The sequence below is a fragment of the Anabas testudineus genome, chromosome 14, assembly GCF_900324465.2.
Source record: "Anabas testudineus chromosome 14, fAnaTes1.2, whole genome shotgun sequence".
In the NCBI taxonomy this organism is placed as follows: Eukaryota; Metazoa; Chordata; class Actinopteri; order Anabantiformes; family Anabantidae; genus Anabas; species Anabas testudineus.
In genome coordinates this window covers 2,931,124-2,982,227 of record NC_046623.1, presented here as the reverse complement: position 1 = coordinate 2,982,227, position 51,104 = coordinate 2,931,124, and the positions used below count along the sequence as shown (strand labels likewise).

Below are 51,104 nucleotides of genomic sequence, written 5' to 3'. Positions count from 1 at the left end.
AGACAACACAAATTTAAAACAATGGTAGATCATTATTAAAGCTGCCTTTTGTGAACATAAAGACATGAAACTTTATACAAATGGTACTCGATAAACGCAGTTTAATATGTCTATACATATATCCAGATCACATTAGTCATCCAGGGAGAAGTTAAGAGTCTGCTCAGACCGTCCCTTATGTATTAGGCTTTCTCTGAAGTGTCATGGGTGTGTTAACAGATAAAACCTTCTACTGTACTTTGAATTACACGTCACATGTTGACATTGATAGTGCAGACTCATGCATTGGTTGGTTGTTGGTCAGTGAACCCTGCACCCATACTTACACGTACTGTGGGGCAGTGCAATTTCAGAATACTGATAACTATTTAGAAAGGCACAACAGTTTTACACTGGTGTTGAATAGACAATTGCACTACGGTATATACACGGTATAATACGTGATTTCTATCACAGGGTGCTTTGGATATCTGTTACAGTGTTTAGCGTTTGTCACGAGTTCTAGAAAATACCTGCCTTTCTGCAAAAATGGTTCTATTACAATTATCTTTATATAGATATATACATGCATATATTATAACTACATAGGTTGATTTGCAAACATTCAATCCGTATTGTAAAAAAATACATGAGATATATTTGGACAGTATCTGTTGAAGGAAATCTTCCTGATAAATAAGTTGCCCCTGAGCGTCAGTTTCAAAGTGCAAAGTGTGTGATAAAGTTAGAGCCACTGATGGACAGAAGAGGCTGGTCTTCATGTTTGATCGCGTTCCATCAATTATTCTGTGAAGACAAAAAAACAAATTTAAATTTCTGGTGGGAAGACTTACTTTAATTTTTTCTTGCGTCTTGTAAACCTGACTGGATTTGTTAACTGAATAAAATCAATTCACCACACTTGCTGTTTCCCACCTGTTCCAGTCTTTATGCTAAGCTAAGCTAACCACTGTCTGGATCACTTCTCAGCAGTACTGTAATAAGAAGTATTTTGGGAAATGCACAATTGCACACAATTACACATCACAATCTAAAGTTTATTTTTTTATGTTTTTATTTAAAGTCCTAAAATGATCTCTTCCCAAAATCAATAAACATCAGACCAGGAAAATTGAGTTAATTGCATTTCTCACTTCGTATCCACCAAGAGCGGCACACCACTTTTGTCCCAGTGTCCCAGTGAACAGGCAAAACAGGCACTATCAGATTTCCAGATTAAGTGAACTCTCAAATGCACCTAATAGTGCTGTATATGAACCTCTGGCATCATGCAATCACTTTAACAATCTAAATGACATTGTAAAAGAGCCCGATAGACAGGAATCATTTGTGTTGTTGCTATTAAGTTGCAGTTTTTTTTCCTCCATGGAAAATTTTATATGGGTTTATATAGAGCCATATAAAATGGGTTTTGTTACCCATGCGAGTAAATTCTGCCAGGCGGACTCTGCATCACAAGACTCTGCATCACTCCTGATAGTGTGGACATTGTTTCTCTTGGTTTTCTTCAGGTGGTTTGGCAGCTACTGAGCACATTTCAGGTGTTCCCAGGTGATCGTTTGTAAACCAGTTGAAACACGACACCCACATATCCACAAATTAGAATCAAATTAGTCAAGGTCAGATCAGATCAATCTCTGGATCATGTTCTATGATTGCTCAAGTTGGACTACTGTGTCTTAGTAGAATCAACTGTATTTTACGCTGTTATAGATAAGATACTGGCTGGCCTAGAGGTAATAAAAATTACTTTGGAAAAGTTTCACTCCTTTTCATTTAAATTGACATTGAGATGATATTTTTCAGCCCAACAGTAATAATTCATAATGACACAGTGGAAAAAAAGAATTTAGAAAATCTTTTATAAGTTATGATAGAAATAGATCACGGTAAGAGCATAAATATTAATAATACTAGATATAATAATTCTTTCTGAAGGGACTTTAAGTAGCTTGTTGTCATATCAGTTAATGTTTGGAAAGTAGTAAAGATGTTAGTCAGTGTGACGCTTCGCTTTGACGTCAAACTCAACAGGTGACCCTGCTCTCACCTTGACCTGAGAGTGAGCACGAGCAGCTTTGATCTTTAAAAGTGTGATTCATCAATATACTGTACCTTCATTTGTTCATAGATCCAATCAGTGAAGAAGGTAATATTGCCATAAACTCCTGGCTTGTTCTTCAAAGCACATCCTCGCCACCAGCTGGTGTCTCCTGTCAGCCACCACACATCTCCTTCCTTGACCACCAGAGGACCTCCATTATCCCCCTGCAGCATACAAGTAAGATCAACCGCTTAGGTTAGTGTGTGCAGAAGCTTCTGTGTGGGACACAGACAACAAACTCACACTGACCTCACACGTGCTGACTCCTCCCTGCAGGTTTCCAGCACAGATCATGGCCTGAGTGACTTGTCCATCTAACACCTCAGGCCTGTTACAGGTGTCTCTGCTGTAAATGGTCACCTGGGCCTGATTTAGTATGTCACGGGATGTTGCTGAAAAAAACAAAATGATTGTACATCAACAGTTAGTTGAGCAGCAAATGACCCTGAAACATTTGAACAAAAAGCCGACAGGGAACAAATGAAAAGTGAGTGTTCAGGAACAGGTTTGTTTACAGGGTACTCAGAAAACACAGGGTATGTTCTCCACGCAGCTACATATGGAAAGGTACACACATACAGCACATTTAGCATTTGACTTACGAGGTGAGCGCACAGCTCCCCACCCTGTGATCCAGGCTTGACGCTCAGGAAGGAGGTTCACGCCAATGTTGGGAAGACACACTGGCCTCACTGTTCCTGAGGGATGAACATGTATGAACTTAAAGTGTTTTCACAACCAGCCATGGTGGAAACTGACAGTTCACATCATAATTCAACTAATATGATATGATAAATTGAATTTACTTGTAAAACTCAGAGGTTTTTTCAGCTTCAGCAGAGCTATGTCCTTGTCAAAAGTGTTTGGGTCAAAATTTTTATGCCTGATGATTTTATACACGGCGTTCCCTGATTTCATTTTAGCCAAGCTGACTTCTCCAGAGTATACCGTCCATTGTTCAGGGTTCTTGTACCTGCCATGGAAAACAAAGAGACAAATCCCATTTATTCCCATTTATAATATCTATATACAGAGAGCAGTAAGTGGTCCTTTGGTCTATAAAGAATAGAACCTGAAGTAGAAAAGCAGAGGTTAACTCCATGTACGACATGTCCTATCATCCTGAATCACGTCACATCACTGTTATGAAGTAGAAAAGTAATTACAATACGATTTTTATTTCTTCTATTCCCTGAGCTGAACCCAGACAAACACAGAGCTGTAGCAGCTGAAGTGCAGTGAACTGAACTTGTCCTGAGCTGTTTAGGTGAAGGAAAACATAGAGCGGGAACTCACGCTTGGAAGCAGTGTGCAGCAGACACGATCCAGTAAGGAGTGATAATAGAACCTCCACAAACATGTTGACGATCAGTCTGGAGACTGACCTGCCATGGCCAGGCTCCTTTTACTGCCGCTGTACCACCCACAATACGAGTTCTAGGAGCTGAGGAGCTCTGCCCACAGACTGAGGATGGAGGAAAAGAGTTAAACATTGCCTTACACATCCTTTGCATGTGTGTTTACCTCAGTCTACCACTTTTTCTAGAATGAAATATCTCAACAACTATTGGGTGGATTGTAATAACATTTACAGAGATTCATGGTCCTCAGAGGATGAACTCTATTAACCTGGGGAATGTTTCAATAAAAATGTTCAGGTTCAACGTGAGTCCCTTTCAAGATGCACTGTAATACCTTCAACGTAATATCTATGATAGATACATATTCCGTCTTCCTCACTGGTTAAATGTAGCTCTGAAAATAAAGCAGCTTACCAACACACTGAAGTTTGACAGCTCTGGCTGTGCAGCTTCGGCTAAGAAGGAAACAAAAAATGACATCATCTGATTTTTAGACAACAATCATTCACAACATCTACATTAAAGTGGCTGAAACCCTTCTAACTTTCCTGTGCAGTGTAAAAATGTTATTATCCAGTGCTACATGGGTTGGTATACCTGTGAGTGAACTGGGAATGTATACTTGAACCAGAGCTACTTCCAGGCTTCAGCTTCATGTATCCATCTGAGGCCAAAGCACCGGCGCTGACTTGGCTGTAGGACACGTCCACGTCCTTTCTGTTGGACAGACACAAGAACAAGCACAAGGCTTTGAGAAAAGTTTGGTTGTGAGAATTTAATAATCCATATAAATATCCATGATATGAATTACAGCACAGCTGTGTCTTTACACATTGTCCTAACTCATTTAGCAGTTCTTTAAACTAAAAAGCGTGGAGAGTGGTGGAGAAGACAGTCTGCACCTGCTGTAGCCTATCTGCTCACAAGTAGCTTTCCCATAGTCATTATTCCAGTTTTCAGCACACACGGGCATCCACATGTCGTTGTTTGATGAGTACATCTGCAGTACAAAGTTGGTCCCGTAAAGTCGAACTGTGATGCAGAAAGAACAGCCGGGTTCAGTCACCATGTTACTCACTGACGTGACGCTCAACAGAACACACAGCACATGTATGTATGTGTTGATATTAGAGTCTTACAGCAGTGAGATTCATCTTCTCCTTGTGAACAGTCCCTGACACCGTCACACCACTGAGAGCGGCTCAGACACTTCCCGTTTCTACATGGCTTTCCCAGTATACACTGGTAATAAACTGCAAACAGTGCATATAAAAAACACACAATCGGATGAGCTGGTCATCACACTAAGCTCCACTGATGCTGATACAAATAACATTAAAAAGAAGTCTTAAAATGTAGTGAACTTACAGAAGTACCAGAACATGATGCTGATCAGGGTGAGGAAAAAAGCCACAACCAGTATCCAACATAGGATATGTTTCTGCTTACATTTCTTTATTCCTGGAAGGTAACAAAACATGAGTCTTGGTGTAAAAATGAATACAAATTGCACCAACTTTAAGATCACACTGCAAATAGTCAATTTATAGAAAAACCTAAACATACCATAGATCTAAACTACAATATAAAAGTATTAAGACATATAAGTGACTGTGTGCTGTATTATGTGGGTTACATCTAGTTTATCTTAACAAAATCCTTTTTCATTTAATCTTCACAATCTGGAATATGTATCATGTGTCACGGTACACGGTTTGTGGTTTAAAAACAGATGCAAATTCACATGTAAACGGTAAAGTCGCAGGTTTTATCTCTACAGTAAATAGTGAAAATGTCAAAAAGTGTTCTCTACCAAACATTACATTGTTTGAAACAGAACCCAGAGATGGAAACAGAATGTAAAGCCGTCACTGAGAGATGTGATTGACAGCTGATGTAAACTTGATTTGTTTACTATATCACGTTAAGGTTCTGTGTTAAGACAACTTGATTTAAGGCAGCAGGTTTCCATTCAACGTCATCATCATCGATCTAGTGAAGTCAGCCACAGTAATTCAGAACAAAGCACCCATGAGTGGCAGTTTTCTGTCCAGTGTTTTCTAATGTATAAAATTAATTTTACCCACCATACACTACTATACAGCACTACTATATGTGTGTCTGTAATTAACTGAGGAAAGATCAAGCTCTAACGGCTTAGAGGGCAAAGTCACCAGGTATCAACTGGCGTTCTTTAGCGTGAGTGTGAATGGTAAAACACTCTGCTTCTAGTTAAAAGATTTACCTTGTGACTGAATTAGGTCATTTCTTTACCCACCTTTTTATTCTACTCTGACTTAACATAAACAGTACCGTACCTTTCTTTTGTCTTGTAACGTGTGGCATTCCAGGTGTTACAGTGTGGTGGGTGTTGATGGTCTCGGCGATAGCTTCAGCGTAGCTGGGAGGCTCTTGTGAGACAGACGGGTCTATCTCTACATATGGAGTGTATGGAGGGGGTCTTACGTTGTCGTCGTCGTACGTGAAACCCATGTTGTCGTAGTTGGGGCCAGTTTCCTACAGGTAAAGTAGACAGAAGCAATAGTCTAGTTAACACTGATAATACGTGGACTGGCTGGATTGAGGTTTTATCCTAACAAAAATAGTGAACATGTGCAGCAAACATTTAAAAAATGTTGCCTTTAATTGTGAAACTGATTTTACCTGATTATTATCCATATTGAAATTGGTCCCACTGCCTCAGGAACGAGATTGTCAAACCACCTGGAAACAAGTTGACATACCTTTCCAACTACCTTTTTCTCCGAGCCTGTCTGTCCCTCCCTTGCCTGTTTCTCTCTCTGTCTCAGGTTCACTTCAATCCCTCCAGGTTATTAACAGCCATGACCACACCTCTCTTCTATCTACAAAATCCTCCACACATTCAAAGTACACAATTTGCCTTGTGTACCAGGGGCACATCTATAATGCGACGCAGGGGGGCAGCTGCACTCACCATTGCCCTAAACTACTTTGTCCCACCTCAGCGGTTCAGTTCTAACAGTTGTAATTGTATAATAAAAAGACAAATATGTTCTCAACCCCCACAAAGGTCTCTTCTAGGATCAGGGCACTGAACACTGCAACTTTCAGACTCTGTCTCAGACTGATTAAGTAAATTATTAACGTTCCAGCCCAACAGTTAATTAACAACTAAAAATTACATAACTAAAATTATTAGGGATTGATAATTGTTGAGTCATTTATCACAGAGAGGTTTTAGTTTTACTGTTTAAATGCATTAATATCTGCAACACGAGTCAACAGATAATCTACCTAATAATGAAAAGGCAGTTTATTGTACTCACTCTGTAAGTACTTTTAAAGTTTTGAGGTACTTTAGTAGTATTTTCATTTTAAGATGTTAAAGCTACATGTACCTTTTGTATTCTTTATATACAGTAAAACAACAAATAAGTTGCATTGTATTATTATGGACTGATAACCTGGCTAAACATGAACTCCACACACCAATACATGAATAATTATAATGTAATAATGTCTGAATTCTTATTTGGCATAATGGCGTGTGTAGTATAGTACATTTAGATTTTTGTAATTGAATAATGAGTACATTGTGTATTATTTGCTATATTTTTGAGACACTGATATTTTTATCAGAAAATATGTAGTGGAGTAGTTGCACTTGTATGTATGTATTTGAAACCTACTTGAGTAAAGACACTGAAGCATCACTTTTACTTGAGAACTGAGTTTGTTTACGCTACAGCTGCCACCTCTGCTGTAAATACCATAGCTGTGTTGATGCAAAGTTCTATTTTTATGCTTCTGCCCCGGCAACAGCCAGGGCTCGAAGCATTGTGTCCATCCATACAGGAACCCAATTCTTGTGAAAGCGATATCTAGGGAATCATCAATAAATCCAATCCTGATTGGATTGGTTTTAATGCTCAAAGGTCAAAGTCAAGTTCACTGTGAGCCCATATAGGTCCTATTCTCATCAATGCTACTTTCTCAGAGAAGCCTAGAAAGGATTTCATTACAGAATAGAATACGAGACTGGACAGACATGTGTGTAACTAACAGCGTCACTGGTTACACCAGTGATGGTTACACCAAACTGCTGTTCTGAGGGGCTTTAGAGAGGTTCAGGTTTTTTCCCCCATCATGTTCTATTATTGTTGACAAAGTTAAAAGATGACTTTTTAAATGGTAGAAAAAAAAAATACTGTAACTGGCATGAACCTGTTTGCAACCATGAAACCAAGTTTTCCACCAATGCAGCTAAACGTTGTTAAAATTTATTAAAAGTAAAGTATTTGATTAAAAATGTTTGACAGGTAGAAAGCAGGAACTTGATAGATCGCATGTCTATGTCTCTGCGCTTGAGGTGTTCTGTTTTTAGCTTGTTACATCCTCTGTCTGTCAGATGTAGCACAAACATACACTGAATGAACTGGTTACTGTAGATGATGCTGGTCAAAGGTTCAATAAAATGTGTGAAAATATATAGCGTTTTACAGAAAAAGAAAAAATATATATATATATACACATTATATTCTAATATTCTAATACTAAATACTTCATATTCCTTCACTAGGCTGTTTATTTATGACAATCTTAACAAATGTCTGTTGACACTTTAATATCACTTGACTTATATTTCATATGTTTATGCACTGTAACTAGATGGTAGCACACAATTTGTGCCAGCACTAACAGATGTCATTCGCAAATTAATAACACTCTGAGACGATGATGGATCAGGTAACGACTATAAACTTGGAAACTTAAAAATGTATTTATGTGAAAGTTAATAGTCTCACTTATGTAATAATGAAGTGATTATAGTTATGATGATGAAATGGACTCACTGAACATTTGTCTTATGACATATTTAGTCATTGAATTTTCATGCTGTGTTCTTTTTGTCATGAATGAGGATTTTAGCCGCAATCTATAAAGGAAAAGCTGAGTGGTGCTGAGGTGGTGATGGCTGCCACAGGGAGGCACTGTGACAGTGCAAATTAAAATGAGACGTGGCATATCCCTGTTTCTTTCAGTAGCTCTCTGACCCAGCATTCTGCCTGCATGTCAGTATTATAATATACATTAGTAGTCATGCATGAATAATTATGAAAAGTTGCATAATTCCTGTACATCAGTGAAAAATAACTAAAACCAAGAACAGTTATTTCTATGATCCACATATGAGCAGCTTTAGCAGATATTTTACAAATCAGAAGTTGAGGTGTCAAAGCACCGCTGGGCTGCATGTTCAGGTCAACCTGTTCAATTGTACCTGAGGACTGCTGTAGGTGTATGTAACGAAACATATTTAGAACAGGTACAGCTTGTTTTACAGCTTCATCTTGGGCCATTCAAGTGAGTGAGAACAAAACAGTTTACAGCAAAACACTGATCTGTTATGCAGGAGATAGTCATAGTTATGTCTGCTTAATCTGTCAGTCATGTTGTGTTCACTGTTCAATGGGACACAGTGCTTCACATCACCATGTGCTGTATCACATGGCTAAATTACAACCCTCACAAATGAATTGACTGTTTTGGAGAGGACACATGTACTGGAAGTCTAAAGGAGATAGTGGAGCTATGTGTAAAAAGTGTCCACAAGTCCAAAGTCCAAATTTTAGAAGCTGTAGCCATTGATCGGACCCAAACATGTCTGAGTTTACAACCTTAAAGCCATATGTCAGGTCAACGCAAAGACTGTGAGGAAAACATTTCAGGACAATGTTGAGTCAATAAGGAAACACCTTTCTCAACAGTGTTGTAGCTGTGTGTTAACAGATAAGGTTCTAAGATCATTTCAAATACTTATGTAGACATGAATAGTGCAAAGTTGTGCATGATTCATTGTTTACTGTTGCTGACCCAGTAACATGCTTACAAATATTCATATACTGACATCATTTAGAATAGAACAACAATGTCATCATGAGACAGATAGTTAGAAATTAGATGGGTTTACAGGGAGTTTTAGATCGGTGGTACATTAGTGACGTTTGCCACGAGTCTGCAACAATAGTCAAATCATCTGCTGGCAGGACGTACTTCATAAACTGGTTATTTGACAACAGGCAAATGTTCTCCAGCACATTCGTCACACTTTGTGCAAAATTTGTTTTATTCCAGCAAATAAATAACTTGATTTACAAACACATTCAGTCTTTAGTACAGAAAAATAATGAAATGACACGAGTTAAATATTCTGTTATAGAAAATCAATAAGTTCCCCCGGAGCGTCAGTTTCAAAGTGTGTGATAAGGTAAGGTCCACTGATTAATGAGAGGATGATCTTCACATTCGATCACATTTCTGTCAGTTGTTCTGTTAGGAAAAAAAAAACTTCTGAGTTAGATTTTTGGTGTGAGGATCATCATCATCATTTGTCTTCTTGTTGACCTGTTAACTGGAGTAATTAAATTTAAACCTGAAAATGCCACATGTCACTATGGTCACGTGCTGTGATCTTTACTATTTACTATTTACCTCTTTATCAGTTCTTTGTTGTCATAATTTCCCACCTATTCCAGTCTTTATGCTAGATTAAGCTATCTTAATTTAGCTATCACATCTTCTTGCTGTAGCTTTTATTTAGTCTGCAGGTATGACAGTGTTATCTACAGGTATAAAAATGTTATCTACAGTTATTAATGTGTTATCAATTATCTTGTTCAACTCTTAGCAAAAATGCAAATAAGCATACTGGGAAACAGTGTTTATTTGCACAATGACAAATCTCCAAAGTAAGGGCGCTCGTGCCAGCTTTGTTGATAGAACTTTGATCCTAGATAAGACATCAATCCTAATATGTGGGTCATCTGATATGGAAGGTGCTACAGTACGTTCTCTGTTGTTTAATGTGTGCAGCTGTAAGTAGCATCAAATAGAAGCTGAAATTCAGAAATGTTGCCCTCAGTGTAAAACCCTCACAAATGCATTGACAGTTTTGGAGGGGACACATGTAAGTCTAAAGGAGATAGTGGAGCTATGTGTAAAAAATGTCCACAAATCTTAAGTCCAAAGAGAATAAATGCTAAATTTTAGAAGCCTTAGAAGAAACTCAAACATGAGTTTACAACCTTAAAGTCTTATGTCAGGTCTAAAGCCAGCTAGTAGCTACCACTATCGTTTGTGAAAGCAACCTACCTAGGGAATTCGATCAAACTTGACATAACTGTCCACTTGGACAACTGAGAATTTGTGCTAAAAGTGAAGAAAGTTCCTCATAACATAACTCCTTTGGGTCGGCAAAATCTAATCATGTTATCAATGAGTCCAAGTTGACAGTTGTGCCAAGTTTGATCAAGTTTGTTTCATCCATCAGACCCACAACTCAAGTTAACCAAATACTTTCCCCTAATGACCAGAAACAAAAACCTTTCTTCTGAAATTCATCAATCTATTTCTCTTCTGACAAATGTAGGTCATTAAATGATAGAAATGACAAAAAATGAATGTGTATCTAATATCTAATATAACATTATGTACTACCACAAACTGGCTCCAACCATTACTAAGAGAGAAGTAGGAAACGCCAGTGTACGACTAAGCAAGAGGACAAATACATTAGGTGTCTAGTTTGAAAAACAGGTGTCACGCAGGCAGAGTTTACTGGCATCTTCATTAAGCTGGTGATTTCTACACTAAGTACTGCTCAAAGTTCGGTTGTGCTCCATCAAGCATTTTGTCATTTCTATACGTCCATCGTCAACCCAAAAGCTTTAGAAATTAAACATGTGCTTTATTGGAGTAAGGACCCTGTGAGTATTTGCACATCTTAAAATGTTAAACTATTTCTTCATCCTTCAGCGACAGGCAGCAGGTCAAAGTATGAGTGAACCAAAAATATAAGAAAACACTGGACTGGAATTCAACAGGAAGTGAATGAGACTAATCCAGTGGCATGTCGCTGTACCTCTAGTAACAGTTTATCGCAGTAATACATCCTCACAGCAGTAACATACTGTACCTGCATTTGTTCATAGATCCAGTCAGTGAAGAAGGTTATATTGCCATAAACCCCTGGCTTGTTCTTCAAAGCACATCCATACCCCCAGCTGGTGTCTCCTGTCAGCCACCACACATCTCCCTCCTTGACCACCAGAGGACCTCCACTGTCCCCCTGCACCATGCCAGTAAGATCAACAGCTTAGGTTAGTGTGTGCAGACGCTTCTGTGTGGGACACAGACAACAAACTCAGACTGACCTGACACGTGTCGACTCCTCCCTGCAGTTTTCCAGCACAGATCATGGTCTGAGTAACTTGTTCATCTAACACCTCAGGCCTGTTACAGGTGTCTCTGCTGTAAATGGTCACCTGGGCCTGATTTAGTATGTCAGGGGATGATCCTGAGAAAAGATAATGATTGTACATCAACAGTTAGTTGAAGAAGATAAACAAGCCTTTATATGTCATATGTACATGTACCAATGAAATGTGCCCTCTGCATTTAACCCACCCCCCCTGGAGGGGAGCAGTAGGCAGCCACATACAGCATTCTCTAGTGTGGAGTGTCTTGGTCAAGGACACACATGGTGACGGAGACAGGAGTGTGAACCAGGAACACAGCTACATTGCAGCCATGTGCAAAAGTTAGTGCCCCGTCTTTTAGTCCTATATTTTTATTTATTTAATTGTATAAAAATCTAATAAGAATCATCTGATCGTAACAGGTCTTAGAATTAGGCCCCGCTATCATCAGATAACTTTTTACACACAGATGAATTCAAAGGGGGTACTAACTTTTGCACACTGCTGCACAGATATTTGTACTTTAAGCGTTAAAAAGCAGGTGACCCCTGAAACAGCCAACAGATAACAGTGAAGCCAGACAACATATGGAAAGTAATACAGATACACAGCACAGCTAAGCTATGACCTACCAGATGAGCGCAGAGCTCCCCACCCTGTGATCCAGGCTTGACGCTCAGGAAGGAGGTTCACGCCAATGTTGGGAAGACACACTGGCCTCACTGTTCCTGAGGGATGAACATGTATGAACTTAAAGTGTTTTCACAACCAGCCATGGTGGAAACTGACAGTTCACTAATATGATGTGATAAATTGAATTTACTTGTAAAAGTCAGAGGTGTATCCAACTGTAGAAGAGCTATGTCGTAGTCATTAGTTAGTGATTTATATTGTTGATGCCAGATGATTTTCTTCACCGTTTTGCCAACACTCATTTTCAATTGATACATGCTGACATCACCAGAGTATACCAGCCATCCTTGAGGATTTTTGTACCTGCCATGGAAAACACAATGAATACAACTATAATCAAAATAAATTCCATTCATTACTTAAATAGAGTAAAAAAACTAATATTAATAATACATAACTAATATTTAAGCTAACTGACTTTTATGATGCCAAGAGCAGAAGAAGCAGATTAGCTTTGAATGACACACTGTGTGCACACATTGGGCGTTTACTGTCAGTAATGCAGTAACCCACGTTCCTGGTTGCTGGACTGTAACAAGTAAATTACAATTCTAGAAAAGCTAGTCGGCAGTTGTAAATACAGTATGACACATACAGCACTGTGCTGTAAGTTGTAAAAATGCAGACAAACAGAAAAGTTTGAACTGAACTTGTCCTGAGCAGTTAAGGTGAAGGAAAACATAGAGCGGGAACTCACGTTTGGAAGCAGTGTGCAGCAGACACGATCCACGAAGAGGTGATAATAGAACCTCCACAAACGTGAAAACCATTATACTGGAGACTGACCTGCCATGGCCAGGCTCCATTTACTGCCGCTGTACCACCCACAATACGAGTATTAGGAGCTGAGGAGCTCTGCCCACAGTCTGAGGATGAAGGAAAAGAGTTGTGAGGACACTCATTGACATTATACATTCCCTACCCCCCTACTGTCCGTGCTAATCTACTCTGTATCAAAGTTTAATCCATCACATGTACTGCCTTACCCTAACCCTAACCAAAACCTAATCCCAAACCTAGTCTTAACCCCGAATGTTGGGTGAATTGCAGTAACATTTACAGAGGTTCATGGTCCTCAGAGGATGAACTGTAAAATCTTCTGATGCCCTGACTTTTCTTCTAGTTTGATATTTGCAGCTTTGGTTGAAATCTTTCAACAAATATATGATGGCTCACCCTTCAGAATGGATTTGAATCCCCTTTTTAAAGGTAGTGGTGAGAACAGTACATGTACAACACTGTAAATATGTCAGTGTTGCAGTTATGACCCAGGTAAAGCAGCAGCTTACCAACACACTGAAGTTTGACGGCTTTGGTTGAGCAAGTTTGGCTACAAAAGAAACAAAAAAGATGACAATAGATTTTTAGAAAACAAAGTTTTCAAGAATTATTTATAAGTTCTACATTAAATTGATGATGCTGGCTGAGATTCAAGGGGAAATTTAGTCCATCCTTGCTTTTCAATGGACAGTTTAATGTTATTATCCAGAGATAGGTGGGTTGGTATACCTGTACGTGAAACGGGACTGTAAACTCGAACCAGAGCTACTTCCAGGATTCAACTTCATGTATCCATTGGTGTTCAAAGAATCTGCACTTTGACTGTAGGACACATAATCCTGCCTGTGTGACAGACACAGAACAAGCACGATCAGCTCAGATTGGCCTTCAAGAAAAACTTTCCTTTACACGCCGTAATAACTGATTAAGTCGTTAAGTCGTTTAAGCCCCAGTTCCACGGAGCATCATAAAGAGTTTATAAAGGAAATAGCAACAAAATTCAGGGGGATCCAGTTTGTGCTGACTTTAATGCAGCAGTTAAAGACTGGAGCGTGGAGAGTGGTGGAGAAGACAGTCTGCACCTGCTGTAGCCTATCTGCGCACACGTAGCTTTCCCATAGTCATTATTCCAGTTTTCAGCACACACGGGCATCCACCTGTCGTTGTTTGATGAGTACATCTGCAGTGTAAAGTTGGTCCCGTAAAGTCGAACTGTGATGCAGAAAGAACAGCCGGGTTCAGTCACCATGTTACTCACTGACGTGACGCTCAACAGAACACACAACACATGTATGTATGTGTTGATATTAGAGTCTTACAGCAGTGGGATTCATCTTCTCCGCGTGAACAGTCCCTGACACCGTCACACCACTGAGAGCGGCTCAGACACTTCCCGCCACTTTTACACGATTTCCCCATTAAACACTGGTAGTATACTGCAAACAAACGTAATGTAAGAATGTAAAAACCGATCCCGTGGTGACCAAAATAACTTTGTAACAACTGTAATGAACTCACAGAAGTACCACAGCAAGACACCAACCACGGCCAGGACACAAGCCGCACACAGTACTGAACACAGGATATATCTCCAGTGACATTTCCTTATTCCTGGAAGGCGAGGAAAACAGAAGGAGGACAGCTGTGGTTATGCAAAACGAAAAGCAAATTGTGCGCTCTTCAGGGTTCACATAGAATCACACACGCAAATAGCATGCTCAGCAGATACAGTGCAGCCGTGCCAGAATAATGCTTGTAGATCTAAAACACTGTTTAGTATTGTAACCCAAAGATTATTGTAAACGGCATTATGTGGGTTAAAATGATAGAGAGTGACTGTAAGTGGGACAAACCTTCTGTTAATGGTAATAATGGCACTCGTTTCTGTCACGTGAGTAAATATTAACCTCATAGCTGGAAGTTATTGTTCACCCACCTTATTATTCCTCTATCACTTTGTAATGGCTGACAACAAAGCAAACAATACTGTACCTCTCTTCTGTCCTGTAATATATGGTGTTCCAGCTGCTACAGTGTAGTGTGTGTTGATGGTTGGGGGAGCCACAGCTACATAGCTGGGAGGCTCCTGTGGGAGAGAAGGGTATAGCCCCTGCTGTGGAGTGTATGGAGGGGGTCTTCCTTCATTATGCTGGAAGCCCATGTTGACATAGACAGGGGGGGTTGCCTTAAGAGGAAAAGCAAAACCGCAGTTAACACCGACAGAGAGAGAGAGAGAGAGAGAGTAGACATTACCAAGAAAAAAAACGTTGCCTTTAACTGTGAAGCTGATCCTACCTGATTATTATTCATAGCGAAACTGGTTCTGCTGCTTCTAGACGGGGACTGGCAAACCTGGGAAAGGTTTCAAAGAGTCTATTAGTACAAATTCTGTAAGAAAGACAAGACATAAAGTACCATATGGATAAACTGTAGCATTCCCAGATTCCAAGTTTAGAACTTTAGCTTTTTATCTGGTAGATGTGTTCAGTAAACATAGTTTGTATCAGATCATCCAAATGCCAGCGAAATGACTGCAACATGTGACTGAGCGCTGTTTGATCGCTCAACCCAGAAATCACTCTATATGAGTCATCTTGACTTTTAGTCTTGGGTTGGGACTAAAGGTTGGGAAGACTGTTTAAAAAGATGAATCAGTGTGAAGACCAGAGAGCTGTCTATGGGAGTAAAGAAGTCCAGAATCTAAACCTGAGGATCAGAGAACACTGTGAATGAAAAAGAAAAAGAAAGAAACCACTGGTGTACAAAGCAACGTACACAAAGCAGGTCAGTCGAGGACAACAACAGAAGAAAGGAACTGTTTGGTGAGGTCAGTTAGTCACGGGTTTGATGCAGTTATTGCAAACGAGGGATTTATAAGCAAACATAGTACACTATAAAATATTCTGTTGCACTCTTTTACTCACTTAAAAAGGGCCCTATCTGAAATAAACAGTGCTATTGTCCATGTTGTCATATCTAGACATGAGACACATGAGACATAAATGAACTGGCCTTACTGGAAAGGGAAACACTCCTCTTCTCCAAACACCAAATATTTACAGTTGCATCCTACAAACTTCAGACGAGTTATTCCACACTTCCAAACAGGATAAGAATGCTCCCACATTACCTGAGAAGGCTAAAGTCAAGTTTACATTCATCTACATTTCCACCTACCTTGAAGTTCCCACCAACTTGTTCAGCGCTCCGAGCCTGTACGTCCCTCCACTGCCTGTGTCCTCGCTCTGTCTCGCAGCCACTTCATTATTTAAATTAATCAACAACTACAGCCACACCTTTTTTCCTCTGTTTTGCATCACATGGTTTACACAGCGCTCACTAAAATGACCTGGATGAACAGCAGGTATTAAGAGATCATAAATGTCTCTTCACAGCCAGGGTAAGGTGAGCGAAGGGAAAACAATGAGCAGGGGACTGTGTGCGACTAGTTATATGATGTGATGAAGGTGAATCTAAGTCAGCAGATCACTTCAGCAGTGTGATATTGAAGTGTGGGTGTATATTAGGATTTACATACATCACGGTAACGTGTGCCATTATATAGGCTTGTGGTGTAACTCCAAATACCAGCGTTATTCCTAAGCAAATCTACCTATAATATATAGACCTCTATTTAACAAGTACCAGCTTCTTAAAATGGAAACAGCAAAACAATTAGCAAAGTCTTCCAGTAATCGAGGCAGCCACACCTGTAAACATCCCAGTGTGAGGGACGCTGTTTGTTTGACCACATGATGCCATTCAGACAAAACCCGCAGAGGATAAAAACAGAATCAAGTTAAGTGAAAGGGCAGAAGAAATTTGGTTCTTACGTTACGCAAGCTGCTTTCTGCCTTCCGCCTGTAATCATTAAGTATTAGTGTCCAGAGAAATAAGCAACTTGATGTCTAAATACCTATGTCCAAATGACTTTCAGACTCTGTCAATATTTGACCACTGTAGCAAATCACTGGTAACAGGCAGGAAATGCAAACAGACACTAACAGAGAGAAACACAGTGTCATATAATCAGCTGAACTTCCAAGTTTTCCATTCCCTCAAGTGCTGCTGGACATGCTGTTCAACTCACTGATACAAATGTATTGTTCTTATGGAAATAGTTGTCTCTAAATACAATTCAGCAAACTGCCTCCTACAACATAATCAGGCACTTGAATTATGACTAAATATTATATTAGTATTCTGATCCCTTCATTTTTTTGTACATCACCATTTTGCCCAAAGGTCACTCTGCAATTCATATTTACACATTAAAATTCTTTGAGATAAAAGATTAAAGCAAAAAATGTATCATTTTCAGAATTTTAAAGGGTATATTTACTAGAACAGGATTAATTTAAGTGTGTTAAGTGTGTACGTAATAAAGTGGTAGTACTAAAGTCAAGTCTCCTCAAATGGTGCTTTATGTGCCCACATTAAAAATTATTAAATATCTGATTAAAGTTTAACTACAGTAAACATAGTATCGCAATAAACTAAACTAAAAAAAAAAAAAAAACCTACCTAATCCTACCACTACTGCTGCATATGTTAAAAACGCTCCATGAAAGTTGCTCCATCTAGTGGCTAACATGAACATTACAGTGCCAACTCTTCATTACTGTGCTTAAAGCAACTTGCCAGATGTCAATCAGGATCATTGTGGGTTAAACCTTTAGTAACCATCAGCTTGATCAGATCAATAACACAGCAGTGGTTCCAAAAAAAACTATTTATTCAACCATTTAAATATTCATCAATTCCACTTTGTCAAAGGAGTGTTTAACACTGGAGTCATGATGTCATCAATCGAGTCCTACTGCTGTAACAGATTCATTCTTCACAGTAACATTGAGTTTCCACGTCTTAACCTTTGGAACTGATAGGTAGTCAACACACTTCAGAATTCAGAAAGTTTTCCTACAGCTTCTGAATGAGAACAGATGAAGCTCCTCCACCTCCGTTGCAGATGCCTGCCAGCCCGTATTGACCTGACTTGAGGTTGTGCACCATGTGACCCACAATTCTCGCCCCAGACATGCTGACAAAGGAAAGAGAAATTAAGTAACGCTCCACAGCATTTTTGTCAGATACAGTTCAAGTTAAAAGAAGAAGTTTCAGTAATATGAATCTACATCAGTCACTCAAAGCTGCTTACCCAATTGGATGTCCCAGTGATACGGCTCCACCGTTGACATTAACTTTTGCTGGGTCAATGTCCAGCATTTTCATGTTGGCCAGGACGACCACGCTGAAAGCCTCATTGATCTCCCACATAGTGATGTCATCCTTCTTCAACCCTGCTGCATCCAGCACCTGAAACACACAGCAGAACTGTATCGATGAACAAAGCCCTCAGCTTGGTAAAACTGATAAACACTTCAGATATTTCACTTTTCAAAATCAAATGCATCTGAATAAAAGATGCTGTTATATTAGTACAAAGCACATCCATGTTCACAAGGCTGTGGCAGCTCAAAGACCTGGTTACATCCTCACTTACACTCACCTTTGGAACAGCATATGCAGGAGCAATGGGGAAATCAATGGGTGCAACTGCAGCATCAGCAAAAGCTAAAAAGCACAATACATGTCAATATTTTGATTCAACATAAACCCTGACAACTGCAAAAACTCCACTGTGTTGAAATGTTGTGAGAGAAAAGGATTACAACAAGTTTAACTATGAGCCTACATAGCTCTAACTTTAAATATGACCCATGGGTCCTATGTTTGGTCGTCCTACGTAGACATACCATTCAGACCTCAATTTCAGTTTAGCTTTGTGCGTGTGTGTGTGTGTGTGTGTGTGTAAAGCTTACAGACAATCCTTGCCAGTGGTGTGACGTTGAGTCTCTTTGCAGCATCTGTGGTCATTAAAACAAGAGCAGCAGCTCCATCGTTCAGTGTGCTGGCATTGGCTGCTGTCACTGTGCCTAAAAACAAAAACAAAACAAACAAAAACAAGGAGCAAAACAACCAATCAGAAAAAATGTGCATCAAAACACACAAAAAAAGCTGCGCTACTGGCAGGACTGCCAATGCTGAATGATATTGGCGCTCACTGTGTCAAGGTCTTGTCTCAAAACAGGCGTGTTTACATTTGAAACTTATTGAACAGTGAGTACAAAACAAAAGACAAACATCAAATGGTCTTTCATAAATTGTGCATCTATGTGCAAATACACTATTGGGCCCAAACTTCTGTAATATTACGACTTACATTTTGTGGAAAATGAATGTTTGCACGTGCATGTATGTGTATCCAGTACAAATCAAGCTAATGCCAGCATGAGACTCCAAAGTAAACCACTCCGGCCCTCCCACCTCCACATCTCTGTGCTCTTTCACCTACATCCTTATCAAGTTCAGTGTGTCAGCTACTGCAATAATTGGTGACCTGTAGGTCAGAGATGTCTGTCTAGGCCAACACTTGCAGAAGCAAGCAATTGGGGGTGGAGGGTGGGGGGTAATCTCTGCACTGCTTGCTGTCGGCCTCACAAGGAGTCTAGATCACAGAAGCCTGACAGCATTTCTCCACATTAGAGGTTTTGGAGCAGATACTGATTTGGATACAGATACAGAACTTATTGACAAATGCTTATTTACCGTTCTCTTTCTGGAACACTGCCTTCAGTTTGGGCACTTTGCTGAAATCGACTCTTCTCCACTCCTCATCCTCAGACACAACCACATCAGGTTTGCCTACGAAACAAAGAAAAGAAACAGACAAACTTTGCTATGCAGATGACCAATGTTAGAACATGGCCCAGGACAACTCGACTTGGAATAAGTGTACCTCGCTGGGGAATGCTAACTGGTACAATCTCCTTGGCCAGCACACCAGACTCATATGCCACTTTGCTGCGGCTGTATGAGCTGATGGCGTAGGCGTCCTGCTCCTCCCTGGTGATGTTGTAGTTTTTAGCTGTGTTCTCTGCACAGTTTCCCTGTTAAAGACAGAATATCAAAAAGTGAGGGCTAATGCATTACATTCTGAAAATGTCTAAAGTATCAAGATGATGCAACATAATAGAACGTCTGAATGTTTCTGTGTATAAAATGTAATGCTGACAGTTACCATGTGAAATTTGTTGTAGACATCAGTGAGTCCATCCTTGACAATGAGGTCTTCTATCCTCACTCCTCCATAGGCTGGGGTTTCTCTGGCCATTACATAAGGCACGTTGGACATGCTCTCCATGCCCCCTGCCACCATCACATCCTGAGATCACACACATACAGCCACAACGCTGGAATGAAGGCTACAGTTTGTCTTACAGCAGCACTTCAATTTCTGTAGCACACCTCAGCAAAACTTACTCTTATAGACCACATTGTAGAGTTTTTGGTCACAATAAAATAAAGCCCTGTAATGTGTGTTTTTGTTACATATCTATGCATTTTGTGAGCGGAATCTTCAATTTGCTTTTTTAGGTCAACATAGCAATAGTCACAACGTTATACACCGTGAATAAACTGCAACATTATTTACAGCACAGGTCATGTCAACGCTACCTGGTGTCCACACATAAGACTCTGGGCTGCCAGCATGATGGACTTCATTCCAGAGGCACAAACTTTGTTGACGGTTGTTGCTGGAGTGCTCAGAGTCAAGCCTAGGCATACAAACAGAGACATATCTGAATTAGCCAAACAAATGAAAGAAGAGGGAAAAACAAACAACAACAAAATATTGTTTAACCCTCAGTTACATTCATGTAACGTTGCATCTGTCTGGCAAAGTTATTAGTAAAAATAAACTGAACTGTCAGTCATAGCGATTGTATAGGATTTTCACTGTGGAGCATTCTGCTGTAGATAAACTTTGCTCAAGTCACATTGCAGGTAAAGTCTTGGTGCAACGCTAGTAAACTGTAGGCAAACGGAAATATTTCCAAGTGCACCAATACCTGCACCAAGCAGGGCTTGTCTTGTGGGGGCCTGTCCTTCTCCTGCTTGAAGCACATTGCCCATATAGACCTCTTTCACCTCTTCAGGAGCGATTCCTAAACATTGAAGAAACATTATGTCAGTTCACTAAACGCAGACAGCTGATGGAGGCTGTAATTACTGTAGTCCTACTGATTAAAACATCTATATTCTCTGTATTTAGACACAACCAGCATAGGATACCTGCTCTGTCAACGGCTCCTTTGATGGCGACTGAGCCCAGCTTGGTGGCTGGTACCGCTGCCAGGCTGCCTTTGAAGGAGCCCACTGGAGTGCGGACTGCACTGACGATGACGACCTCCTGAAACCACGAATCAAACGTACAGTTTACAGTGAAGTCCCAGCTTTTAGCTGCGATGACTGTATGAAATCTAAGCTGACTTACTTACATTGAGAGAGGGGCGAGATGTGTAGGTTCTTGAGATGTACTTGTGAGCCTACAAAGCAGCATAACAGCATGTATAGTTCATCTTCTTTCTTTCCAGACAAGTCTACTGTCCCAGCTGAGACCCTTCAGGACCAATTCTAGGCTAAATAACTTCAGTTTGGGACAAAAATATTGGCATGAGAAAAATATTAGCTAAAAAGTTAACTTGAGCTACTTAATGACGCAGTTAGCTAGTTAGCAGGGACTACAATAACTATTAGCTTCAGCTTTATGACTTTATATTCTCGTTTAGCTAGTTAACAGGGACTACAATAACTATTAGCTTCAGCTTTATGACTTTATATTCTCATTTAGCTAGTTAACAGGGACTACAATAACTATTAGCTTCAGCTTTATGACTATACTCTCATTTAGCTAGTTAACAGGGACTACAATAACTATTAGCTTTAGCTTTATGACTTTATATTCTCATTTAGCTAGTTAACAGGGACTACAATAACTATTAGCTTCAGCTTTATGACTATACTCTCATTTAGCTAGTTAACAGGGACTACAATAACTATTAGCTTTAGCTTTATGACTTTATATTCTCATTTAGCTAGTTAACAGGGACTACAATAACTATTAGCTTCAGCTTTATGACTTTATATTCTCATTTAGCTAGTTAACAGGGACTACAATAACTATTAGCTTTAGCTTTATGACTTTATATTCTCATTTAGCTAGTTAACAGGGACTACAATAACTATTAGCTTCAGCTTTATGACTTTATATTCTCATTTAGCTAGTTAACAGGGACTACAATAACTATTAGCTTCAGCTTTATGACTTTATATTCTCATTTAGCTAGTTAACAGGGACTACAATAACTATTAGCTTCAGCTTTATGACTTTATATTCTCATTTAGCTAGTTAACAGGGACTACAATAACTATTAGCTTCAGCTTTATGACTTTATATTCTCATTTAGCTAGTTAACAGGGACTACAATAACTATTAGCTTCAGCTTTATGACTTTATATTCTCATTTAGCTAGTTAACAGGGACTACAATAACTATTAGCTTCAGCTTTATGACTTTATATTCTCATTTAGCTAGTTAACAGGGACTACAATAACTATTAGCTTCAGCTTTATGACTTTATATTCTCATTTAGCTAGTTAACAAGGACTACAATAACTATTAGCTTCAGCTTTATGACTTTATATTCTCATTTAGCTAGTTAACAGGGACTACAATAACTATTAGCTTCAGCTTTATGACTTTATATTCTCATTTAGCTAGTTAACAGGGACTACAATAACTATTAGCTTCAGCTTTATGACTTTATATTCTCATTTAGCTAGTTAACAGGGACTACAATAACTATTAGCTTTAGCTTTATGACTTTATATTCTCATTTAGCTAGTTAACAGGGACTACAATAACTATTAGCTTCAGCTTTATGACTTTATATTCTCATTTAGCTAGTTAACAAGGACTACAATAACTATTAGCTTCAGCTTTATGACTTTATATTCTCATTTAGCTAGTTAACAAGGACTACAATAACTATTAGCTTCAGCTTTATGACTTTATATTCTCATTTAGCTAGTTAACAGGGACTACAATAACTATTAGCTTTAGCTTTATGACTTTATATTCTCATTTAGCTAGTTAACAGGGACTACAATAACTATTAGCTTTAGCTTTATGACTTTATATTCTCATTAGCTAGTTAACAGGGACTACAATATATTAGCTTTAGCTTTATGACTTTATATTCTCATTTAGCTAGTTACAGGACTACAATAACTATTGCTTAGCTTTATGACTTATATTCTCATTTAGCTAGTTAACAGGGACTACAATAACTATTAGCTTAGCTTTATGACTACTTTATATTCTCATTTTAGCTAGTTAACAGGGACTACAATAACTATTAGCTTCAGCTTATGACTTTATACTATTAGTAGTTAAAGGATACATAACTTATTAGCTAGCTTATGATTTATATTCTATTAGTAGACAAGGACTACAATAACTATTAGCTTCAGCTTTATGACTTTATATTCTCATTTAGCTAGTTAACAAGGACTACAATAACTATTAGCTTCAGCTTTATGACTTTATATTCTCATTTAGCTAGTTAACAGGGACTACAATAACTATTAGCTTTAGCTTTATGACTTTATATTCTCATTTAGCTAGTTAACAGGGACTACAATAACTATTAGCTTCAGCTTTATGACTTTATATTCTCATTTAGCTAGTTAACAGGGACTACAATAACTATTAGCTTTAGCTTTATGACTTTATATTCTCATTTAGCTAGTTAACAGGGACTACAATAACTATTAGCTTCAGCTTTATGACTTTATATTCTCATTTAGCTAGTTAACAGGGACTACAATAACTATTAGCTTTAGCTTTATGACTTTATATTCTCATTTAGCTAGGTAACTTGTCGCTGTTGTGGTTAACACAGCGGTTAATAATAAGCTTATTTCTGCTTTGTTTAGAAAAACACCTTTAGCTCTATTAACTTACAACTGTCTACTGCAGCTTGGCTAGCTAAAGCCCTTCGAGCCACCTGCTGTAACGTCAACACGAGCTGTTTTTCAGGCTGTTACTTTAATCAAGGACGCTCCACAGACACTAAAAGGTTGAAACGTAGCTCTTTACCTCTTCTACCCAGGCCTTGTGTTTACAGACTGCCAAGCACAGTCGAAACCTAGCATTTGTAGCTTAGCAATGCAACAGACAACCCGAAAACATTTTTACACACACTCACTTACCAGGCGTTTGCAGATTTGCGCTTGCATGGTTAAAAGCCCCGTCGATGACATGTCGGACTAACACACCGAGCTGCTCAATGACTGGGACCGATCACCTTCAGCCATGCAGCGAGGGTAACTACCTCAGCCAATCACAGTGAGAGGTGTGTTCTCCTGACGTCATTGACAGTGTGGCATTCTGGTCGTTGTAGTTTTACCGTCGATAAATAATAATAAAAATCTAAATATATTTATTATTTAAAAATCAAATATGTATATTTTTATTTATGTTAACAGAAAACAAATAAATACTCACGACACAGGAGCTGTACCAGAATTGCAGATGTGAAACTGCTGCGCTGCAGTTTCTCTTACAACAAAACATTATTTATTTACATATTCAAACCCAGTCTGTTTTTTTTTTTAAATCTTCTTTATTAAATCATTTCAAACTGATGCACATCAGGATAAAGCAAAGACAACAGGAGTTGCCTACAGGATGGCTGTATAATTCTGTTTTTTAAATGATGTATATTCATGCAGATTTCTAGTAAAAAGAAACGATAAGCTACTCGGAAGGAGATAAACTGCTGCTGTAATATTGTAATATATATTGCTTTGTTACATGCTTACACCTGTGCGCATGTATGTGTTTGTGCGTGTGTTTGTTTAGTTGCAATCCATCCAAGCATTGTTTAACAGAGTACGAAGAACTCTTCTTAGCTGATAGTTGTATTCTGTCTGTGTGTTTCCACTTGAAAAGTACAGGTAACCTGAGAATGGGTGAGGTGCATCATTAGTATTCAAACTGAAACACAGCCAAAATGCCCTTTTACTGCACTGTGACCTACCTTTGTTCTCAAATGCAGCATCCACTCTACTGCCAATCCCTGGGAACTCTGTTTGAATTAGTTTTGGGTAGCCAGCATCCATTCTGCCCATCCTGTCATTGTAGCTGTGAGTGACATGAGGAGGAGGGTTCATCAACACATAGTATGTGGCTTTATACTTTTTGGATGCAGTGTTACTATGCACATTACTCACCTCCAGTATTTGTTGTTCACAAAGAGGAGGGTTCTGCTTGTGAATGAAACATGAACGGCAGCGTCTACCTTGGTGACAGATTGAGGGAGGCCAAAGTCTGTGAGAGGTTTAGGAGAACCAGGTAGGATGGTGTTTCCTCTGATTGCCCAGTAATGAGCCCCTGTGATATAAGAGAGTAGAGAGTCACATTAACTACACGTTCCAACTTCTTCTATAAATTTCATCATCAAGAAACAGAAACAGCTTGTTATCTGTGCTAATTTTGTACCTTCAAAGAAAATGACTGCACTGGTTTTTGCATTCTCGTATGCAGCATCGATTTTTCTGATTCCAGGCCAGACAGACTGGATTTTGTTCACAGCGATGCCATGCCAGGAGCTGCCCCTCCTCCAGAAATGTCTGACAAAGAAACGCAGAATGCCATGAACTAAACAACTAAAATTTTACATCACTTCTGGAAGTAATAACTCAGTGTGTTGGAGTAGAATTATTTAGAATAAGAATAAGAATAAGAATAAGAATAAGAATAAGAATAAGAATAAGAATAAAAGTCTTACCCATCTTTAAAGAAGTAAAGATTGTTCTGAATAGATGTTACTGCATCAAAAATCAGTTCCCTGTTGCACCTGTCTGCAGGAGATACTGGTGTGGGACGAGGATTTGGTTCAGGTCTTGGCTGCGGTTCTGGCACAGGTTTTCTTGTAGGCTGTGGCTTTGGTTCAGGTTTAGTCGTGGGACGAGCTGATGCTTCTCTGACTCCTTTGAGGCAAAAAGATAAATAAATACAGGTAATGGCAGTGCTGAGGATCTTAAACTTAGTGCATTTCTGAAAAGTCTTGTTTATGTAGGATAATGTTCAGGATAATGAGTAGCAACAATTATGTAGACTCTCACCATAGATAGCTTGTACTCCCTGTCTGTCATCGTCTGGTAGTTTGTACCCTTCTGTGTTCACATATTGGTAGGTGGGAAACATCAGCGCTGTCTGGACCTGAGAGTGGGCTAGTCCCAGTGCATGTCCAAGCTCATGGGCTGCCACCAAGAACAGGTTGGTTCCTGCACACGCACACTCATAGCATTACTATACGTCCTCAATCAGCTGTACAATCATTCTCATCTCTGTGACAATGTGTCAGCACCTGATGATGTCAGAGTCCAGCTTTCGTCTTCATCGAAGTGCGTGTCACCTCCCATGCCTTCTCCAGGCGAGAATGCGTGAGCCAAGACCCCACCCTGCCCGTCAAATGGGGAAAAATCTCCATGGTCTTGATTTGAGAGAAGAAAAGTGAAGTTAGAATCACTATATGTCACATTTCCTCTAAGGTACTGACAGTGCTGAATCACCTTGACGCTTGAACGTGATCATGATGTCAGCAGTGCCACTGGTGATCTGTTTGAAATCCAGAGGAATGACATCACTGTAGACTTTCAGAGCCTTGGCTATGGTGGCGTCCACATGACTTTGGCTCAGGTCGGGAGTGTAGTCAGTTATCCTGTGACGGGCAGAGTGAGACAGGAGGTTATTTGTGCTTTGTGTTTGGATGAACTGCATGTAATAACTTGTTAATGCTGGTTCTGACCTGTATGTCACCAAAGTCTTGGCCCACTTAGGCCGACCTTCAAAGTGACCATAATTGCTCACATCTGTAAAACCACAGCGGGGGCGACGCATCACTTCCAGCGTGCTGGCGTCCAACTGCTCCGTCACCTTCAGGCCAAAAAACTCCTGCATTTTTTTAAGCGTGTCTTCAAAGGAGTCGAGATTGCTGCGCCACACGCTGTTTGGGGCACTGACACCCACTTCAGAGAAAAACTGAGACAGATACTCCTGGGAAAAGAAAACGCAAATGGAAGAAAGCATTCCCTGAAGTGTTTACTGTTCATCCTCCCTCAGCTGTATTAGAGCTGTATTATTTAACAGCAAATTCATTTTTTAAATCTGTCACTGAGCAAAACAAGACAGAGCAGCTGCAGTGAACTGTTTCAGTTGAGTTTTTGCAGCGCTGCATGTGACAGGCTGCAGACCTCCAAATCCTCAGCAAATTTATCAGCCCTGTTTACTGTGTCCTGCTGTGTAGGACGGGAAACTGGTGCTGTGCTCAGTTTAAAATCAGATTGCAGTTGCTCGATTACTGACCCGCTTCTTTAGTCCAACAATTGGAGTTGATTGGTTGCAAAGTGATTAGATACACAACCTTCCCTTCTGTTATGGGTATTTCTTACAATGAAGCTGCTCACCTGTCCCCAGAGAGCTTCAACAAATCATCAAGTTATCATTCTTGTCATTTTTCTACAATAATAATATTCTTCTGTCTCACTCTCTGAAATGCTACATGTAGACCATCAAGACCAGCAGGCTCTGACCAGGTCTTACACAATCACAGAGACAACAGATTGAGCAGCTTAAATGACACCAACGAACAGTACAGTATTTTAACTTGGTTTACCTGGGCTTTGGAAATGTCTTCTGTGCTGGGTGAAGGGACGGGCACAGCGGCGCACAGTGCCACAAACCCCATTATCATCACAGTTTTAGCAGTCAGTGCACCTTCCATGACTTCGTTTCTCTACTGCAGAGAAGCGGTAACTCCAGGGGGCTGCTGTCCCACTCTGCTCAGATACAGGGGTGGAATGCACTAGTTGGTAAATTCCCGAAAGAGTCAATTTCAAGATAAGAAAAAAGCCGAGAAAGTAGCATGATGGGGCAATGAAACATTCCTGCAAGTGTCTGAACAGGCCCAATAGAACAACAGGAGAGAGGTAATAACTGTAGCGATGAGAAAACGAGTGGAGGGTAGAAGAGGCACGTGAGGTTGACAGTTAGAGAAGTTTAAGCCTGTATGAACATGATGCAGAGCAGAGACAGGAGATAACATCAGCTGAGTTTGCTTGTTTATTTCAGTTGATGTTAAAAAATCCATACAAAAACATACAATACATATACCTGGTTACCTCAGTGCAGCGACTGCGATTCAAGGATTGTACTGTAAAATAAAAACGCCTGCACTCAGAGAATCAAACCTGGACTTGCTTCATTTTACCTTCACTTAAAAACTAAATCAACTATATTTGTTTTAAAGCGACATAATTCAGTCAGTGTGTGTCCAGGCTAAAACTGATCATTTATACCTTGCACGCATTTTTCACACCCATCGTTTGCAGTGTTTTATTTACAGGGCACATTTGAAGCCTTATGTTTCCATTTTTTTGCAGGCAGGGTTTGTGTTAGTGCATGTATTTGCAAGAGAAGGAACTTTTGAACAGAGTAAAAGTCCCATATTTCTAAACAGGTAAATAAACCTTCACTGTTGTATTGAAGGCAAGCCACCACCTGAAGGTTCATTTTGTGGTTTCTTGTTATGCAACAGGTTCTAAATCAGTCTGTGCAGTAAGCAAGGAAGACAAGAGAGGGAGCTGTGAGAGCAAAAACATAAGAATAAGGTCTGTAAGTTCTATAAAGAAAACAAAATCTTCCAAAACCATCTATATGACCCATTAGACAGACATCATGTGTGACGTCCAGACAATAGAAGCCTCTCAGGTAGGAAGCTTAATTCTAAGTGTCTGGAGGATAACAGGCATTATGTCTGTCAGCAGAGTTAAAGAGCAGGGACCACACCTTGACATGTGTAGTGTTGACAGTGTGGAATATATAAGTATATTTTAATCTGCTTTTGTAGCCATAGAAACCGAGTGTGTGAGGGAGTGGCAGCGGGGGGTTATTTCAAAGCAAACAGAGGCGGCGTGATTAATCCAGACTTAGGTTAATGGTAAAGACTAAATGCAGCATGAGCCTCAGTTTGTCATCATGATTATTAGCTAATGTAAGTCCTGAAGCAGTAAAGGTGTCTCCATAGCTGTTCAACCACATGTGGAGAAGGAAGGACAAGATTTGTACTGGGAATACCTTACAGGAAAAAAATAAGATAAGATAACAAAGAAACAAAGCTAGCTCCAAGTCCAGAAACGTGTTCTTTGAAGTGCTCATATTATGCCGAAGATTATATGTGTAGATTATAGTGAGCGGCAACAACCTGGAGGCTCTACGAGGTACTAAGGACAAAGCAGCAGGATCACGGAGGTTGTGTGGTAGCAGCAGACACAGCTGAGTTCCACTTCATTACAATGGTGTCAGATGAACATGCTACTTTCTGAGTTTGTCCATAAATCCTAATTCATAAGTGAGCTCTGTCCGTGTTTTGCACTCTGCTGTCGCTGTTATGCTGTTTTCAGAGAGACTCTGCTGTAACGTTGCTGTGGCTATTATTTGTCAGAGGACTAATAACTTTGGTCTTGTCATTGTCATCAGCTGTAAATCAGCACAGCACAGTAAAATATTCTAATCAAACTCAGTGGAGATTTTTACTTTGTTCTTTTGGAAGCAATAAAATTCTTTTGTTTGGTTTCAAAAAAGGGACAGTGATCTTGACCTTAACTGTATACATGTTTTTCTGGGAAGACCTTATGTCACACACACAGGGGACAGGTGCCAAACTGTCCAGGTCCAGACTTCAGACTCTAACTCTAGTATAGTTTTATATGCACTGAAAATTAAGACCATATGAAATACAATTTAAGAGATATCTTTTCTCATATTCTTTCTCTTTTTTCCCTAAACCTTGCAAAGAATGAATTCTAGAGACAATTATTCATGTATGTATTTATTTTGACATTTAATTAATTTATTTATTAGTTAGTCATCTTCTTAAAATGGCATTAAAATAATAAGAAGCAGCAGTCTTCAGGTCGTACGCAAACATCAAGGTTCACTGTAGAGGCAAGTACAACCAGCAGAACAGATCAGTGCTAACATGTAGTTGATCTTCTCATCAACTCTCAGCGAGAAAGCAAAAACGTCTGATAGGTCTGAAGAAGGACTCATTCATTGTGTTGAGAGAAGATCTGAGTGGACCAATCAGGGTTTATCAGGGTTTGGACCTGGAGGTTAAACAAAATGAGTCACCAAACATTTAGAAAATCCTGCAACACATTGCAACAAAAGCAACAACAGCTGGGCAGCATCCCTGGAGGTTGTGCAAGAGATAAACCACTTTGTGTGCAAACAGGCAGCAACGATCCTGCCAATTAGTACTGACCATAGAGAGACTGGATGCCGCTGACGTCATCGCTGGGAAGAACGAAGGTGTCAGGGTTTTTGTATGAGTACACGGGGTACATGAGAGCGCCGCGATCATTAGAGTGAGACAGGCCCAGAGAGTGGCCGAACTCATGGGCAGCCACCATGAAGAGGTTTGTGCCTGCATACAAGAGAAAATATGGAATTACACGTCAGCTGCAGCGTGTTGTGTGAAAATCCGCTCAGACTGTGCAGTAGTTCTGTAAAATATCAGACTGGGCAGAGCTCACCTGTTCTGGAGCGGTAAGTGAAGTTTTCATCTTCATCAAAGTGAGCATCGCCTCCAATCCCAGAGCTCGGGGAGAAGGCATGGGCGAGAGTTTTACCACGGCCGTCAAAGGGATAAGAATCGCCGTGTGCTGTGAGTGAGGACAAGAACACTCATGTTGGATTTAGATAAGAAGAACAAACACCTGCTACTAGTACATCTACCTAAGTAACTGATAATGTCTTACATATAGCTCGATGATTTGTGGGATATCACAACCACAAATGTGAGCCACAGTAAATACAACCAAGAACTTTTAAACCACCAACACACTGATTCTTCTCTCATAGTCTCAGTAAGTATTAGACACTGCCAGTCATCGGTGGAGTTACAGCATTACTCTCTTCATAAACACATTATTAAATACAAAGTTAGTTTAGTGGTAAACGAAGAAAAGTGCTAAAATAGATTTTGGAGCTTTACAAGTTGAAGTGCTTTTTGCTCCACTGCACTGCTTTAGTTCAAGTCATGTTGCACTCAGCTCTTTAGAACTCACCTCTTCTCCCAAAGGAGATCATGATGTCAGCAGTGCCACTGTAGATCTTTGTGAACCTCAGAGGAGTGACTTTGGCCCAGACCTGCAGAGCTTTATCTATGGAGTCATCCACCTCTGCTCTGGACATGTCAGGAGTGTAGTTCACAATCCTGTGGGACAGAAAAACAGTCAACATCATGATCAGAGTCACATCACTTGATCTTTCTCACACATTCTCTGTGCAGATCATCCACCTGTAGGTCAGGCTGTTCTTCTGCCACTTGACGTTGGTTCCGAACGTGGAGAAACGAGCCATGCTGACATCTGGAACACCGCAGCGAGGTTTCTTCATAACTGCCAGGGTTTCATTATTCATGGCCCCGGTGATCTTGAGACCAAAGAATCTCTGCATGTCACTGAGCGTCCTGGTCACCGGGCTGATCCCCCCTCTGACAGATGGACCTTTTTGCTCTGTTAAGTTGAAGAATCTCTTCAGGTAGCTCTAAAAAAAACAAAAAACTTCAATAGAAAATATTAAGAATACATGAAGAATAGAAGAAGACAAAGTAAACACACTAACCTCTGCAAAACGTTCATCGTCCACAGTCACGTCTGCCACTGGCATGCAATAAACTGCCCCGGCCAGCATCAGCAGAACGACCACACTGAAAAACTTCATGTTTCCTATTGAATGTTGTGTGTGTGTCTGTACTGGAGTCAGCTGTTATATACACTGAGGAGTGGATCTGTTGAGGAGTGGGTGTGTTGAGCAACTTCATTTATGACTCAGACAATATTCCACTAATGGATGACAGCAGCTGAAGATTGACTGCATGAAAAAGTATTGATAGCTCAACCAAAACTACAGTTTTCCCCGATATCACATGAAAAGGGTGACATTTCACAGATCATTCTGTTAATGAATAATGATTAATAAAGTCATATTTTAGTCTTACTGGATTCCACTGCATTTTTGAAAAGGAAGTTAAGTGGAAGTTACCATTTTTGGTAACTGCAGCCGTTGAAACCCTTCATGAGTTGAAAAAAAAGGAAATAAACTCGTAGACAAAGACACTTTGACTGAATATTAGTCTTTCCGTGTTGTTAAAGGTTATATTCTGACTAATATGATGTTTTACTCAAATGTTTTAACATGACATGAATCTAAAGGCAACATTGCAAAACATTGGAAGGTTTTCCTGTCAAACACTGATATATTGTATCTGTAATAATCAACTTAAATATGTATTAATATATTAAATCTATTTATGTAGCAGTTCTCGCCGGATGAAAACTACATTGTGGCTGTTGCTTCCTAATATTTCAAAATGGGAGAACTGCCTTTGTTGTGAAACTGATGTCTTAGGTGAATTGACCAAGACTAGACACAGACAGACAGCGAGGATCAACATGCTGCAAGAAAACAGCAGCACCTAATTGATTTCGAATATTTATATTATTTACCGGTATGAAATATAAGTTTAAGGATGTTTTATATATGTTGCCAACTGAGCAGAATGCCTGAGCTGAGTGTATGCGCTGCATTTTTAGATTCAGACCCTCTCAACCTAAGAAGGTCCATCGATAGCGCTCTCTATATTCTTTATTCTAGTTCTAATAAAGCTGTGGCCAAACAGGCAGGAGCGACATGCTGCTCTGTGAAACAAGGTCTTTTTGTAGCGCCGGCTGTGAGTCGGTGTTGTCATGCACGTTTGTTGGTGTTTGGTTTCGTCTGTATGTATTTGTTGAGACATTACTCTATATTTAGTGTAATGTACTGGGTACAGTGCTGTGTTTTCTCTCTGTCTCACAGTATTACTCAACCGCACTGTGTTGAATTTATGTATTACATATAATTGTTGGCACACATTGCTGCTAATGTTCGTGCTCTATTCTTCTACTGACTTACACAATGCAGGATCGTGTCAGAATGGGTGAGGCATATAAAGTACTTGTTCTAAAATATAATATAGTAAATATAGTGTTGTGTTTTGTGCTCTCTGTGTGAACTGTTTTGGCAAATGCACGTGAAGCTTTTGCAAAAAATGAATATAAATTATTATTATCAATTATATTTTGTTCCACATATTGTATATCACAAACTTCTAGGGCTAAAATAGTCAAATCAGGTTTTAGTGTAATAGGTTTTGTATATATTTACTCCGGTCCTGTCTCTGGTGTCTCCTGTTGGTTGTCGTCTTCAGTCTGTATCCTCTATTACCACTAGATGTCCTCACTCTCCTGCCCTTTGCCACGCTGCACATACAGTTATCTTCATCATCTGATTATCTGATCACCTGTTTTCTAGTTACCCATTTGTCTTTCTGCATTCTCTGTACGTGTTTGTCCATATTACTTCCCTGTCTTTTGAACTCCCCATTAACCGAGTTACTGAGGTAACCGAGTCGTCCACATTAGAGCGATGATGATTCTGCACTAACCTGGATTTGTTTTTCTTTGAAACCTCGAAATTTATCAGGAGCTTTCTACATAGCTGTTGAGTGGAAACTGGACTTGTTTTAAGTTCTTAAAGCTTTAAAGGCTTCAACAGTTCAAAGAAAACCCAAAGACACAGATTCAGACGTCCAAATCGTCTTGGTTTTATTTAAATTGTAGCACGTATCTGCACAGGAAGGGAAATGTACCAAAGTTTCAGTTATGCCTTGTTTCAGTCCTTTAATCGTCATCAGGGTTTAACGATCACAATTAATTTGTATACTTATACATGATATCATAGTATACATGATACCAACTCTCCAGAGTTGGAGATACTATGAGAAAAACACATTTAATATTGAAATAATTAGTGCTCAACTCACTTTATGCATGGTTAACACAACTGCTGATCGCTGACTTGAATTCACTATTGACCTTTGTTTTTTTTTTTTAAAGACCAAGTACAAGGGAACTAAATCTAGGTTTTAACTGTTGATTGTATAGATGAGTTTTTGGCCTCTGGTTCTCCCTGATTTATGGGTTTCCATGGATCTCTCTTTACATTAAACAGCTTATGATTCTCATGTCTGCATATGTGCAAGTCTACATTTAAAGCCTCTGTATTTTTTGTGTTGATAATAAACACGATTGTGACGCTATTATTATTTTGCTTTTCAGATAAAAAGGGAGTTATTGTCTTGTGGTTGTATGTCTGCCAACCAAGTTGTGGTTGTACATGCATGTCTGTCCAGACGTTTTTGATGTATTGAAATTTCCTCCAGCTATAAGTGATATAGCACTGACGAGAAAGGGACACACATGAGGTTACAATGATCTTTGAGCACCAGTTCATCTTTTACAACAAGTGCTCTAGTACCTCAAGAAATTGATTCATTAAGTTGTACACTCGTGGCAAATTGGAAAAAATTCTCTCAACAAATTGCTGACGTATCAGTTCACGATGACTGGATAAAGGCGACTTTTTTCATTTGGTGTCTGCAACCAGCACACTCAGCTAAAATAGTCATAGTCATTCACCTGCTGCATTGCTTAAATCCAGACTTTTTCACAATGCACTCCAATGAGTGTCCCGTTTCACAGCATACGGCTGTTTTTTGGAAATCAGTACTTACCAGTGTATTCTCAATATGCACTGAAAGGAGAATATACTTCATTTGAGCCCAGTACTACGCATAAATCAAAGTGTAATAAATGATAACTGTTGTCTGTTACATTTGCAAATAAACATGTTCAGTATGTTCAGGTCAATTCTTTAAAAATGACAACAATTCTTAATGTTTGATATTGATTATTAAAAACCATAAAAATGTACTTTTGGACCCGCTGACAACACTGGAGCACACATGCAACCACCATCCGAAACTCAAAGACAAAGGCTCACATATTCAAATCATCTTGGCTTTATTTAAATTGTAGCATGTATCTGCAGGGACGGAATATTTGAGTTCTGTTTTATTTCATTCAGTCATTCAGTAGGACACAAAACTAGAAAACTAATCCACTTAAAATTACCAAAAACTAAGAAGGAAAAAAATAATTTATAGTGTACACATAGCATATGTGTTACAAAATACAATAAATAGAAATTTAGAAATTTATTGTACTTTACAATAATTTTAGACAATTTATTCAGAGCAATTCAAGTACTATTTTAATGCTGTTTTTTGTACATTTTACTGTACATGAGGGGCTACACAAGCAATAATATGGTAATCTGGTCTAGAAGTTGTTGCAGGGCAAGAAGTAGTTGTTGTTCAGCACACGGAAAAACCACCTCGAGCTCAGGTTATACTCATAGACGGAGGTTCCACTGTAGAGATAAGTAAAACCTGCAAAACAGAGGTTCACTGTTAGTTTCTGTACAGTATATGAGGCAGGGGTTAACTTAGCATTAAGCAAACCAAGAAATCAAATACCATCATGTACAGACATGAAAGTGGCATTCATCCTTCCAACCATCCAATTAGATTTCCTAAAATACTGAATACATTAATGGTCTAGCTTTCAGATGTGCGATTATTTAGTGTCCACACCTGTCCTTGAAGAAGAGTACCAGGTTTGAATCACAGGCATCAGGGGTGGTGGGTGGCTGAGGTTCAGCTACAGAGGGGTCCTTATCAGGGTTTTGACCTGTTGGTTAAAAGTATTGTAAAGGCCTACATCACTGCATCATTAAAGCAAAGCCCAAACATCTGAGACGCAGATGAACCAGCTAGTTAGTGCTAACCATAGAGAGACTGGATGCCGTTGACGTCATCACGAGGCAGAACGAAGGTGTCAGGGTTTCTGTAAGAGTACAAAGGGTACATGAGAGCACCAGGATCATCAGAGTGACCCAGACCCAGAGAGTGGCCGAACTCATGGGCAGCCACCAGGAAGAGGACGTAGCCTGCAGCAGAAAACACAGAATGACAAGTAAGTGACAGCATGTGTAAAGAGACACCACCATGCAGTAAATGTTAAATGCAGAGCATTAGAAACAAACCCACCTCTGCTGGAGCGGAAGGTGAAGTACTCATCCTCATCAAAATGAGCATCACCTCCGATTTGAGGACCCGGGGCGAAGGCATGAGCCAGAGTCCCACCGATGCCGTCGAATGGGTAAAAATCACCATGTTCTGTTTGATTGTTTTCAAAACAAGAAGAAATATGTACTTTCTAGTGTTATTTTCACTCCAGTGCCCAGTTCTTCATAAAACACAACCGGATGCATCAGGCATAGCTAGGATGCTTTGTGGGACTTCACAACCACACGTCTGAGCTAAGTTAACCTACGAACCAATACAGCACTCTGGAAAAGTTGCCCCTATGCCAATTAGTCCAGCTTCCCTTCATTGCATGTGATGCTCTCCCTCTCCATGCTTCCTTTCTGCCTCTCCATGTTATCAAAGTTCATTTCTACTCACCTCCACCCCCAAAGGAGATCATGATGTCAGCAGTGCCACTGTAGATCTTTGTGAACCTCAGAGGAGTGACTTTGGCCCAAACCTGCAGAGCTTTATCTATGGAGTCATCCACCTCTGCTCTGGACATGTCAGGAGTGTAGTTCACAATCCTGTGGGACAGAAAAACAGTCAACATCATGATCAGACTCACATCACTTGATCTTTCTCACACATTCTCTGTGCAGATCATCCACCTGTAGGTCAGGCTGTTCTTCTGCCACTTGAAGTTGCTTCCGAACGTGGAGAAACGAGCCATGTTGACATCTGGAACACCGCAGCGAGGTTTCTTCATAACTGCCAGGGTTTCATTATTCATGGCCCCGGTGACCTGGAGACCAAAGAATCTCTGCATCTCACTCAGCTTCTCTGTCTCCTGGCTGATCCCCCGTCTGAATCTGGAACCTTTTTGCTCTGTTAAGTTGAAGAATTTCTTCAGGTAGCTCTGAAAAAAAGAAAAATGCACAACGTCTGCTTGTGATGAATACAAGATATTAAGAATACATGAAGAATAGAAGAAGATAAAGTAAACACACTCACCTCTGCAAAACGTTCATCGTCCACAGTCTCGTCTGCCACTGGCATGCAGTAAACTGCACCAGCCAGCATCAGCAGAACGACCACACTGAAAGACCTCATGTTTCCTATTGAATGTTGTGTGTGTGTCTGTACTGGAGTCAGCTGTTATATACACTGAGGTGTGGATCTGTTGAGGAGTGGGTGTGTTGACCAACTTCATTTATGACTGAATATTCCACTAATGGATGACAGCAGCTGAAGATTGACTGAAGACAACATATCCCAAAATAGCACAAGATGAGGTCGACAATTTGACAATGAAGAAATAACTTTTAACCTTTCTGGGAAAAATATTAATATATACATTTGAAACATTCTTCTTCCGTTTTCTCTGGATGATGTGTCTATTGTCAGTGCTTCATACTCATCATTCATGATTTAAACAGGATGAGTGAAGGCACCTTGATTGTTTTGTCATATTCAGTCATTTCTTTATCTGTTATCTAAGGTTGTATTCTGATATTGCACCAGGCTCCTTAAGGAACTGTGTTATGATCACACATCAATTGAAAGATCTTACTCAGAAACTCTTTTTCCTCGAGCTATGATTTTTGCTGATAAGATGTGACGTGTCTTTTGAGCAAACATGGACATGCTGAGGCCTGTCATGAACAAAAGCCCCTTTACCTTCTATCCTACAACATCCACATATCTACAACAGAGGTACTTTTACCATATTTAATATTCTGCATTTCTCTACAAAGCAACTGAAGGTTGTTTTCATTCCTCATTTACTGTAGTAAAATAATTAATCAGATTCAGAAATAACCAGGACTCAAGTGCAAATGCCAGATGCTGAGACCCAAAGTGAACAGGCATGTTGGCAAAAGGCCAGGGTCCAGAGTCAAAACAGGTAAGATCCAAAATCAAACCATATTCAGAAAATGCTGGAAAGTCCTCCATAAACACTCTGGCAAGGAATAAATGGATCTTTGTCAGGGTGGAGGTACTTTGGAACTTTTTTTTTTTTTGCAGCTATGTAAATTTGATGTTATAATTTGTGAGTCCTGTTGGATAAAAACATCTGCCAGATGACTAAATGTAAATGTTAATGTTATAAATGTGGTGCATTTATACATGGTAAATTCAAATGGGTCAAATATCAATTTCTCAAATCAAATTGTGCTCAAGTGTGTCCTGTTTGCTTCATATTTCCTTAAGATCTCTCCAGAATGTGATTGGATATACAGTGGTTAAAAAAATATATGTCTGTCCCACAATTCACAGTGGACGTCAGAACAAAAAACAAACAATGAAGTTTGAGGAATTCACTGGAGATCTGTGTGACGAAATTCTGTTGAGACATCAATCAGAGGACAGGGGTAAAACCATTTCCAAAGCCTGGACTGGTTAAACCCAGAACCTAATGACCTAATGATTTTTCTGGCCTGATGAACTTTTTAAACAGAACTGACATCTTAAGTAGCTCCACCAAGTCAGTGAGGATAAAGAAAGAAAGCATAATTGATCTGAAATATATTTTTAGTACTATAAAATATATTTTCTTTTAAATAAACACATTTCACACATTGATCAATTTGGAAAACCTTATATCTGTAACGAAATAGTTTCCTGTCTTTTTGTATCAAATGGAAAAAACAAAAAGGTGCAACTTAATAAAGTCAAAACAACAAGCTGTGTGTGTTTCCAGGACAGTTAATCCAGTGATGAATGGATTCACAGTCAGAAACATCATTTGGGGAAAATGATTGCTTCACTGTATTACACACTGCATTTAATGCTGACATGACACTTTATACCACCTCCCTTTATCATTCATCAGGGACTATTGATTATTGAACGTAATGTGGTTAATGTCAGATGCACACATACATGCATTTTTGTATGGCAGTCAGTGTGAGGACACTCATTGACATAATGCATCCCTTGCCACCTACTGTCACGTAGGCCATGCTAATAGATTCTGTTTCAATTTTGTATTTATCACGTAGTCTGCCTCATGCTAAACGTTACCCTAACAAAAACCTAATCTTAACCCTGAAATCGCTCTTTAAACACTCTTCCCATTGTGAAGATGTCCTCACTTTGTAAGAATCTCCTCATTCCAGAGTTAAAAATCCAAGGTCCTCCCAATGATAGCCATACAAACACACACACACACTGCCAACTGGCTACATTGAACATATGAGCTGCAATAATTTGCTCCGTATGTGGCCTATATTAAAAAATGTCTTTTTTCTTATGCTAAATTCACTTTCCAGTATTTATCATGTTTATATATTTCTGTATCAGCAGCTCACAGTCAGGTTTTCTCTGTAAACTGGTGAAATACCTGCTGTGCTACTGACTGTCTGAACTAAAATGATTGAATACAATGACCGAACTCTGTGAAAGAGCTTGATAACCTGTGCATGAATCACCACTAATGTTTGCTGAAGTAAGTTTCCAGGTGTACAGGAGAAGATGGTCATACAGGACATGATGTGTCTGGAAGTCTCCCAACTCCCCAAAGACTTCCTTTCCTCATAATATATTTGATGTTATTAGTCAGTCAGTATTTTTATACTAGCAAAAAATCTAAATGAGTAAGTGTGATATGACTTAATTTTCACCTTTGATTCTCCATAAATAAATAAATAAATAAAGGTGTTTATTTTAAGGAGTTATATTCTGCTTTTTGTGTTGTGATGACACTTTTGCCACTGACGTAACCATAGAACAACAGTGAATACAGTTACAGGCCAGCAACAGTCTGGGTAGGTTGTTAAGATGAAATGAAGCTACACCCCATGTTTCTTTCCTTGCTTGCTCATAATTCTGGCTTGTTTGGGACACTGTAAACAAACTATGTTGTTGATGCTGGGTCAAAAGTATTTTTACAAGATAAACAGCTGGTTGGGTTATTTTTAACCTATGCTATGCGTCAGTGATTTTCATTGAACTTTCTAACATTCAATCTTTCTTTTAGTTAAAGCCGGTGCAGCACACAGAGTAACTCACTAGCTTGCCAGCTCTGCCATGGTAGAAAAGGAAGGAAAAGAGATCAATGATCGGCGTTTACTGGTCATTTTCCTCCTAATCAGTTTCAATCAACCTTATAATGATCAGTGTTCCCAATCCCATCAGGATTCATTAATTAAAGTGATGTGAATCTGTCTTTTTTAAAGGTTGTGATTATAATTTGTTCTCTAACACATCTTTTAACTCAACAGCGGTACGGAGCAGGATGTACTTTCTGAGGAGGCTCAGGCCCTTCCACATCTGCAGCACCATGGTGCAGATGTGGAAGTGTGGAAGTGTCATCTTCTCTGCTGTTGTCTGCTGGGGCCACAACATGTAAGCGGCATGTAGGTGTAGGTGACACTAACAAACGGATCAGCCTGTTAGTGTCTGCTCTCTTCTGGGGGTGGAGAGTTGGTGGTTCCCTTTTATTTCTGTCTGTGTTAACAAGGCCAAACTATTTCCCTCTGGGATTAATAAAGTTTTTTGAATCTTGAATTAAATAATATGGCCATTTTATTCACATAACTGAAGCCGCCACGGGGTGGACAAAGTAACCTGCAGGTTAATAGCAAATTAGCAAAAAGTTTATGTCAACATGCTCAACAAGAAAGATCAAAGGTCATTTACTGAACAGAAGAACAGAAACTACATATCTGTAATTTGCATATGGGGAAAATGCAGCAGTCCCTTTTATCTACCATGTGAACATGAAAATATGATTTTATTTTCTTACTTAATCTGCAATATCATTTTAGGTATGTAACTGGACTGATGACTGATGTAAAATAGACATGGAATGAATGGCGCTTAGCAAATGGTTATTATTATTGTTATTGTTGTTATTGGTGGTAGTAGTAGTAGTATTTAAATATGTATAATATTTAATCCAGCTAAATAGGGTAATAAAACAACCAGTTGTATGAGTGAGATTGAACTCAGCAATATAGTTAATCTAACTCATTAGGTTGGGTCATGAAAACAAACCAGCATTCTGGGTTAGAAAGTAAAACCCAGAACTTGGGTCAAATTAACCCAATGTGTGTTCTGTACTATAGTGAACCAGCAGCTGGGGTTAGTTTTTCGAGGTATATAAAAGTAGAAGTACCACTTAGTAAGAAATGTAAAAATTGTTTATTTTACACAAAATTTGAATTATGTTGACATGTACAGTTGTAACAGTGGAAAATTCACAATTGAAAAGCAGCAAAAAAAAAAAAAAAAAAAAGCAAGTTCAACAGTGTATTAAATAAATAAAACTCAACAAAATAGTGAGAGTTAACTTAACATTGGCAGTATTAGTACACAGTAAACAGTGCAGTACAACAATTTCATTACATATATAAAATACATATATGCATATTATGAAAACTTTTTAACGTTGGTGCCTTCATTGTCAATCCACGGTGAAGTGATCTAGAACCTGGTGCAGGGCAAGAAGTAGTTGTTCCTCAGCACACGCAGCAACCTCCCACCACTGTACTCCTGCATGTAAGCTCCAGTGTAGAGGTAAGTAAAACCTGCAGGACACACATTACATATTAGATCATGTAAACTGTAAAGATCTTGCCATTTCCTGCTGGAGTCTCGACTAAAATCTGCCTTGATTGCCACTCACCTCTGTGCTGTAAAGCTGCTGTCACCTGTCTGGTTAGTCCAAAGAAGGTTTCATCCACCCTTTTGGGAAATCCTGGGTCCATAGTCTTCTTGGCCTCATCATAACTGAAGAAATATACAGGCAGTAATTACAATGAATCATACACTAATAATCATGTTGTAAACCAAGATGAGAGCTAAATCAGTCATCTACATATAAATTAGTCATGCGATTTGAACACACCTGTAGTAACTGGTGCCTACAAAGAATAAAGTCTTGCCAGTGTCCGAGTCATAGAGAGCTGCATCGATTTTCTTCACGGTTTTGGGCAGACCAAAACTGGAAATTTGTTTAGGATAGCCACGCAGAAGATCGTAGCCGCTGAAAGCCCACACTTTACTATCTGCAGAGAAATAAAAAGACTTCTCAGAACGTATAAAGAGGGAAATGATGTAGATTGGATAATACAACGCTAGAAGCTTTGTATACAGACATACATAGATATGGACCACATACCTTTAAAGAGCATCACACTGTCTAACTCTTGGCTCTCGTAAGCAGCGTCAATATTGATGGGGGCTTCGGGCCAGAAGCTTCTGATGAGAGTTTGCTCAGGTGTACTTCGTTGGGGGTAGCTGCGCCAGAAGAAGCTGCAAACACACACATTAGAAATGAATCAATTATTCCAGCCAGCTACACTGTGAAGAAAACTGTGAGCATCTAGTGTCTACCATACCCGTCTTTGAAGAAGAGCATCTCTCCTCTCAGGGTGGCAACAGCATCCAAGACCATGGTTGAGTCACAGGCATCGGGGGTGGTGGGGGCTGTGGGGCCAGGCACCTTGTCAGGGTTTGGACCTGCAGGTTAAATAAATTGAATTATGCCTGAGTCATGTGATGCCATAGATGTAGAAGCTGTTCAGAGAGTTTGCTTAAGTTCACTTTGCAAGATCCAACAGCACTGATCCATTCAGTTAATACTGACCATAGAGAGACTGGATGCCATTGACGTCATCACGGGGCAGAATGAAGGTGTCAGGGTTTCTGTAAGAGTACACAGGGTACATGAGAGCACCAGGATCATCAGAGTGAGACAGACCCAGAGAGTGGCCGAACTCATGGGCCGCCACCATGAAGAGGACGTAGCCTGCAGCAGAAAACACAGACACAGGTCATTTATCTCTCTCCCTTGTTAAATCAAGTCGTGATGTTTTCTGAATATCTTGTATAAATTTCTGACTTGTAGTCGAGCGGAAAGTGAAGGTCTCATCATCATCAAAATGAGCATCTCCTCCAATGCCAGGACCCGGGGCGAAGGCATGGGCAAGCGTGCCATCAGGGCCATCGAATGGATAAAAATCACCATGTTCTAGTAACAAGAACATTTTGATATCAGATTTTGCTCAACAAATAGTTAGTTATTCTCAGTAGTTATTTTGTACTCACCTTGGCGCCCAAAGGAGACCATGATGTCAGCAGTGCCACTGTTGATTTTTGTGAATCTCAGAGGAGTGACTTTGGCCCAAACCTGCAGGGCTTTATCTATGGAGTCCTCCACCTCTGCTCTGGACATGTCAGGAGTGTAGTTCTCAATCCTGTGGGACAGAAAAACACAAATTAGATTTATGTCTGTCACATACTTTTCCTCCAGTTAGTCCCTCAAACACTCTTCAGATCACTCACCTGTAGGTCAGGCTGTTTTTCTCCCACTTGAGGTTGTTTCCAAAGGTGGAGAAACGAGCAACTTTTCCATCTGGAACACCACAGCGAGGTTTCTTCATCAAGGCTAAGGTGTCTGCATCCAGCGTCCCAGTGATCTTGAGACCAAAGAATGTCTGCATCTCAGTGAGCTTCTTGGTCACCGGACTGATCCCCCGTCTGACAGCTGCACCAGTTACCTCTGTTAGGTTGAAGAATTTCTTCAGGTAGCTCTGTCAGAGAGGAAACAGTGTTTGATTCTTACACATGCAGCAGCTGCACAGCATTCAGAATTCAAGTAGTGAAAACACATGGATAAAGATGGCAAATGAATCTTACATACCTCTGCAAAATGTTCATCTTTCACAGTCACCTTTGATACTGGTAGGCAGTAAACTGCGACTGCCAGGCTCAGTAGAATGCTCAGTTTGAAGGTCTTCATGTTTCCTCTCTTCAGGCAACTTGTTTGTCTGGGCTAGATGCAGCTGGTTTATATTGTGGGCTCCAGGTGTGTTGAGCAACTACCTCTCTGTCTCTGACTGAGGGAAATGTCCTTTTATGGAGAAGAGAGGAAGTAGAGTTTTCATTGCTCACCCAGTAAAGGTTTTCCCAAAAGACGCTGCAATTATGACGTCACGTCACGTCTAGGTGTCTTATACGCAACAGATGTTGCTTGAGAAGATTGTATCTATTTGGTCTTCAGCATGTCCCCGTTTTATTGAATGTGGGGAAAATGTTTTACTGGAAACAGTGATTCTTAAGGTACATGGTATAGACACAGTTAAAAAAACTGCAGTTGTTGATGTTAAAATGTAAATTTCAACAATGTCAGTTACATTTTGTCTACTAATGAAGATCATGCAGTATGATCAAAAACTCCAGGAAAGCCACTAATGTTATGGTGACATAGTTTGGTCAACCTTTAGCCTTATTCTACAGATGTATTCAGAGGGTCGCATATAAGTGGTTACAAGTAAAATGAAAAAAGAATTATATTGAAAACCCAACAACCCCACTTTAAAAAGCACTAGGTTACAGTGGAGGAGGAAAATATCCCTTTGAGGGAGAAACCTCCAGCAGGACCAGGCTCAGGGTGGGTGGTCATCTGCTTCAACCGGTTGGAGTGAGTGGACGAAGAGAGAACAAAACATTAGGCAACAAGAGAACAACTGCTTGTAATAAATTCAGTGTAAAAACGACATTTATTTCACCAGTAATAATCCAAACACTTCGTCCATCTATGTGAATGCAAAGATTTTTGGTTAGTATTAAGCAGCATGTTACGTGAAGAGGAACAGTACTGATTTGATTGAGCAATGTTTTTGTTTCAGATGAATTGCACAACACTATTAAATGCAGAAACCTTAAATGTGTGTTACAATAAAAATCAACAGTTATTTTTTAATCAAAATAAATTGTTCAAAAATCTAAACCTAAATTTTAAAAACAGTTACATAAAGTAAATTGACCAAGACTAGACACAGACAGACAGTGAGGATCAACATGCTGCAAGAAAACAGCAGCACCTAATTGATTTCGAATATTTATATTATTTACCGGTATGAAATATAAGTTTAAGGATGTTTTATATATGTTGCCAACTGAGCAGAATGCCTGAGCTGAGTGTATGTGCTGCATTTTTAGATTCAGACCCTCTCAACCTAAGAAGGTCCATCGATAGCGCTCTCTATATTCTTTATTCTAGTTCTAATAAAGCTGTGGCCAAACAGGCAGGAGCGACATGCTGCTCTGTGAAACAAGGTCTTTTTGTAGCGCCGGCTGTGAGTCGGTGTTGTCATGCACGTTTGTTGGTGTTTGGTTTCGTCTGTATGTATTTGTTGAGACATTACTCTATATTTAGTGTAATGTACTGGGTACAGTGCTGTGTTTTCTCTCTGTCTCACAGTATTACTCAACCGCACTGTGTTGAATTTATGTATTACATATAATTGTTGGCACACATTGCTGCTAATGTTCGTGCTCTATTCTTCTACTGACTTACACAATGCAGGATCGTGTCAGAATGGGTGAGGCATATAAAGTACTTGTTCTAAAATATAATATAGTAAATATGTTGTGTTTTGTGCTCTCTGTGTGAACTGTTTTGGCAAATGCACGTGAAGCTTTTGCAAAAAATGAATATAAATTATATCAATTATATTTTGTTCCACATATTGTATATCACAAACTTCTAGGGCTAAAATAGTCAAATCAGGTTTTAGTGTAATAGGTTTTGTATATATTTACTCCGGTCCTGTCTCTGGTGTCTCCTGTTGGTTGTCGTCTTCAGTCTGTATCCTCTATTACCACTAGATGTCCTCACTCTCCTGCCCTTTGCCACACTGCACATACAGTGATCTTCATCATCAGATTATCTGATCACCTGTTTTCTAGTTACCCATTTGTCTTTCTGCATTCTCTGTACGTGTTTGTCCATATTACTTCCCTGTCTTTTGAACTCCCCATTAACCGAGTTACTGAGGTAACCGAGTCGTCCACATTAGAGCGATGATGATTCTGCACTAACCTGGATTTGTTTTTCTTTGAAACCTCGAAATTTATCAGGAGCTTTCTACATAGCTGTTGAGTGGAAACTGGACTTGTTTTAAGTTCTTAAAGCTCTAAAGGCTTCAACAGTTCAAAGAAAACCCAAAGACACAGATTCAGACGTCCAAATCGTCTTGGTTTTATTTAAATTGTAGCACGTATCTGCACAGGAAGGGAAATGTACCAAAGTTTCAGTTATGCCTTGTTTCAGTCCCTTAATCGTCATCAGGGTTTAACGATCACAATTAATTTGTATACTTATACATGATATCATAGTATACATGATACCAACTCTCCAGAGTTGGAGATACTATGAGAAAAACACATTTAATATTGAAATAATTAGTGCTCAACTCACTTTATGCATGGTTAACACAACTGCTGATCGCTGACTTGAATTCACTATTGGCCTTTGTTTTTTTTTTCAAAGACCAAGTACAAGGAAACTAAATCTAGGTTTTAACTGTTGTCTGCATAGATGAGTTTTTGGCCTCTGGTTCTCCCTGATTTATGGGTTTCCATGGATCTCTCTTTACATTAAACAGCTTATGATTCTCATGTCTGCATATGTGCAAGTCTACATTTAAAGCCTCTGTATTTTTTGTGTTGGTAATAAACACGATTGTGACACTATTATTATTTTGCATTCCAGATAAAAAGGGAGTTATTGTCTTGTGGTTGTATGTCTGCCAACCAAGTTGTGGTTGTACATGCATGTCTGTCCAGACGTTTTTGATGTATTGAAATTTCCTCCAGCTATAAGTGATATAGCACTGACGAGAAAGGGACACACATGAGGTTACAATGATACAGTGTATTCTCAATATGCACTGAAAGGAGAATATACTTAATTTGAGCCCAGCACTACGCATAAATCTAAGTGTAATAAATGATAACTGTTGTCTGTTACATTTGCAAATAAACATGTTCAGTATGTTCAGGTCAATTCTTTAAAAATGACAACAATTCTTAATGTTTGATATTGATTAATAAAAACCATAAAAATGAACTTTTGGACCCGCTGACAACACTGGAGCACACATGCAACCACCATCCAAAACTCAAAGACAAAGGCTCACATATTCAAATCATCTTGGCTTTATTTAAATTGTAGAATGTATCTGCAGGGACGGAATATTTGAGTTCTGTTTCATTTTAGTCATTCAGTAGGACACAAAACTAGAAAATTAATCCACTTAAAATTACCAAAAACTAAGAAGGAAAAAAATAATTTATAGTGTACACATAACATATGTGCTGCAAAATACAATAAATAGAAATTTGGAAAAATATAAAATATCAAACTTTAGATACTCTTTACTGCAAATTTACTGTACTTTACAATAATTTTAGAAAATTTATTCAGAACAATTCAAGTATTTTTTTTATAGCTGTTGTTTGTACATTTTACTGTATATAAGGGGCTACACAAGCAATAATATGGTAATCTGGTCTAGAAGTTGTTGCAGGGCAAGAAGTAGTTGTTGTTCAGCACACGGAAAAACCACCTCGAGCTCAGGTCATACTCATAGACGGAGGTTCCACTGTAGAGATAAGTAAAACCTGCAAAACAGAGGTTCACTGTTAGTTTGTGTACAGTATATGAAGCAGGGGTTAACTTAGCATTAAGCAAACCAAGAAATCAAATACCATCATGTACAGACATGAAAGTGGCATTCATCCATCCAACCATCCAAGTAGATTTCCTAAAAACATTATCTCAGTACTCACCGCTGTACTGGAAAGCTGCAGTCACCTTTTTGGTAACCTGGGGGAAGTGCTTCTGAACACGTATGGGGAATCCTCTGTCCATAGCCTCTCTGGCCTCATCGTAACTGAAGGAACATAAACATCCACAGTAATTAGATCCTCTCTGTGAGGGTGAAGGCTCATTTTAAAATCAGAAATTCACATATACTTTGAACACACCTGTAGTAATTGTTGCCTACAAAAAATAGAGTTTTGTGAGACTTTGCATCATAGAGTGCAGCATCGACCTTCTTCACTTTTGTTGGCAGACCAAAGCTTTCCAGTGTTTTAGGATAGCCTGGTACTAGATCGTAGCCGCTGAAGGCCCACACCTTCTGACCTATAGGCAGGAAAAGATTTGATGAAGTCAACTCTGAAATGGAGTCAGTTTTGAAGCTCTGGTAGCTATGAAAAAACATACCTTTAAACATAAACAGCCTGTCTGACTGCTCATTCTCATAAGCAGCATCAATCCTTGTAGGACCTTCGGGCCAGACGGTTGTGATGAGAGTTTGCTCACTTCTATAGTCCTCTGGGTTCCTGCGCCACAAGAACCTGAAAACACACAGACATGCAAAAAACATGAATGATTTCAACCAATACTGTGCAGAAAAACTGCAGCAAGACTCTAGCTTTCAGATGTGCGATCATTTAGTGTCCACACCTGTCCTTGAAGAAGAGCATCTCTCCTCTGAGGTTGGTGACGGCATCCAGTACCAGGTTTGAATCACAGGCATCAGGGGTGGTGGGTGGCTGAGGTTCAGCTACAGAGGGGTCCTTATCAGGGTTTTGACCTGTTGGTTAAAAGTATTGTAAAGGCCTACATCACTGCATCATTAAAGCAAAGCCCAAACATCTGAGAAGCATCACTGAAGAGATCTGTCAGATTTAAGCACAAGCACAAGCAGAGATGAACCAGCTAGTTAGTGCTAACCATAGAGAGACTGGATGCCATTGACGTCATCACGAGGCAGAACGAAGGTGTCAGGGTTTCTGTATGAGTACAAAGGGTACATGAGAGCACCAGGATCATCAGAGTGAGACAGACCCAGAGAGTGGCCGAACTCATGGGCAGCCACCACGAAGAGGACGTAGCCTGCAGCAGAAAACACAGAATGACAAGTCAGTGACAGCATGTGTAAAGAGACACCACCATGCAGTAAATGTTAAATGCAGAGCATTAGAAACAAACCCACCTCTGCTGGAGCGGAAGGTGAAGTACTCATCCTCGTCAAAATGAGCATCACCTCCGATTTGAGGACCCGGGGCGAAGGCATGAGCCAGAGTCCCACCGATGCCGTCGAATGGGTAAAAATCACCATGTTCTGTTTGATAAGAGCCAATTCATGTCAGATTTTCAAAACAGGAAGAAATATGTACTTTCTAGTGTTATTTTCATTCCAGTGCCCAGTTCTTCATAAAACACAACCGGATGCATCAGGCATAGCTAGGATGCTTTGTGGGACTTCACAACCACACGTCTGAGCTAAGTTAACCTACGAACCAATACAGCACTCTGGAAAAGTTGCCCCTATGCCAGTTAGTCCAGCTTCCCTTCATTGCATGTGATGCTCTCCCTCTCCATGCTTCCTTTCTGCCTCTCCATGTTATCAAAGTTCATTTGTACTCACCTCCACCCCCAAAGGAGATCATGATGTCAGCAGTGCCACTGTAGATCTTTGTGAACCTTAGAGGAGTGACTTTGGCCCAAACCTGCAGAGCTTTATCTATGGAGTCATCCACCTCTGCTCTGGACATGTCAGGAGTGTAGTTCACAATCCTGTGGGACAAAAAAACAGTCAACATCATGATCAGACTCACATCACTTGATCTTTCTCACACATTCTCTGTGCAGATCATCCACCTGTAGGTCAGGCTGTTCTTCTGCCACTTGAAGTTGCTTCCGAACGTGGAGAAACGAGCCATGTTGACATCTGGAACACCGCAGCGAGGTTTCTTCATAACTGCCAAGGTTTCAGAATCCAACATCCCGGTGACCTGGAGACCAAAGAATCTCTGCATCTCACTCAGCTTCTCTGTCTCCTGGCTGATCCCCCCTCTGACAGATGGACCTTTTTGCTCTGTTAGGTTGAAGAATTTCTTCAGGTAGCTCTGAAAAAAAGAAAAATGCACAACGTGTGCTCGTCTTCAATACAAAATATTAAGAATACATGAAGAATAGAAGAAGACAAAGTAAACACACTAACCTCTGCAAAACGTTCATCGTCCACAGTCACGTCTGCCACTGGCATGCAATAAACTGCACCAGCCAGCATCAGCAGAACGACCACACTGAAAGACCTCATGTTTCCTATTGAATGTTGTGTGTGTGTCTGTACTGGAGTCAGCTGTTATATACACTGAGGTGTGGATCTGTTGAGGAGTGGGTGTGTTGACCAACTTCATTTATGACTCAGAATATTCCACTAATGGATGACAGCAGCTGAAGATTGACTGAAGACAACATATCCTAAAATAGCACAAGATGAGGTCGACAATTTGACAATGAAGAAATAACTTTTAACCTTTTTAAATAATAATTTGATTGACAAAAAAAACATGATAATGAAGAAAAATATTAATATATACATTTGAAACATTCTTCTTCCGTTTTCTCTGGATGCTGTGTCTGTTGTCAGTGTTTCATACTCATCATTCATGATTTAAACAGGATAAGTGAAGGCACCTTAATTGTTTTGTCACATTCAGTAATTTCTTTATCTGTTATCTAAGGTTGTATTCTGATATTGCACCAGACTTTAAGGAACTGTATTATGATCTTTGCCATCAATTAAAAGATCTTACTCAGAAACTCTTTTTCCTCGAGCTATGATTTCTGCTGATAAGATGTGACGTGTCTTTTGAGCAAACATGAACATGCTGAGGCTTGTCATGAACAAAAGCCCCTTTACCTTCTGTCCTACAACATCCACATATCTACGACAGAGGTACTTTTACCATATTAAATGTACTGCATTTCTCTATTCCTTCAGACTCAGACATAACCAGGACTCAAGTGCCAATGCCAGATGCTGAGAGTTTATTACCAGGTAGGGCCAAATACAACAGGTACACAGTCCAGGAGGTAGGCAAAGTCCACATCTACTTGTGAACAACCCAAAGTGAACAGGCATGTTGGCAAAAGGCCGGGGTCCAGAGTGAAAACAGGTAAAAACCAAAATCAAAGAAAGGAAAGTCCTCCATAAACAGTCTGGCAAGGAAAAAATGGATCTTTGTCAGTGTGGAGGTACTTTGGTAGGTTTTTTTTCTGCAGCTATGCAAATTTGCATAGCTGGTAAATTCAAATGGGTCAAATATCATTTTATCAAATCAAATTGTGCTCAAGTGTGTCTCCAGAATGTGATTGAATATACAG

At 39.6% G+C, this 51,104-nt stretch overlaps 8 protein-coding genes across 8 annotated transcripts; all 8 read right to left on the bottom strand.

Moving 5' to 3' along the window:
• Positions 1 to 752: 752 nt before the first annotated feature.
• On the bottom strand, positions 753 to 4,914 carry LOC113170456 (transmembrane protease serine 2-like). Its single transcript, XM_026372564.1, has 11 exons — positions 4,834 to 4,914; positions 4,605 to 4,718; positions 4,368 to 4,497; positions 4,063 to 4,182; positions 3,880 to 3,920; positions 3,401 to 3,569; positions 2,911 to 3,077; positions 2,707 to 2,802; positions 2,354 to 2,496; positions 2,116 to 2,268; positions 753 to 786 (listed from the first exon to the last, which is right to left on the bottom strand). The coding sequence occupies exons 1-11, from the start codon at positions 4,847 to 4,849 to the stop codon at positions 778 to 780; spliced, it is 1,158 nt and encodes a 385-aa protein (XP_026228349.1). The 5' UTR covers positions 4,850 to 4,914; the 3' UTR covers positions 753 to 777.
• A 4,639-nt stretch (positions 4,915 to 9,553) lies between these two features.
• On the bottom strand, positions 9,554 to 16,896 carry tmprss2 (transmembrane serine protease 2). The gene is made up of 14 exons (XM_026372831.1): positions 16,356 to 16,896; positions 15,474 to 15,530; positions 15,171 to 15,363; positions 14,697 to 14,789; positions 14,498 to 14,614; positions 14,261 to 14,390; positions 13,908 to 14,021; positions 13,688 to 13,728; positions 13,096 to 13,264; positions 12,529 to 12,701; positions 12,338 to 12,433; positions 11,661 to 11,803; positions 11,423 to 11,575; positions 9,554 to 9,777 (listed from the first exon to the last, which is right to left on the bottom strand). Exons 2-14 carry the CDS (start codon positions 15,486 to 15,488, stop codon positions 9,769 to 9,771), a joined length of 1,446 nt encoding a protein of 481 aa, XP_026228616.1. The 5' UTR covers positions 15,489 to 15,530; positions 16,356 to 16,896; the 3' UTR covers positions 9,554 to 9,768.
• Positions 16,897 to 17,900: 1,004 nt separating this feature from the next.
• acat1 (acetyl-CoA acetyltransferase 1) lies at positions 17,901 to 24,433 on the bottom strand. The gene is made up of 12 exons (XM_026373080.1): positions 24,297 to 24,433; positions 21,521 to 21,568; positions 21,315 to 21,432; positions 21,092 to 21,187; positions 20,697 to 20,797; positions 20,260 to 20,403; positions 19,978 to 20,128; positions 19,788 to 19,883; positions 19,001 to 19,114; positions 18,688 to 18,752; positions 18,337 to 18,494; positions 17,901 to 18,219 (listed from the first exon to the last, which is right to left on the bottom strand). Exons 1-12 carry the CDS (start codon positions 24,345 to 24,347, stop codon positions 18,099 to 18,101), a joined length of 1,263 nt encoding a protein of 420 aa, XP_026228865.1. The 5' UTR covers positions 24,348 to 24,433; the 3' UTR covers positions 17,901 to 18,098.
• Positions 24,434 to 24,708: 275 nt separating this feature from the next.
• mmp30 (matrix metallopeptidase 30) lies at positions 24,709 to 28,055 on the bottom strand. The gene is made up of 10 exons (XM_026372993.1): positions 27,767 to 28,055; positions 26,900 to 27,147; positions 26,664 to 26,812; positions 26,459 to 26,584; positions 26,214 to 26,375; positions 25,877 to 26,078; positions 25,588 to 25,718; positions 25,320 to 25,479; positions 25,127 to 25,230; positions 24,709 to 25,048 (listed from the first exon to the last, which is right to left on the bottom strand). Exons 1-10 carry the CDS (start codon positions 27,872 to 27,874, stop codon positions 24,945 to 24,947), a joined length of 1,494 nt encoding a protein of 497 aa, XP_026228778.1. The 5' UTR covers positions 27,875 to 28,055; the 3' UTR covers positions 24,709 to 24,944.
• Positions 28,056 to 30,024: 1,969 nt separating this feature from the next.
• LOC113170757 (collagenase 3-like) lies at positions 30,025 to 31,920 on the bottom strand. Its single transcript, XM_026372994.1, has 6 exons — positions 31,780 to 31,920; positions 31,454 to 31,701; positions 31,221 to 31,369; positions 30,687 to 30,815; positions 30,416 to 30,577; positions 30,025 to 30,257 (listed from the first exon to the last, which is right to left on the bottom strand). Exons 1-6 carry the CDS (start codon positions 31,876 to 31,878, stop codon positions 30,235 to 30,237), a joined length of 810 nt encoding a protein of 269 aa, XP_026228779.1. The 5' UTR covers positions 31,879 to 31,920; the 3' UTR covers positions 30,025 to 30,234.
• Positions 31,921 to 35,878: 3,958 nt separating this feature from the next.
• Positions 35,879 to 37,364, bottom strand: LOC113170759 (collagenase 3-like). Its single transcript, XM_026372995.1, has 5 exons — positions 37,139 to 37,364; positions 36,796 to 37,043; positions 36,563 to 36,711; positions 36,146 to 36,274; positions 35,879 to 36,045 (listed from the first exon to the last, which is right to left on the bottom strand). Exons 1-5 carry the CDS (start codon positions 37,235 to 37,237, stop codon positions 35,879 to 35,881), a joined length of 792 nt encoding a protein of 263 aa, XP_026228780.1. The 5' UTR covers positions 37,238 to 37,364.
• Positions 37,365 to 41,362: 3,998 nt separating this feature from the next.
• Positions 41,363 to 43,881, bottom strand: LOC113169374 (collagenase 3-like). Its single transcript, XM_026370737.1, has 10 exons — positions 43,776 to 43,881; positions 43,418 to 43,665; positions 43,181 to 43,329; positions 42,975 to 43,103; positions 42,720 to 42,881; positions 42,472 to 42,592; positions 42,252 to 42,385; positions 41,979 to 42,138; positions 41,757 to 41,860; positions 41,363 to 41,658 (listed from the first exon to the last, which is right to left on the bottom strand). The coding sequence occupies exons 1-10, from the start codon at positions 43,872 to 43,874 to the stop codon at positions 41,555 to 41,557; spliced, it is 1,410 nt and encodes a 469-aa protein (XP_026226522.1). The 5' UTR covers positions 43,875 to 43,881; the 3' UTR covers positions 41,363 to 41,554.
• Positions 43,882 to 47,384: 3,503 nt separating this feature from the next.
• On the bottom strand, positions 47,385 to 50,233 carry LOC113169371 (collagenase 3-like). Its single transcript, XM_026370731.1, has 10 exons — positions 49,936 to 50,233; positions 49,593 to 49,840; positions 49,360 to 49,508; positions 48,925 to 49,053; positions 48,663 to 48,824; positions 48,393 to 48,522; positions 48,150 to 48,283; positions 47,909 to 48,068; positions 47,711 to 47,814; positions 47,385 to 47,542 (listed from the first exon to the last, which is right to left on the bottom strand). The coding sequence occupies exons 1-10, from the start codon at positions 50,032 to 50,034 to the stop codon at positions 47,433 to 47,435; spliced, it is 1,425 nt and encodes a 474-aa protein (XP_026226516.1). The 5' UTR covers positions 50,035 to 50,233; the 3' UTR covers positions 47,385 to 47,432.
• Positions 50,234 to 51,104: the final 871 nt, after the last annotated feature.

Bases quoted from the DNA above. Each gene is read 5' to 3' on its own strand.
- LOC113170757 (XM_026372994.1), bottom strand. From the start codon at position 31,878: ATGAAGTTTTTCAGTGTGGTCGTTCTGCTGATGCTGGCCGGGGCAGTT. The intron at 30,578-30,686 runs GTGAGCTCTGCC...TCTTGTATGCAG, and splicing joins CACTTACCGCTCCAGAACAG to GCACAAACCTCTTCATGGTG. The intron at 30,258-30,415 runs GTCAGTACTAAT...TTTAACCTCCAG, and splicing joins CGGCATCCAGTCTCTCTATG to GTCCAAACCCTGATAAACCC.
- LOC113169374 (XM_026370737.1), bottom strand. From the start codon at position 43,874: ATGAAGACCTTCAAACTGAGCATTCTACTGAGCCTGGCAGTCGCAGTT. The intron at 43,104-43,180 runs GTGAGTACAAAA...TCTTGTTACTAG, and splicing joins GGTCTCCTTTGGGCGCCAAG to AACATGGTGATTTTTATCCA. The intron at 41,659-41,756 runs GTGAGTGGCAAT...TGTGTCCTGCAG, and splicing joins AGCAGCTTTACAGCACAGAG to GTTTTACTTACCTCTACACT.
- LOC113170456 (XM_026372564.1), bottom strand. The intron at 4,498-4,604 runs GTAAGACTCTAA...TCTGCATCACAG, and splicing joins AGAAGATGAATCTCACTGCT to TTCGACTTTACGGGACCAAC. The intron at 2,497-2,706 runs GTAAGTCAAATG...TGTTTTTTTCAG, and splicing joins GGGAGCTGTGCGCTCACCTC to CAACATCCCGTGACATACTA.
- LOC113169371 (XM_026370731.1), bottom strand. From the start codon at position 50,034: ATGAGGTCTTTCAGTGTGGTCGTTCTGCTGATGCTGGCTGGTGCAGTT. The intron at 49,841-49,935 runs GTTAGTGTGTTT...TCTTTTTTTCAG, and splicing joins ACGATGAACGTTTTGCAGAG to AGCTACCTGAAGAAATTCTT. The intron at 48,069-48,149 runs GTATGTTTTTTC...TCCTGCCTATAG, and splicing joins CAGGCTGTTTATGTTTAAAG to GTCAGAAGGTGTGGGCCTTC.
- mmp30 (XM_026372993.1), bottom strand. From the start codon at position 27,874: ATGGAAGGTGCACTGACTGCTAAAACTGTGATGATAATGGGGTTTGTG. The intron at 26,376-26,458 runs GTGCTGACACAT...GTGCGTGTGCAG, and splicing joins CTGGACTCTGACATCATCAG to GAACCAACCTGTTCTTGGTG. The intron at 25,231-25,319 runs GTGAGTAATGTG...TGTCACTCACAG, and splicing joins GTGAACAACAAATACTGGAG to CTACAATGACAGGATGGGCA.
- tmprss2 (XM_026372831.1), bottom strand. The intron at 12,702-13,095 runs GTGAGTTCCCGC...TTTCCATGGCAG, and splicing joins GCTGCACACTGCTTCCAAAC to GTACAAAAATCCTCAAGGAT. The intron at 12,434-12,528 runs GTAAATTCAATT...TTCATCCCTCAG, and splicing joins TACACCTCTGACTTTTACAA to GAACAGTGAGGCCAGTGTGT.
- LOC113170759 (XM_026372995.1), bottom strand. From the start codon at position 37,237: ATGAGGTCTTTCAGTGTGGTCGTTCTGCTGATGCTGGCTGGTGCAGTT. The intron at 36,275-36,562 runs GTGAGTAGAAAT...ACAATCAAACAG, and splicing joins GATCTCCTTTGGGGGTGGAG to AACATGGTGATTTTTACCCA. The intron at 36,046-36,145 runs GTGGGTTTGTTT...TTTCTGCTGCAG, and splicing joins CACCTTCCGCTCCAGCAGAG to GCTACGTCCTCTTCCTGGTG.
- acat1 (XM_026373080.1), bottom strand. From the start codon at position 24,347: ATGTCATCGACGGGGCTTTTAACCATGCAAGCGCAAATCTGCAAACGC. The intron at 21,569-24,296 runs GTAAGTGAGTGT...GCTGCTTTGTAG, and splicing joins CGCAAATCTGCAAACGCCTG to GCTCACAAGTACATCTCAAG. The intron at 19,115-19,787 runs GTAAATAAGCAT...TTTTGTTTTTAG, and splicing joins AGTGTTCCAGAAAGAGAACG to GCACAGTGACAGCAGCCAAT.